This window comes from Trichoplusia ni, chromosome 27 (genome assembly GCF_003590095.1).
Source record: "Trichoplusia ni isolate ovarian cell line Hi5 chromosome 27, tn1, whole genome shotgun sequence".
NCBI classification, from domain to species: domain Eukaryota; kingdom Metazoa; phylum Arthropoda; class Insecta; order Lepidoptera; family Noctuidae; genus Trichoplusia; species Trichoplusia ni.
This window is the reverse complement of record NC_039504.1, coordinates 345,270-417,358: the sequence shown is the minus strand read 5'-3', so window position 1 is coordinate 417,358 and position 72,089 is coordinate 345,270. Positions and strand designations below refer to the sequence as shown.

Sequence of the window (72,089 nt, the reverse complement as noted above, 5' to 3'; positions counted from 1 at the left end):
CTATAACAACAATGTTTTAAATTAGTTTGTTCTCGTACCTGAAAGGTAAGAACTGAATGTTTCCTAGGCTCCGATGTCCATCCGTCTGTCTCTAGACTCTTTGTTATGAACCATAGTTGAAATTTCCGCAAATGACGCATTACTTTTGCCGGGATATGAAAATAAAAATTTAAGATAAGCAACAGTTTTTTTTGTGACTTTTTTTGTAGTTTTATCTTATAATGCAATGTTAAAGCTTTTAGCTTCGCGAGTCCGCTTACTATCACATTTGACCAGTTTTCCCCATATGCTATTCTATAAAACATTGCAATGATCTACAAAACTATTCATTTTTTAATTTCACTTTTTCCTCAGCCTAACCCACATAAAGAATAAACTTCCTTATTTATTTCCTCTTAACATTGTTATATTACAAAAATCAGCCGCTCAATATATTAACGGGAAAAAAATTGCCTTACCAAGGAGCTGCGGTGTGTGTCCACGATAAGCGTCATTTGATTTACCGCTCCTCTCAGCAAACAACTTCAACTCGAGATAAATTCTGCTTCATGACTTTCGCGACACAGGTGTCTGAGAGCAACGAGAGCACGGTTCTTTTGGTTCTTTTGGTTCTTTTGCTATTTATTTATGTCGTCTTAGAGTTAAGAGAACTTATTGAATTGCCTTGGATTTTGTAGTGGTTTATTGTAGGTGTGTTTTTGTTTTCTGTTTGTTAAAGGAAGAGAGAGACGGGAAGATATTTTTTAATTTTGTTTTCTGAAGAGCAGACTAAACCGTGTCGAGGTTTCAATGGAACACGGTCTTATATAAACTTAAGTGGATAAAAATTGGAGATTACAGAATATTATGTGTAAAATAAGATTTCGCTTACAAAAATGACGAATAGATCCATAATTATATTCATGTAGAGTTTATAATTTGTCTCGTAATTCATAAACATAAAGGCGATATTTATAATAACTTTATTCACGAAACAGAGAAAATGTTATCTAAATACAATATAGGAATCTTGCTGTGTAATAGGTGTCTAGATAGTTATTCAAAAAATCTGAACAAAAAGTCTAATTACAAAATATCTCCTTGAACGAATTCTTTTCGGTCAAAAATTGATGTACCTATAAAAAACACAGCGTAATTTGACATTTCATTTTAGAGTGTCATTTTATATTTTATACTCATTTATTTTGGACTTAAATTTTATTTATACATTTTTACATATTTAATAGATATATATTTTTGTTATAAAATGGATGTTGAAGAAGACACACTCCTTCTGCTGGAGAACCTTTCTCAGTCAAAGTCCGGTTGTTTATGTATGAATGTGCAATGTGGGACCAAACTTATAGCTTTATTGGGGATTGTGAGTACATTATTATACTTAGTTTGATAATAATCGGGCCTGTTGGTCTAGTGGTTAGTGACCCGGACTGTTATGGCGGAGGTCGTGAGTTCGATTCCCACCTAGAACAAATGTTTATGTAGCTTGATTATTTGTTCTGTGTCTGGGTGTAATTTAGTAGTAGTAGTATGTTTATCAGTTGTCTAGTACTTATAGTACAAGCTCTGCTTAGTTTGAGACTAGATGGCGTTGTGTGAAAGTTGTGGAATATTATATTATTAATATATATTATTATATTATATATATTATCTGAAACTTAGACGTCGGCTCGTCGTAAGGCGTCGAACAAAAGGCGTTTTGTTGCGTCTTAGGCAAAATCTAGCGTAGAATGGAGATTTTGGAGTCAACCTATGCGCTAGAAAGACATTTACATAGTGCTAAACTTTACTTTACTTTTTGACGAAATAGCGGCGGCCGAAAAATTTCCAGCCCTTACGGTCTGTGAAATACAGCCTGGTGACGAACAGACGGACATGCAGACCGTCAGATAGATAAAGAGCGGAGCTTCAATCAGGGTTTCAGTTTTACGCCTTAGGTACTGAACGCTAAAAATAGGTAGTTGAACCTATATTGATATTTTCAATTAAACGATAAAATGCCGCAATGGTGATAGGATTACAGTATTTTTTAATAGAGATTTGATTTCAAACTCTGTGAATATATTTTAAATACATGTTATCTGGTGTGTCGGATGGATAACGACTCTTCACTATTGATATGGTTTTTTTACTTGTAAAACAGTGTACTGGTTATAAAAATTTAAGTTGTATCCGTATAACATCGATTTTTAACGTAATATTTATAAAGGCTTTCAATGTTTGCTGCAAATATTTGATCCAACATTGGCTCCAAACTTTGTTTAAACATTCCTGAAGTTTACTGCTCAACCATTGGCCAGTTATTATTGCTTTTCATTCCTCACATACTCGCATACTTTAAAACTTATGCTGAATATATACAAATTGATCTAACATTGGATATAAATTGTGCGTAATATTATATTAAAATGATTATAGATCAATGTTTGCTTAGATAACTAAGATATTATTCGTTCTTGAATTTTATAGTTCAACTAAATTTGTCGTATTAGTAGCTACAGAACTAAAAGTTCGACGACCGTTATTTACAATTGATTACGTAAAATGAGTTATAAATAATGAGTATGTAGATTTAATTTCGTTTGCACCATCCACATCCATTACACAAAAGCGTTATTAATTAGTATTCTAAATTATTTCGACTACAGTAACGATATTATATTCAGAGTCAAATTTACATATTCATATAAAATGGCAAACAATTTTAAATGCTAGTTATCATCATTGAATCAAATTAGAATTTATAAATAAAATACAAAGGGAACATTGTGTTTTGAAATAGCGTTCTCATCGTTTTAGATAGAATAATATTTATTTAGTATTTTATTTCTGAATTCTTGGCTTTGTGGCACCGACCCAACTTTAATAGTGAAGTCATGCATACGTTTCAAGTTTCGGGAACTTACAAAGAGTGTTAGTTTCTTCTAGCTAACATTATACTGCGAATGAAAGATGAGGGTATAACGTCCCTTGCAATATTATCCAAGCTTATCCAAACTTATAGGAGAGAAGTTTGAATAATTCGATCATTTGCTAAATTAAGACGAGTGATTTATGAGATTACCAATGATTTTTTTATGCCAAACCCCTTTTAATTTGAACTGGCAGTTTGACTTAAAGACCTGAACATTTGAAGACCTATTGTATACTGATGTCACTTACTCAATCAACAATCCTAAAATACAACTCAGTTTCGAAATCAGCTTAATTTCAGATCTATCTACTAATCAATGTGTCAATGGTCAATATGGTAACTTTGATGAATATAATTATTAAGTTTTATTAATGATTTGTTGCAGTTATTTGGCTTCACATGCGCGGCAATGCTGCTAGTCAAGGACCGAAAATATTTGACGCCGACAACAGTCCTTCTCGTCGTATTCTTATCAGTATTTGTAATCATCACTGTGTTGTTTGTACTGGCGTCTGTTATGCTGCTGATGGCTGCGTTAGATGTAAGTTTTATTTATTTATTTTTTTACAATGTTTGAGTGTGGTTCAAGCAGAAATTAATAACTAAGACATCTGAAGAAAAAAACGACTTCCGCGTTAACGATTTCTAACCCTGTGTCGCGGGGGTTTCACAAACATTCAATTTACATGCACAAAGGTATCCGTACCGAGTAGTGTTATCGCTGTCTGAAAGAATGAAGTGATGTACACTGCATGGGCTTAAACTGGAAAGGGTTGCGTGAGGACCAACCAGTTGTTTGGACTCCTGTTCCGAGCACTAAGGGCTGAACGGGCACTGAAACCAGGCACTTAGTCTTGTACCAACTGATTTTGTAAGAACTTTTCACACTTAGTTTGCAAACAAATACTTTGACATTTAAAAAAACTCACCATTAGTGAATGCGCCACGTTTTACCAAAACTATACACAAATGAGTATTGGTATGTTGTAAGTGTTCTATCTTCACTTTATTTAAAACATTACTTTCTTTTATTTTCAGGAAGACACAGACCTCATGTCGTACTACATATGGCTAAGCATAGTGTACTTGTGTGTACAGCTGGTGTTGGCTATAGCCATCCCATTGGTCTTGATCGTTGAAGGCCGATACCCAATCGCCATAGCTCTAATATGGATGGTCATGGTCATGATTGTCGGTCTTGGTAAGTTGTCTAATGTGTTTTTTGAATTCAGACCTTGCCTATGTATAATTAGAGTACAGAATTAAATGTATAAAAGCGAAATTGAAAAAATAATGTGAAGCTTAAATGATAAGTCTAGGCATAAATAGATCGTTTCGATTGAAAATATATTTCTTATAATAATTTCTTCATGCTTTCATAAATATTAACAACATTATATTGCTTTCATCAAAAAGGCATTGAACTTTCGGAAATAAAATTATCATGCCCTTCAAAGAGCATATTAATTTAATTTTTTTGGATATCTTTTTCCATTTAATATTTAAAAATGTGCTAACAGGAAATTTTTTGATAGAGTCCCAGCACTACACTTTGTGTATATATTTTACATAAAATTTACGCGTAAAATTATTACGTAACCTTCACCTCCGTGTAAGAATATTAAAAATGTATTTCAATTTCCGTCGTATTAATTTGTTTTTTGAATCTTGAGTAAGAGCTTGCCAAAAAAGCCTGTTCTGAACATTACCTATATTTTTTTACCATATTATGTCAATTTACAAATTTCAATATTTTTTTGCATCGTAATACTTATTGTTACGTATTTTATTAATACTTCATTTCATTTTCCAGGATGGACGCATTTTATATCTGTTGTCAGCGCGTACCGAATGAGTCTTCTTAATGCAGGTGAAATATAATATGCGTCGAACATCGAATATTGGCGTTTTTATTTTAAAATTAATTTTCTTCGATTGGAATTTGTCACGTTAAAAAGAGCTCCAAGAGTGTGAAGCGAGTTTCAGGTACACGGAAACTCAATCGACAAACTTTATCGTAAAACAGTTTTTGTAATGTCTCCCGTTATTAAGTGCACCTTAAAATTACGTGGATTACAAAAAAATGTTTTAGATTTATTGTGCATTCGGATGTCTTAAAAAATCCTTGGGTTTCCTGTATCTGGTCTTCATAAGATAATTGTCTTTTGTACTGAATGCCTACTTGCTGAGAACATCCATTAGTAGATTGAGTTGATACAATCTGTGAATCACTACCGAGATTGAGCAACTAATGCGATAGGTTAATTAAATGTATTTTAATTAGAGACATATATGACTAACAATCCATTTATTAAATTAAAGATGCTTATAGAGCTAGCTTAGTATATTGATTATTATGTAATTATTATAAAATTAAAAAACATTTTTTATTGTATTTTATTCCGAATTCAAACTCATTAAATCCCGTCGATCTGAACATAATTGGAAGTTTATTAAAAAGTACAAAATTGAATAACGTTTTCGTTTTCGAGTTGGTCGTTTTTTTTTTTCAAGTAATAGTGATTTTATAGGTACATAATATATTATCTCTCGTTTTCATAAAACCCTTTCTAGAAGTCTAGATGAGACTATAAACTTTATCGCCACCTGTTGCTGTGGATATGCACCGCAATGTGTGGTTGCGGTCCTCAACAGAACAGTTTCTAGTTCCGAAGTTTGTACGGAACCTATGTAAACTTACCTGCGACACTACTGCGGTCATAATTAATTAACGTAATGTTTAGGTACTCGTGACCTAATTTATGAAGGTTTTCTTTAATATTTATAAGAAAATGCCTGGACAGTTGTCTTGTTGTGGGTTTAACAAAAATCTTAGTTGAATATTGTTACTTTGAATGATCTCTTTTCACCCATGCATGTCCTTTGCAGCGTTTTCTTTTAAGTATGTTGTACAACGGCCAGATAATTTTATGATCACATTCCTTTTGTGAAACGCGGAATTTGTCAGTAATACTTTCAATAAATGCTTTCCATTTTTTTTGTGAATACGAGGCTGCATTTCGCCTTGCCTTATGGGAAGAACGTAAATTAGTATCTTTTTCTCATCATCGAACTGAGGTGTTTAATTATTAGTAGGACTATTAATTAAAGCGTTATGTTAAAACTCGACTTTTAACAACATGAATAAATGATTCCCATCCATTATTTCTGACCTTATAGACTCAGTCCTAATTTTAATTTGCAAACTAAATTGAAAGGTCACCTCGGCCTTTCTAATTTCGAAAATCATAATTTTGTTTACGTATTGAAAACAGTTATAAGCTTTTACAAAGGGAACTAGGAGATGGATGACGTCATCATTTTCGTTAGGTAGGTAGTCTAAAGTTAATTAATTTTGTTGTGATAAGTGAGTGACGCGTTAGAGGACTATTTTATATAACTAGCTGTACAAGGAAACGTTGTTTTGCGATACAAATGTTTTAGGGCATAAAATAGACCTGCCGAATACGTACACAAAAGTTCAAAAGAATTGGTCAAGTCGTTTCGGAGTTCAAGTGCAGTTACGTACACCTCGATACGAGAATTTCAAATATTGAATTGCGTCAGAAAGCACTATCTATATAATTTCAGTAATTCGACTCGCTTCGACTTGTTTTTATTCCTTTGTTTATTTCAAATCTATCACACTTGAAGCTGTTAGTGCACGATAAATGTTAACAACCAACAACTTTAAGATTTTCGAACCCAAAGGGTAAAATATCTTATTAAGACTCCGATTTCCGTCCGTCTGACAACATCTCGTACATATTTTCATTTTCTGTAACAATTTTTTATTTGAATACCAATCGGACTCCCGCTACTAAGGATGGCCTTAGTGTTGCGAGTCCGATTCGCACTTGACTGGTTCTTTTTTAATTTATTATTTATATAATTGATGAAATGTATAGAAGAAAGGTTAATATGACATTCCTTAGTTATTACGAAGGAGGCTATTAACGAATGCGTCGTTAGCGATATCAATTCCATTCCATTTTATGATAATGATCTGATGAGCGGGCTCGCCAAAACGGTCAGGGTTGGCACACAATGTTTAATTGTTTTGATATTAATGTTAATGCTGACATCAATTTCGGTAGGGATCTACCTAAAGATTGATTTTTGCCAAATGCCGTAGGAGAGTTAAATCACGGAAATTGAGTTAACTTACATATATGGTACGAAAGTACCATTTTTAACTCAGTTTCAGTAATTTCAGAAACCTACGGTAATTTAACCCAGTTTGTGCGATAACCATATGAAAAGTAATTGCACTTGTTTGTGAACCGGGACGCAATAATATTTAATCTTGCTTATGTGTTCAATATTAAAGGGATAAACATCCCCAATAGTGCAATGTTGTTCATGATTACGCAAATTGTTTCAAAAGCTGTATACAACATAAAAAAGTAAACCAAATAAATATAACATATCGTTTCTATGAACTTACAAAATACAAGAGAGATTAAAATTAATTAACACAATTATACATCAGTGTATCGTAGTGAGTATTCAATTGTTTTACCCGGTACAGAAGCTTACACTGTATGATAGCTTACGTATTACCCCGAACTCGAACATAAAAGTGTAGGGGGAAGTCATTATGGAAAGGAGTTATCATTATTAAGGAATTCAAATTTTGTATCGCGGGGGGTTTCACAAACATTCAAGACACATGCACAAAGACACCCAGGACAAGGATTCGTGTATCACACAAAAACTTGTCCAACGCGGGGATCGAATTCGCGACACGCCGCACTCAACGGGTTTGGCATGGTGATTTCAAGCACTCGGGTATCCGTGAAGCCGGGTCATTTTTACGTTTATCCTGCTGTCGTTCCTTGTGGTAAATAACCGTTTCACCTGTAAAACAGTATGAAATCAGACAGGGAATAAAAATGAGTATTAACGCACGCATAAATTGCGAAATACACTTCCACCTACCTCTCTACATTCCATGTTGACAGTACATTACGAAGTAATTCTGAGAATAAGGCTTTGGGTACGTACTATTTCAGCACAAACGCCTCAGAACAAGGCGAAGTGTGTTTGCAAATAATTACATTGTGGCTTGTAAGACGCGGTGGAAGGGGGAAGGAGCGACTGTCATGATTGAATTGAAATTACTTGGAAATTGTTTTGAAATTATTGTTGTTATGATATTAATTGCGAAGATTAAATATAGTTTTACAGAATAAAAAGTGTTTGTGTTATCTTGGCCTTATACGTGTTTCAATATAATGTGTGATGCCTAAAAACCATCGCTTGAGTTGGCAAATGTATCAGAAAAGTCTAAGAGCGCACTTTGAATCACTAATTCTGTAATCGAATATTTCGTCAGCGCCTATTTTAGGCGTACTTGAAATAAAAACGCTTTGATTTCTATTTTTGATTATGCCAATATATGCGAAACCTTCAGCGGGTCACCTGTTTAATCTATTCAAATATGAGTCAAAAAAATACAAAGACAAGGCAAGGTAACTTTGATGAAACATATTTCCATTATAAATTGAAAACTTTGAAGAGTTATCGAGGCCTGTTCGGAATATTGCAAATATTTTTGCTACCCAAAAGAAATAATGAGATTCTCTCGTAGGGATTTCAAATTACTTAACGTTTTTCTTTTTTTTTATACTCACATTGAATGATGTATTTATGCCAGCATCGCTTTTATATCCACTTTGTGAATCCATATAATTGAAATGGATTTTTCTTGAAAGTTAAGAAGACAGGCATTCAGACAGATTTAGAACAAAAACTAGTAAACTTATTTATATTGTGTCTGGGCTGTTGGTCTAATGGTTAGTGACCTTGACTGCTATACCGGAGGTCCTGGGTTCGATTCTTACCTAGGACAAATGTTTGTATAATGAGCACAATATTTTTTTAATATGTATTTAGAAATATTTGAGTATGTTTATCAGTTGTCTAGTACTCATTATACAAGCTTTGCTTAGATTGCGACAAGATAACGTTTTTTGAAATTGTGGAATATACTATATTAGTATTATCAGTTTTCTGACATTAATCAAATTAATACAAGTAGAGTGTTCCAGTAAAAAAGTATGTAAAAGACTCTCATATATAGTACACAAATTTAATCAGATTCCAAGTAAATGTTCATATTTTCCTATGAGTAAATAAAAATATAGAGTTTTCATTCCCTTAAAATGTTTTCTTGAAAGCAATTTCAAGACTTTTTCAAGTCTGTTGACAGATTCTTATTTATGTTGTGTAACTTCCTCTATCCTAGTTTGCTGGCACTAAGAGTACCATGTTCCTGTAATAGACTTCATGATTTTACTATTTACTTATCTGCAACAATATTTTCAGAATACACTATGTAAAAGAGACTCCGTTTTAGATTAGTTTAATATTCGTAATACATTTTATTATGAAAACTGTATATATTTGACCTGTAGTAACCGGAAACACAATACCTAGATAGAAGAAAAAAAAATTGTCAGCAAAAATTTTCAGTTTCAAAAAAATCATTAATTTATTACTTCTAGGTTTTTTTTAATAAAAAGATGTTGTTTGATTCGCAAACTTAACCGATATGCGTTTTGTAATCTAGTTTCAGGTCGTTGATAGTATATTTACGTAAAAACTTATGGGCGAATTCAACAGAAAATTTAAGGCTTAATTTTAAATAATTAATGAAATCGTATGTTTATTTATGAAATATTTTATAAAATGTTTCTTAGTTTAAAATGATTTCAGGAAAACATTGCAAAACTATCAAGCTTAAAGTTCTAGACAACGGGATAATTAATTACTAACTCTTTAACTTTCAGTTGTATATTTTCAGTTAACATTTATACCGCTTTTGTCTCTTCTACTTACGTTCTTAATAATCTAAACTTTGCATTCATTGTAAGAACATTCGTAACACATGATCCGATTTAAATCAAATTTCCATTTAATTATCTTTATTCGCCTTGGAAGCAAGAAAACGCTCTACAAGACGTACTGTTGTGTTTCGCTTTCAAAACAATCTTACTTTAAGAGTTGATAGGCCCTCTGATAAACCCAACATTGCTTTCTTAATCGTATTTAATGCCATCCGAAAGTAATCAACATTTTAAGCCGGGATTAAAACAATAGGGTCTGTATGAAATCAGTTGTATGCTTAAAAACCCATTTACTTACATTAATTCGACAAAATTATATATTTTACGTCGTGGGATTTAAAACCTGTTTGCATAAGAGCGGTGTCACACCGTGTGATGTCGTGTCGCTACGTTTTTTTCGCGTCAAACACAGAACTGAAAAATAGTTGACGTAGGCAGCGTAGACATACGAATGACATAAACGCTGTCAGTAACGAACAAAAAAGTCAGTGGGATAACTAAGGTTTTTTAAATGAATTATTTGAAAAAGTAGACGAATTTTTGCGGATTTATTTCTGTAATTCTTTCTCACAGCCCGTCAAATCATTGCCATTTTATACACCAACGTTATCGATGTAAGCCATTACGCAGCATTGTGCAGCATTACCTTAACTAGGTGTTCTTTCACGTTCCAGTAGAGAAGATCACTGACGGTATAAAAAAAATAAAGGCATACATACACACAGACACAGATTCCTTATTCACGTAGAATAACTGGCGTTGAAATGGGTGCCGTGTGAAAATGCCCTAACTGTCACAAACTTAGTACGTGTATAAACAAGATTCAGGCCTTTATTCCCAGCCAGATTTTCTTTTATTTTTATACTTCGCAACAGCTATCTTCTCAAAGACAAATGAGTTTTTATATGTTCCATACAATCTGTTTGCGTTGTTCACCTTAAAAGTGACAGACAATTATTACGGCACAGGTGTATGTCGCTCCAGTTTTTGTGAGAGGCATTTAAGGTATTAAAACAAGGATTTGATAGGGGTAGGCGTCGTAAGTAAGACAGGGCACCTGGATTCCAAGTGTAAGAATCTAAAATGTCTGAAACGCAAATGGAGAAAAGTGATGACTGAATTTTTTTCCTTCTTTAAAGATCCGCATGAGATTGTAGATGATAGTAGACTTTTTACACCAAGTGATCTGAAAACATTTTAAAATACATATTTATTTATTTATAACTAGTCTCCCCACTCTTCTTCCACTTAATTCTCTCATGACCAGTGCGGTAAGAACGAAACCTTGCTGACGTCAGTTTTGTGTCAGAGTCTATTCGGTGGCCAACCTTGAGTGAGCTATACGTGAGGTATGGGAGAATGTAAACTCATAAAAATATTTGTTATTTTTTTTCACGAACTTTGTCAGTCAAGCTCGCCTTTAAGGACAATATGCTGAAGCAATTTTCCTAACATAAATATACCCAAGGAGGGAACATAAACTGCATACCTATGCTTAATTATTTTTCTCCACGATAACCAATATCAGTACCAGTTATCAATTCTTCAGATAGACTTCCTCAACCTTGATGAAAATTATAGTCATTCGTTTGCTCCTTACGTTTATAGCTTCTCAGTATGCCGTACGCGTTATATCAAAAATGATTAGATTTAATTCGAAATTTTATAACGTAATAAAATTTGTACTGTGAGCTAACTTCGCTGACTCCATCTTATTTTTAATGACATCCCTCCGTAAGGGTTAACGAGTATAAATGTTGCGCGTCAGACTTACCTAGAGGTCGATCACCATCTAAAATACTATATCAGTTGTCTGAGAGAGACGCCACTCTACGTTATGTTATATGGCGTCTTGCTTTCACTGTAATCCATTAAAATTTGGTTGTAGGCCGTCCTTTATTTCTCCTAGGATTTTGTATTATTTAATTTTGATTGGTTGTTTCAGTATGAGCAAAATTATTAGTAATTATAAAATTTCAAACGAACTGTAGTACCAGAAACGTAGGAATATTTTTTAATCTCGTCTCAATAAAAAAATCGTCAATAGGTACTGAGAATTATTTTAGTTTTAGAAACAGACTCAAAGATAACTTCATCATAATCATGTAAACTTCACGATAAAACCTAGCTTTTATTTAGTCTGAAAAAATGTTACCAACTAAGCATTCGTATTTACCTCTAAACAAAACACGGAGAAATAAAATTCATTTCACTGAAACAAACGTATTCACATAGCAACGTTAATTTCAAATGTAACATTTTCAGTAGCAAACTGTTTACTTAATCATAATTAAGATAAACATACGTGATTCAACGCGAGAGTAAAGCGTGCTACAGCCATTCAGTCTATTCATCCACAGAGAGACAAAGACTCTAAAATAATTATGACAGCACAAAGATAAAACAACGAACACGTTTAAGTACCTTACGCATTACACACTATTTTATCCTTCGTCCGTCTGCGTTTAATTTAAAACTTTGTATGTGGGACTAATCTTCCCACTCGTCAAGGGACCCCTGTCTCCGCTGGTCCCATTTCCAGGGTCACTGCATGGATAATGAGTACGTTTTAGAATTACAATTTTATACGCACACATGGATAATATCCGGCCAACGAATTAAGACCCCTCGCCCCCCGGATTTCATTTCCTTTCAGATTGTGATGAGCAAATGTGGGATTCGGGGATAGGTCACTGATAACTGGTGATGTCCCGTTTTAAAGGGCCACGGGTCAGCTTTACGTATTGTCTTCACAGGCGAATTAACAGCAATGTTTAATCCCGACGCCTCGCGTAATGAACTGTAGGACAATAGCTTTATGATAACCTAATTTTGTTATTAAGAATATTATAACAGTAAGGATTAAGGAGGCTTTGTCTAAGCTAGTTAAGCGTTTGGTAATTTGCTTAAGTCTATATTAAGTGATTTGGAATTGTGCTTATCTGTTATCTTGTGATACGAATTACACAATTCCTAAGGGTAAAGTACCGTATTACCTGCCGAGATGTAATCAATGAATTTTATATTCATTGTAAAATGGAGTAATAATTAAAACAACAGGTGTGCACCTTAAGGTTATTAAGATAAATTTTGTTTTAAAAGAATACCGAATCTGGTCGGATAGATAACTGCGCAACTAATAGAAAAAGGCAGATACGTCAAGATGAAATAAAATTTATTACATTCTATAAGCCTTCGGGAAAACTATTAGTTTGATTCCCACAAAAAGAAAATGGACCCGTTATCAGGGTACCGCGCTGGAATACCCTTACAAAAGTCAGCAGAAATTTTCCTTACCGATAATTTTGAGCTCACCTACAACTCTATTGCGTGGTTATTGAAACGTAAAATAGTCCTAAATTATGTGAATAAAAAAATACGTTACGTAGTCGGCAAAATGAGGTTTTATCCTCTCAATTTTACAAGAAAATTGGTAATAAACTTTTTATAATCATTGGTCTGATTCAGAAGTTTTAGACCAATTGAATGTAGTTAAGAAACCTAATATTTTCATGAGAATACTACTAATTTTGAAGTTTTGTGTTAAGTCGGACTTTATGTAGCAAATTACAGCTTGTACAATTTATTGTACGAAATGAAAGTTGAAAGTAATATTATGAAGAAACATTATAACTTAGGTACAATCTTGGTGATTACTTCTATATACTCGTATTTGAAAGGAATCTTCCTTGACTAAAGCCCTGACTTCTTTTACGTATACAAACTTACTATTTTTTTTATTTATTTCATGAGTTATTTCTTAAATAATAAATAACATGAAAAACTGATCTCAAAGTATATATTCAACTGACTCTCGTGAGACTGGACGCCTACTCAACCTATCTCGGAAAAAGCTTTTTCAAATTGTCTGTCATGTCATTATAAGGTGCAGTGTAGACCGATAGGTACATTTGAGACTATATTAAATGTAAATTGCGTGTTAGTATTATAATCCCCGATGCAAAAAAGACGGATTACGACGCAAAATAATCGAGAATGATTTCCTTATGTGATTTCTTATTTTTGGATATGATTAAGTATTTGGAGGAGTAGAAAAAAATATACTGATGTTGTAAATGAAAAATATTTGTGAAGTTGTAGAGATTAATCTCTCAGTTTCTAATTTTTAAACATTGAGAAAAATCTCCTATTAAAGAAGGACGTATGTGTCAACTAGTTATCATTGAAACAGTTTTAAACATCTTTAGGTTTAGGTACAGGTGTTTGAAATAACAGTACACAATATTAAGATCCCCTTAACTAATACAGAGGTATGTGGGTTTGTAAATGTTTTACGTCACTTTAGTATGCAGGAATCTTGCTCTACTTAAAGTTAGTTCTTGTCCCTTCGAGGCAAACAACTACACTTAGTTTAATCGTTGTTATGGAAATGTTATTCTACTTTACACAGTCAACGCATGCCATGACATAGTATATTTCATTTTCAGATTTAATCGATACACGACAAAAACAATTAATTACATTTAAAACAGCTTTTTGTAAAATTCACGGTACTGGAAACTTCATTGTCTGACCAAAAACAAAGAAAATATCGAATCAAACTTCAACATTTAAATTCAGTTCCATTCCATGCATGCTGTAAATAAAAGCGTAATGTTTTGTCGGCAATTGTACGATCAAAAAAGAATTTTGAGCACAATGTTACAAACCACAGCGCACGTCGTGTTCAAACGTATCTGAAACTCTTTTAGCCGATTCTCCCCAAGTGATGTTTTAATTATACGGCCCGCCGGTTACACATTTCGGTGTGAATATGTGTTTTATTTCTCCTTGTTTCGCATTAATTACTGGGTTCACGTGTGCCGTCGTCCCGGCCCTCCCCTTTCGTGTACAAAAACGAAAAGTTCGTCTCGCATTTTAGTCGGATTTAACAAGACCCGAAGATATTGGAATTCGTTGGAATTCGAATTTCCAGAGTACAATCGAGCGCAGACATTTACTGGAATAGTTCCCCTGCCTTCTAAAGGAGAGTGCTTCAGCCGCTCGCCATGCCTTTTAAAAACAATTGACAAAAGTTTCTCTATATAGCTCGTTTTATTCGTCAAAGTTTAATCTATGTGCTTGATCGTTAACTTCAATAGAAACGAAATAAAAATCTGTCACTGTCTGAGCAAAAAATTATACTTTGATGAATGCTACTGATATTCTAACTTATCGAAAGGCAGTCAGTGAGTCAAACTTAATTTGAATAGGATTAAGATAGCGTTGATTTAAGCTTTGAGAAGATGAATAAATATTCTCTTTTTCGTATTTTCAGACATCGCAAGAAATTTGATACTCGGCCTGATTTCAATTTGTACCTGAGATTTTGGTTTTGTTTGCATTGTTTGTTATCTCTACCAAAAATTAGAAGTTCGTTGTGTAAATCTGTAATTTAAAACCCATTTATTTCTAAATTGCGAAAACTTAGAACATTAAAGCTGTACCATATATTTCGGTTATTGGAAGAAAGGGCCAACATCCTTCATGTAAAGCCTTAACATGAACAACAGCCGACATAAAACAACGTTAATATTTTAGATAAAGACTTCGCCGTGATTCACTGTTCTGTAAAATAAAAGCCCAATTTCAGCGGTTACGTCGTAAATCAGTACAATCTCAACAACTGGGGCCCTTCTGTCATGATTCTGTCCCAACAACAAAAGGTAAGTGTTCCACACAAAAGCTATTGAATGCGGCGACGATGCGAAACCCCCGCGGTGTTAGGGTTGCCATAAGCGGCGCGCCGTAAAACTAATTGGCCATTACAGAGGATACAGCCAATCCACTTGTCGTAAAACCGTGATAGAAAGTCATGCGATATGCAGATAACACGCTTGACTTGCATGAATTTCCAAAATGTATGTAGAATTAAGCGTCTAGACGTAAATTTAGGGTTGCTACTTGTTAATCTATGATTGATTAACCTACAATCGGGCACCCACGCAATCATATCTTAATTTGTATATTTGTAATTAGAAAGATACACTTTACTGTAACATGTTAATATTCAAAGTAAATCTACTATCATAAAAACGAAATCCATCCACTCCTAATATTTCAGCCCCTACACAGCTTTTATAACACTCATTTGATATCGATTTATATAAAAATATGAAATACGACAAATAAGTACAAGTATGTGTTCATTAGTTGCGGGTGCCAGCCCTGGGCGAAGTAAATCGAGCGTAGATGGTATCGGGCTGGCCGGGCGGGTCATTAAAATGAAATTTGCTTCCATATTAGTCGGCGTTGACGTCGCATGGCGATGCGTCGCCTGTAGTGTGCACATGCACGTGAAATGGGCTCATTTAGGTTTGCCAGTTCAGAAATTAAATATGCTGGACAATTATATGCGTAATGTGAGCTAGTTTTAGTTTAGGATTGATTATTACTTTGCTTTTGTTAATTAGTTTCTGTAATTTTATTATTAATTCTGAGAAAGGAACTGATGTTTCAAGCAACTTTGAGAAGTTATTTATCTAGCTAGAAGAACTTATTTTGAATATTGTACTTAATTAGCAAACATTTATTGTTATTGAAATAATATGCACTAGAGGCGTTTTCATATTTTTATGACATAAACGAAAAGTGCTATTTTGTTTAATAATCAATTTTTATTGCATTATCAATGCTAACATTGTTTTAGTTTTCATTGAATATTCACTCATGCAAATACAAAACGAATACATTCACTATTTAGGCAAGCATAAAATATTTCTAATTGGAAATCATTAAAATAGTCCAAAACAAATGAAACCATTTTGTTTTGGAATGTTTACAGATAAGTGTGCTAATAAAATGATTTAAAGTATTCAAATATTTAACGTGATATATGATATGCACGGCCATTTTACATTACCTTATGTAAATTAAAATAAAAACAAAATAAAAGATGTAAAAACATTCGAAATAAAACCGTCGTTCAGGAACATTTTTTTGCAGTAAAAAATCGCATGGCTTAACACGACAAGCATCAGTTTTTAATAAAATTATAATAAGATTATCATAGATCGGTACACTCAAACAAGTTTTTTTTACTAAAACCGATTCCCGCTCTTAGGAATTTAATCCTTTTGTCGTAGAGTACACACACATTCAAATAACAGTCACAAGACGCCCAGACGCTCTAACAGATAAATCAATTGTCGATCATACAAATACTTTTTCTTAAAGTCGGAGTCGGGAATCGGACCTCTGACGTAACGCGCTTAGTGGGTTTGCATGAAGGTTGTATACCACTAGGCTATCCGTGCAATCGGTTACAATAAAGTAAACAAAAACAGGCAAGTTTCCTGCGTTGTTGATCTATCTTTTTAAATAGGTTAGAGCAGTTACAAACACACCAACAAACACACTCGTCTAATTAACACCTAATTTGGTCCATGACAAGTATCTAGTTCACGACGTCTTTAATTCGCCGATCAACAGTAAACGAGGCTCAACTCGCCTACAAGTCTTATCTACTAAAGAGGGCTTAGTAGAAACCCTAGCTAATTTATACACAGCTGTAATGCTGTGTTTACACTGGATTATTTCACTGCGGCCGCGATAAACAAGATTCATGGTATCATTAGTCCGCGATAAGAATTGTGTTTTGCTGTTGTATGTGTTATCTTATTCTCAATTGAGTTTTAACTTCTTTTGGTTTTAAGCTCTAGAAGTGATGAATGTGGTTGGATTGATGCAATTAAAAAACAGTCGGACTCGCGACTCAATTATCAAATTTAAGACCATACAACAATGGTTGTCTGACCTTGATTTAATTTAGACTTTTTGTGATGGACCGGCACGCAGCAAAAGAGCAGACACTTCCCATTCAATTGGTTTTTGACAAATGGTGATGTTTTTATTTTATAAGCAGAGTTTATCTTCGTATCAATGAGGTCCACAAAGAAGTATAGTTGTTGTTTGAAAGAAAGAAACCGCTACGCGCAACGTAATACTCCGTGTCGTTTCCACAATGAATACAATCTTGCTTCAAAAGCTCATAGTAAAGGCAATAAAACCTAAAGTACTTACATAACTTGTTCACAATAATTTTAGCAACCGCAAAATTAGAGTAAAAACACAATACTTAATATCGCTAGATTTTAACTGAAGCTTGAAATGTTCTTTTTTCTTTTACTGTTGACATGCGGTTGACGGTACATTTGAAAATTGTAGGCTTTTTGGAAAATCCTACAATATTCGTCCACAGATTTTGTATGCCGTACGCATGACATGTTTTGTCAGACTATCGTCAAATAAAAATGATTCTAGAAACGAAACTGTGTCGATTTATGGTTTTGGTACTGTCCTAAAAACTATTTTTGTTTACAAAGTTTTTTCATTTTAGATTTCATAGCGATTCACGTACGAGATTCTCGAAAAAAACACTCTTTGGTCAAAATACGTAGTACGATGTATGTAGCTAAAAGATTAACTAAATCATCGTATTAACATAGATCAGAAATGTCCCATATAACACTTCAAAAATACCTATTGACTCAAACTCAAATAAGGTTTAATTCCAAAAACATTAACTTGTAAATCTCCAACACTATCGCACTTCAAATCAACCCTTTATTTAGTCCGTCAATATCACACAAGCATAGTTTGCATATAACATCCGATATTCCAAACTTTTGCCATGTAGCCTATCATTACTTGGGATCAACGTTACACTGTAGGGTCTAACAAGCAAACTTGAACTACTATCAGTGTGGGAAAGAGAAGACGTTACGTAAATTGTAGAGCGTTGTCTTTCTTTCACAGTCGGTTTACTGTTTTGAGCGTTCATGGTAGAGTTACTGTGCTTCAAAAGCGCAAATGTATTACGAACTAGTGTCCCTTCATTTTGGTGGGCAAACATGATAGATGATGATGCTTATCGTAGGATCATAGCTGCCTGTGTAAACAGGGCCAGTGTTACCCAAAACATCATTATGATGCCAGCCTGTGTTAATTACTAACAAGAGTAACTAGCCTTGGTGTGGGTAGGTATATATCGTCTTTTGTGTTTTTGTAGTGTATTAGTATGTATTTATTTGGTGGATTTACGATGCAAGTTTGAGTGTTAACAGAAGTGCCTGTTTTACCTACGTCATAACGGTCTCCGAGATAACCTTTTAAGATTAAACCTTTTTGATGAACTTTCTTGAAACTCGTTTGATAATAACTGGCCGTTTGGTACAAATGTGTACTGCTGCATACAGTTTCAAAGAACAAGTTTGAGACAAACATTAATGATCGTCCCAGTGCCGTTGCACGCTGATATCAATAACATAAATTCGTTTGTTTTCTTTTTTTATATTTACGAAGATAATAATGAGTACGAGACATATGTGGATGTTTCTAAGAAATACTGATCTTTGCGATCTGAGAATTAAGTCACGGAAAATGTTACGATACCTTTGTTTCCGGGAAAGAATATTAAATCTTTTTCGTGACGACGACGTTACGTTTTTCATGTTCTCTTTAAACCTAATACACAGCTTTAAATAATCTTAGATCGGGTGGTCTATTTATTAAAACATAATTTTCTTTACTCTATGTAACGTTTACGATTGGTATTACTAAAAATTTTAATTTTTATAGCCTGTTAATGCAACTGAGGCATTTTACTCGTTAATTTTCATCTACGATTTAATTATATATAATATATTATGTTTACTACACAGGAGATCTTTTTTATTGCAAATATAAGCGAATTTTAAATAAATTAACGCAATTGATAAAGTCACTTATCTGACAAGTCTATCTATTTTTTGACATCGGATTACTCAATAAATTATACAGCGTTAGTCAGAAAAAAATGTCTACCTCGAAAACCTCTAGAGTACCTAAGAATAATAAAAAAACCCTTAATTTCAACGATAAACTAGTTCTTGTAACACAAGTGGGGCTAGAATACCTTTTCGTTTGAATATTTTCTATAATGAGTATAAAAAACATGAAAGGATTATCTGAGAATAGTCAAGTGTCCAAAAGAATTTCGAAGATAACGACGTAGGTACTCCAAAGATAATATTGCGGGGCCTCTGTAGAACTTGTAATTAGGGATCCGTATGCAAAGGGTGAAAACAGAACCTTATTACTAAAGCTCCGTTATCTGCCCCTCTGCCAATCTGTTCGTTTGTCTTTCACCAGGCCGGATCTAATGAAAGAATGATTATGTAATTCTGATGTTGCTCTAAATAACAATTTACGTTGATAAATGGTTAGAACGGACATCGATTTGATGCGTGACCAATTTTTGTTGCAGATAAGTTATTTGGCCTATTTATACGGAACTGTCTTTGCCGCGAGCCGACTCGCTCTTGACATATTTTTATAAATAACCTCACGACTTACAACCTTTGTTGTATTTCGATGTTCGATGCTGAGTATTGTCGTTGTTGTCGTACGATGTTTTGTTAAATGAGATCGTTAGTAAGGTAAATATATGTTATAGGTTTTTTTTGGTCTATTTTTAGGGTTCTCTGATAACAGGGTAAAAACAGAACAATGTTATTCAGGTGCCTCCGTCTGTCCGTCTATTACCAGGCTGTAACCATGATACATGTATAAATTCGACCTTAAATCTATTTGCCATCCAACCGATTTATTTTGTCATCCGTTTTATATACTCACTTTCTTGTTTGTACGTTTGTATGTTTGTCACCGGTTGGATTTTTGTAACTCAATTTTAAGGCACTTCCCGATAAGCTAGCTGAAATTTTCAGGGTAGCTTTAAACCCGTAATTATTATAATACGATTGACAGACATAGGTAGAGTTGCATTGAAGGTTAGTAAATACCTATATATTTATTCGATAATTATAGATACCTTCTTGTCTTCTTCTTTGCTTTCCAAAATAGTGTAAACCGATAACGAAAATAGCGTAATAATTATGTTCAGTTGTCAATTTGTTGATATTGATATTTCTAAATTCTATGACAATCCTTTTGAAGCTCGAAAATTCAATAGACATTGTGCGTTTATTCAGCCTAGGGCTTAATCTATTCAAGTTGATCTATTTATATGTACCAGAATAGAGGCTTTAAATTAATTAGTGTTTATAGGCTAATCTATACCTGTACTTCATTGGTTTGAGTTCTTTAAATGAAGGTAAACGCTAATATTATAAAGGTTCCTAGGTAGGTACCTATCCTACTTCCTACTAATGTTATAAACGCGAATGTTTGTATGTATGGATGTTTGTTCCTCTTCCACAGATAGTTTATAACCAAGATAAATTCATAGGATAGTTTTTTTCCGATTTTTTGTTTATATGGGATCGTTTTCGGTTTGTAACGTTCTGGCTCGTGGGCAACTATAACCTTCAACTTATGACCTTCATCTTTGCAGTCTTACGGTTATACCTCTAATATAAGTAATATATACAATACTTACCGAACAAAACAACACATGAACGTGAAAACATTACGATATAATAATCCGATAGCGTATATATCACAGCTTAACCACAAGATCAGCAAACATTCTGTATCTGTAATACAAATCGATGTTTCTAACGAAAATATTATCTCGAATACAATTCTTCCGTTTCATTGGTTATCTTAGGCCTGGGTTACACTGTATCTAGACGAAAATAATACAAGCTTGAGGCGAGGTGAGAAATATCGGAATGCTATACATTGCTGGTTATGATATATCACTTTTGGTGCTATAGCTGAGCGGCTCCGTAATGTATTGAAATCCTCACGTTTTTTTTTTTCATATTGTCGAAATAGGCTTCTGGAAGAAAATAATTAGATTTTCGTTAGTTTTATCATGTGTTCTTTGATGTTTTTTTAATTCATTTTTATCTTGAGAATCAAGTGCTTCTATAGAAGTATTTGATTTTTATTAGGTTTAATATCATTGATCATGATGGGTTTAGAAGACGTATACAATTTAATAATGTGTATGTAGTTACTTATCCCAGTGGGAGTTTGTCATATCTCGTCTTCATATATTATTAACTAAATGTTATGGTCATAAACAATTCATTGTGTACCTATGATTTTGTGATGACTTTCTAAAAATAGTAACAAATTTTTTTTTAATATACGAGAATTTTCATCATCTTTATTATTCTTTATCAAGTTATACGTAATGGTAGGGATCCAGATAAGTAAAGGTAGGTATCTACTGTTTAACGGTGTGTATAACACACGCTGCCTGTCTAAATTGGCATAACTTGATATCAGCTTCTGCTTATGCCAATTTGACACCTCGATTGAAACTAAATTGACACGGACGGCCGCATATTAGGTTAATTTACGAGGATCCATTGATGTTCTATTATCTCAATTAATTTCAAATCATTTATTTGAATGAAAGTTCAAAATGTTTATCTTATCATATATCTTTGTTTCAAATTATTGAAACTGTCAGGGGTAAATGGAATCATAAAAAGGTCATATTTTTATTTGGTTTGTCAATTTTAGCTATAATTAAGGAACTAGGTCGGGTTGGACTAGACAATACATTTTGGGAGAAACGTATTTCTAGCAATAGACCGCAAAAGCCAACAGACTAATTTTAACTGTTGAACCTAAGATTAATGAAATATATTTTAAAAGGGGGATAGACTGAGTTGATTGTTATGATTGATTGAAAAACACATTAAAACGATCCATATGCAGCCACTCGATTCAAGTCCACTTTGCATCATCCCAATGTCCACTGACATACCTCGTTAAAATAAGAGGCACTGTGCACATTTCGAATTAGGTTTGAGACTTTAAAATGTATTAGTACGACAAGTATGACACCTGAAGTAGAAAACTTTAAGGCTATCAAAAAAAAAAACAATAATGACAATTTCCCTTTTATAATCCTTTTCTACTTTATTACTATGAATGGTTTACAGACCTCTATAGAGGTTGATGTTCCAAAATATTTACTGCAAATCGTACTCACCCAACTCCTGTATTCTATGCTCTTTCCTATTGAATTTGTAAACGAGATACAAATCAAATAAGGTGATTTATTATGTAAATAGGCTTAACGACCTACCTGTGTGGGTTTATTTGGCTTACCTCTACCCGTCTCGATGGTTGAGTGCACATCCCTGCCTACAAATGTTGTTTGGATGGTGCGAAGTAAATATTTACATATATTTAACTATGCACTACTGTTGTGATGGAATTAGTGGGGAAACGGGTGAGTGGAGAGCGTAAGTGTACTGCATACCTAGTTTTGGAAGACGAAAACTGTTTTAGGAAAAGTTACATGTCTGACTGTTTTTGTCTTTTGTTGTTTGCATACAAGAGGGCTCAACGGTGGGAATGAATTGACAAAATTCTAATTCGTGAAATTTAGATGTGGTGTAATTTTTTTTTGCCCTCTTACTAGGGATCTGAAAGGAACATCTGTAAGGGCAAAAAGTAGATATTATTGTGCATTTGTAAGCATTTTACAAAGTTCCTGTTTGTTTTTCCTTACTGCACAAATTCTCTTTAATGCTAACTAGTACATAAGTCCAATCATTTGAACCGTAAAATTAGTTGCAAGAGAAAAAAAAAAGTTGATGTAGAGGACGCTACTTACCAGATGTTGGATATATTTCCAAATCATTTGAATGATCAAAATATTTCATCTCTTGGTACATATTTATTAAGTACCAACATTCTAGGTATTTTCTTTCATCGCACGATACATTTTCCGACTTTTATTTGTAATCGGTTAGATGGCTTTCATTCTTCGAATTTGTTTTCGTACGTATAAAAAAAGGCTGAAGTCTCTTAAGACTTCAACACAGTTATATTGGGTCTAAATGTATTTTTTGCCATACCTATAGATTCATATAGAAAATACTAACTACTAGCTATGTTCTAGGTTTAATAATCTAACTCTGATTTCTAACCAGGATAGCCTAGAAGCATAGTACATATTAATAAGATTAAAGTACCTTCTGTAACAGGTGTTGCCAACACACCCGACATTCCGCTGAGTGTTACAAGCTCCGAATTTATTATTAAGCAGGCTTCCTCAAATTTCCCTTTCCTAGTATTTAAATGCAACCTTTTTCTTCCGAGAACAGTTATCTATTATTACGAGTTCGGGATCTTTTATAGCCTTTCGGGTTTAATGTAAAGACAATGTTTGTATAACTTTGTTTTTCGACGTATTGAGTTATTTGAGTTTTGGTATTGCCTACTTTAATATAAATCGTATTAAGAAATGATTACGTTTTGTTTATAATTTTAGAGCTAGCTTTTTGCTAAATTGTCACTTGAAAAGTACTTATCTTTAATCATTCTTAAAAAAGACTGGCAGTTTGTTCGCATACCCATTTAAGACAACGGTTTTTTTCCGTTATCGTCATTTTAGATCAAATTGCACAAATGCAATATTTCCTAATTAGTCCAACCACTTGTTTAAAATAAATGTTGTTGTGTAAATGTCACGTTGTAGCGACTATTAAATTCCTAACAAGCTACGTGAATAAAATCTAAATAAATAAACTATGTAATCTAAACACTAAAATACACATAAACCCTCTAAAGTACACTAATATAAACTAGAATTGAGTACATTCCCTTCTCAGATAGACTCTGCGCTTGTTCCACGGCAATAAACACAGCTTTTATCCGACAAACGGGGCTCTACCTTTAAATGATGGCTCGGTAAAATTTAACAGCACTATTAACTGCTATCCCGCCAATACGTAACCACGGCCAGTGTCAAAACAATGGTAGGGAGTGTGGGAATTGTAAGTTTATCTTACAATTTTAAACCATTTTTGTCTTAAATCTTTTTGGTTTATTAAATCCTTCTTTTGTACGATATTAAATATGCGTCTTTACTAATATTATAAGCGCCAATGTTAATTCACCCATGGCTCACCCACAGAAACAGGAACAATCGTAGCAACGCTTCTACGAGAACGGCTACGAAATGCCTACATCAGGCCTACGGGCTAACAGGCGCTACGAAGCTTATTGACCTTTGCAATATTATTCAAGCGGCAAATCTAGTTGAATGAATGTCCAACGAATAATTACTTTAATAATTATAACATCATAACTTTAGATAGCTTCCGAACTGAGAGATTAGACAATGCTTGCCTTGATAAAATCTAACAACGGCTATTTATATAGTCTTTATGCTTATTTATCGTGACGCCGAGGGTTTCATGGCGACAAAGAGTTTGCTATTGCTATTACAATTGCGGAGAAGATGATAACAGATACTCATACTAAAATATATTAGACATGTTTATTATATGTACAAACTTTGCTTGATCTCCCAACCGCCTGCCATCAATTAGATTACTTTCTTGTCTGAATGCTTAATTTCACAAGAACTTGGCACCAATTAGATTACCCTATCTCTAGAAACTTTACAAAATTACCCTTTATTTACAATTAACCTTGGCAGACGAAACGAAATTAATAAATTGTAATAAACTTACAGAATACCGCAATTATAATCTAGCCTGTAAATTCTAGTTATTTTGATAAAAGAGCGTTCTGAATTTAGGCTGTGTTCAAACTAGGATGTAGTCAGCCGTGGACTGTGAATAGGCTGATTTTCAGCCCAGAGTAATCGCGGAACTATAAACATATTACAATAAAATGGAGGAAATTATTAATTGTTACAACATGCAACAGGCAAACTATATTCATAGATAGTTTTGTTGCACACTGTACTCAATTAAAGATTTATACATGTCTTGTCGGTTAGGTGTGGAGGAAAAAGTGTGCGTTACAAGGCGTTTCAGGTTTAAGTCAGTAAAAGTCTGACACTACCCACTTCCTCAACCAATGAGTATCCAAGAGAAAACAAAACAATGGCTATACTTCTGGTGTGAATACGTCCTTATCTTGACGATTTTAAGCTTTGACGTTCGCATATAACGTTAATTACTTAAGTTTACGAGGAATTTTAATTTGGATTTGTGACTGAAGAGCTAAATTATTTAACGTTTGTGTTTTTGCGGCTACATTAATTAAAATTAAGTTTATTTTTGTTTCCATTTTTCTTCCTTTCAATTTTGCGTTTTTTTTGGTTTTTATCCAATAACCCTATAAAATATAGACCCTTTTAAAAGATATTTTAAAAACGTGGATTGTAAAAATTGACAAAATTAACCGCATTTTGTCTTTCGGGGCTTGTGACGCCTCAACTTAGCAAAACGTAAACGAAAAAGTGACGTCACGCGAAAGTTCTATTCACTGTGATTGGATGAATATATGTATGTGGGATAAAAGAAAAATACGTATTCAATATTATTCATTTAACTACCTGAATGAGTTTGAAAAAACGTTGTCGTCATCCCAATTTGTTCAATGGCCACCCACAGACTCTCTTCAGACAATTATACCTCATTTTGTAAAGGATAACCGGTCGGCGTATTAGAAGAATAGACTCACGACGTAAGGTTTTAGCCAGCTAGAGAAATATGGGGGTTTTACGTTAAAAACAAAAGCATGAAATTTGAAATTTTGTGTCACTTATGAGCAGTGCACGTTTCATAGCAAAGATAATTTGCAATATTACGTACTTTTTGGAATCTACGTGCCTATGTATGTTAGGAGGTATATGGTCGATATACCTCATAAGTAGAGTCACATTAAGCTATTTTGAAGATTATTTCAAATCGTATTTCTGTCATTATTAGTATCTGGATGTGTCATTTGGGATTTGAGTAAAAACGTCGCTGAGTACAAGTTTTTAGGGTTCAGAACCTAAAGGGTGAAAACTATTACTAAGGCTTCCCTGTCTGACGTCTGTAAGTTAGTCTGTGACAACTAGAACTTGGTGGTTTACAGATGATGTATTTCCTATGGCTCTGTTAAATTGAGTTTGAGCTACGATTGTTAAGGTTGTAAATTTAATGAAAGACCATTTTTTTTTCTTTAGTCTATTCGTACGAAACCCTCTGATTTGTGAGTTCCACTCGCACTTGATCATATTGATCAAATTAAATTAGCGTAACTAGCGTAGCGTAACGTATTATATAATTAAAACTAAATGAATAGGTTTATAAATACTAAAACAAACATAAAACAGATTTTCAACTTATTTATTCAATATGTGCACAGTTAACGAGTAGCTCTGAATTATTTATACAACTTAGATACATTACGTAGTTACTCAATATTCAGGTTACATTTCGTTTTAGATACTAGTGATTGTGCCTTAAATAAATACAACTAAAATCGATGTGGTGACTGGCTGGCACAGATGAGTATTTTTGTCTCTTAATTGGAAAGGCCAAGGGGTAAAGAGGTCATAATGTGGCAAAGGGTACACAAGATAATTTTAAAAATAGATCGAGCGCTAATTTATAAAGTAAACGCAAACATAAGCCAAGGAATTATTAGATAGAGTTTTCTTTTTAAACACAAAAGGTCGAAGGTTAAAACGCTTCGAATTTGGAAACATATTTCGTGTCCCAAAAAGGTCAACATCGATTTTAGCTACAATTCGGTTTGCCCAATATTATTATGGTATGTTTATCGTGTACAAAAATAAGCATGGAATAACTGGGAGGCGTAAGGCAAAAAATATATCTTGATCGAAAGTGATTTTCCGTTCCACATGAAAATAGATTACACAGGCGTCTGCAGGGAAATCCAAGGAGGCGAAACTTCTAATTTCAATACTTGGGTAGGTATATAAGTTTCTTCTCGAATATTTTTGTAACGTGATATAAAACCTTATTTCGAGTATTACTTAGAAAGAATTCTTAGAACGAAACACGAAAGATTAGGCTTTCTGTAAACAATACCCAACAGACGCCGTAATAAGAAACATTATTTATTATTTATATTATAAAAAATATTATATTCTAACTTTAAATCTTTGGTATATTATTCTGTTTCACGGATTAAAATGTAAACACATATTAAGCTGGGTTCACAATACAGGTCCAATAACGCTTTATGCGCGTTCCATATTTAAAGATACTCGATAAAATCGTGCTAAAAATTCATTCCGTAGAGCATTCTAGACTCGCGCCGCGAGCGTTATTGGCTCTATAATGGGAACTGACATTTATACAGCTGGTTAGGTACTTATTTCTAAAACTGTTTAATCCAGTATACAATTACGAGCCTACCACTAAATGTACATACAAGATAAAAATGCTATTCAGACCATATTTACATAACTAAGAAACATATAAAAACTTAACTCTACATGTAACCTGGAAGCACACAGAAATATAGATAGATACATTTTTAATTACATCGTTAATATATTACAAATGTTATTAAATACTTGTCTGAAATAATCATTACTATTTGCCATCGAGAAATGTTCCATAATGCTGAGGGGTTTAGGTGTAAATTAAATTTGTATCGAAAGATTTGGTGATCAACATCAGTATTTACAAGTTTGTTAGGAATACATAAAACAGAAATCATATTTTCGTACACACACTTGCTATGATAGGTACAATAACGAGTTTAATTTAACGTCAAGTCGTACGCACACAGAACTTATTTGAATTTTCCATCGCTTATTTTGTAGCTAGAAAAATAAAGTATTTTTTAGTTTCTAAATTCACATAATATATATGAGAACAAATTACATTTCGTTTTTTTAATAGTGAAAGGTATTATATGACATGGTTTTCTTAAAACTTTTGTAACGATTACTCCTTAAATACATACGAGTACTTGTATTTGTTTTAAAATAAAATACATAACCAAAGTCTTGGAACTAACAAAAATAATATTTTAATTATTCAGTTATTTTCAATTTGATCATTAAATTAAACAGGTTATCTCTAAAATGATATTTTACCACTAAGGAAAACAATGTTCGTACATTTTAAGGATTTATTTATATAAAATTTACGTATTCGACCCCGTTTCCTTTTGTGTTCACGTATCAAAGAGAAAGTTGTAACACAACAGCTATTGTGTTGTTCGTTACAACACTTTAACGTTTTGGTTACTCGTCAAAATAACGTGTGTCACGTAAAGAAAACAAAACACAAAAGCACATGGGTACATAATCTACATTTTACATTTCAGGAAAAAAAAAGAAAAACACATCTGAATGGGTGTTAACGAGCTATCGGCAATATCGACATATCGATAAAATCGTTCGAAGTTCGCATTAAAATCAAATTAGTGTTCGTTGAAAGGAATCCTAATACATCGATATCGACACTTTACATCTCTGTCCGTGCTTACTAACCACAGGCTTAACAATTTATTGTCACCCAATATGAAGCTTGTTGCCTAAACGCCTGGTCCTCGATTGCTACGTGAGAGATATGTACTGTTTCTATGAACACTATACACATATAATACAGGGTGTGTCGGGCTGGCTCACGTGATCGGCGAGCACGACCCGTCAAGACACTTGAGTCCCGGTTCGCACGTTCCACTGAACCCGCCGCAGTCTTCGCCGAGCGTTCTCGCGCATACTTTACAGCATCTGGAAAGATAAAATTAATGTTAGGTGTATTTAAATACGTGACACAATATATTACAAAGATTTTAAACCTTATTGGTTTGGCTTAAAGACGTTACACACATCACGTTCCCTGCAGAAAGGGCGAAAATGTGGGAGCCCGAAATCCTCTCTACCGATACTTTAAGCCTATGTCAAGAGACTAGTGACAATGTTCCAAAATAAAAAGGTAAATTTACGTAATAATATCAAGATAATAATAAAAAACTGACTTTGAATCAGACTTAAATGGACATCGGATTAATTTTTGAACCGATTTAGTTAAAACCTCTTTTTAGAAAACTCGAAAACTCCTTGAAATAAAAGGAGAATATTGGAACTTGCCTAGCCTTGTATAAAAGGAGCTGACCTCGGAGTTGGCAGGCTTGGATTATATGGCTGTCATGGATTAGTTCCGCGACATGTTGGAGAAAATTTAACATTTTTCATATTTGGGAAACTATTTGGAGGACAAAATGTGTTAGACAATATTATACAGATTAATGTGGTTAAAGCCAAATAAGGCCTTTATTTTCGTTTTTTAATGAAATAACAGTTAAAATATGTTGTGAATTTAAAATCAATAACTCAATTTTCTCCATCATTTAAACAGTTATTAACCAACTTACAACCAAACAAATTAAAGGCAATTTCATTTCTAAATGACCCAAAAACTCCAAACGAAATACTATAGCAACTTTCAAAGTAGGAAGTAAAAAAGCAACTTCAAAATTGCTTTTTGATTTTTTGTTTATATTTATAAATCGTGCCCAGTAAGTTTACCAAGCTCGGTAATTGCATTAGCCGCCTCCAACTTCCTTATTTTTGAAGTTCAAGCAAAAACTTCATCTAAGTGGATCAGGCCCTTGCCAAAGTTCAGGAAGTTTTTCGGTAAAAGCCAATGGTAATTACCTGAAAATAGACATTTCTTATTGAAGCCCAATTGGTTTTTTTAGTTGATTTATATTAAGTGTTGTCGAAATGTGTTCGTCTAATTATATCGTTTGAGTATCTAGTATGGACATGTTTATTTAAAGACCTTTACTTAAACATGTCTATATTAAATTATTGAGTATATTATATATTCCCCCGTTTTCATACACTCACTTTTCTTGGAAGTTTTTCGTTTCGGTTGGATTTTTGCAACTCAATGTTGACTCTCTTCCCGATAAGCTAGCAGGCTGAATTTTCAGGGTAGCTTCAAACCCGTTGACAATGCAACTTGCAACTATGAAAACTGCTGGACCGATTTTGATAAAATTTGAATGGACATTTAAAACGTCGGTTTTTTTTTAAGTCTATAATTATTTTAATTACTGGGGGGATCAATAGTGGTTTTTTTATAATATTTTTTGGAAATCTGCCAAAAGGACATCATCATCATCTCAGCCTATTTCCATCCACTGCTAATCGTAGGCCTCCCCCAAAGAGCGCTAACCATCCCAGTCCTGGGGAAACGGACAGACTTAGTAAAATTCCCTGGTTAGATACTTCAAAACACTACAACTTCAAAGCCTTGGATATAGGCAAGAAAATCTATTTTAGCACATTTATATTGTAACCACCTTTAAACCGCTGAAAGCCGGCTGCCCTTTTATCCGTAGAGATACACAGGGTTCAAGGTTAAAAACCGGGACATGCAAAGGAGTCATATTTTTTCGAATGCTAACGCTGATTAAATAGGCCCAGGGGGCTACTACTGCGTCCTAAAGTAATATAAATGTATTTGCGGAAGGAGGACGCTGCTCTACGCTGTAGTGTGCTGTCACGATTTGACAACCGCAATAATACATATGACTTGAAACTGTCTGGGTGTACTCTAGGTCCTTTAAAAATTAATAAAACATATTTTTCTTGTAATCCTGGTTGAAACTTCAAGACCCGTGGAGGGCACGGCGGGGGGATATTTCGAGCTTCCACCGACTAAAAACACCCCGGGCCCCTTCTACTGCTTGAGCTAGAGTCTCGGGATCACTCGCGCATTCTCTGCGAGACTATGACTGGCCAAAGGCGTATATACTCCTTCTCGCAGAATGGGTATTTAGAGCCCATCCCTAAACATGAATAAACTTACTCAACATAGTTTATTTCATGAATAAATGACAGAATCAAATTATCATCCAATACGTTAGTTGTTTCAGTTCCCCGTTTGATTTAAGACAAATGTTTTGATAGGGAGATGAAATGAAACAGTTCAAAATAGATACAGGGGAACTGGTTTCGTGTTGTTTTACGTGCTGTTATAGCACGCGATTTGTTTATGGTTAATATGGTACATGATTGGTTGCCAGGATGAAAAATCCATATATTTTGACAGAAACATGTAAGGGAATGTAGAATGTTTTATCATTATTTGGTTTAACAATTGCAGTACATTTAAGCAATTGGTCAGCGTTGGTTGGTACCTCGTAAAGTGAGTAAAATTGTTGTAGAAATACAAAAATACCGTTACTCATATCAATTCGTTTATTAAAACCGTTAACTCAAAGAGCAAATGCAATAAATTTCTCAGTAAAAAAAATAATTCCATTGCAAAATTGACTCCTCATATGAGCTTTCGAAGGACGACTCTTGCGACTGTAAAAGCGAGATCTACATATAATGTAGAGCGCCATTTAGCTTCTACAACAGCAACAGTTTTACTTAAAGAGCTTTTTAGTACAGGTACTGACATAATTCTTATAATAACTACCCTTCTCAAACTTAAAGACTTCTAGTCCTTTGATTCTAAACTTCAATAACTCAATTACTTTAAAATTGAATTTCTAAAAATGTTCTTATTTGCTAAAGTGACGTGACTTAGAAAAGGTAGCAAGCAAAGAGCTTAGAGTTGTAAAGTTCCCGTTGCCCACTTAGTTAAACATTTATTGGTTACTTAAAACCCCTAATTAATATACTTCGCAAGTTACGTCATACTTTCAGTAAGCTTATAATTTGCATATTATAATGTAAATTGATCAACCTTTATAGGATTTGTTGGGAAATTTCTTGATTGTTTAATAATTTTTCGACTTTTATCTTATAAATTAATCAGTGACGAATTTAGGAATAGAAAAGTAAGAATTTTAATAATTTTCATACGATATGAAAAACAATTTTATGATTTTGAAATTATTCATTTATAAAAAGAATAACTTAGCTTCCAAATATTAATTCGCCAAAAACACCCTTATTTCATATTCATCCTTATAATAATTTATTATCATATCTTGTTAAGTTCGTAAATCAAAGGCCCTGGAATTCCATTTAGGTTACATGTAAAGTCAAAAGAGTAATTAAATTATAATTAAGTTTTAGTAATTGAAAGTTTTTGCTATGAATCTCGTAATGAGAGCACGACCTCTGCTTAACCCTGGGGGAATCCAGGGTTAAGCAGAGGTACACAAAATTTTGTTTAAGAACCGTTTTTTTTAATTATTTGCGGTAGTATTTTAAATGTTCGAAGATAAGTCTTGCATTTTAAAATCATTTATTTATTTCATTTCACTTAGATCGATACGACCTTGGTTGCCCAGAAATTGATAATATCAGCAGTTCAATTTGCGCATGCTTAAAGAAACGAATTTTGGTGCTAAGCTAGGATCGACCCCGTGATACGACGCGCCGACTTATGCCACACGGCTATCCATGCAGTCGAATAATTGAACAACCTATATCATTCACTTGCTTAAGAGCAAACCTTAAAGTCAAAGTCATTTTTTTTATTTAAATTGGACCGGTGTATGGCAGTTTTGAACGTCAAACAATTTATTAATACAATATTAAATTCTAGTGTCAGTCTGTCGGTCAATCTCCTATTGAAGCTACCGCTCGTTCGGAAGGTAGATTCACATGGAGAAGAACGAGCAGAAAATTCCATGGTTACTCTTGTTCACTGCCATACAATAATTATTTGGGTTACATTATTATGGTTGCATTATATGAGAACGATGTTACACCAATATTCGGCCAAACAAACAGAAAAGGAAATAACCAATAAGGACGCATGGACGGATCTCTTATGAGATCATTCAGCTATCGATGGTTATAACTCTCACCTGCAGGGATCCCAAACGACGATCCCCATTCCAGGGCACCCACTTGGCTCCAGCACCTCGCACTCCCGGGGGTTACACACGCAGTCCCACCCCCGCACCGCCCCCGCTACCACCACCACCGCCACCATCGCCAGCCAGCTACCTCTGCTCATACTGTTGCGCACATTTCACGAGTCAGCCCACACTACTGTTCGAGCGACTGAGGAACACTTTTGCATGGTTACTGAGGAGTGTAACACGATGCTCGCATTCTGAAACAAAAAAAAAAGAATGATAAGTCGCTGTTGTTAAAAACTCTCGTAAGGTTTATTCATATTTAAATGACACAACGACAGATGCAGCTGCATGGGCCTCGAGTCGAACATACTTTTCACTCATGACCCCATTGCTATGACGGCTCGTAACTAAAGACTCCGTTTCGATGCAAAATTAGTCAGGCAGTTCCGATATGACCTACGGTGGAAGTCAAACATATCTCCACGCCTAGCCCTCGATGTGGGTTGAAGTCATTAGTGTTTAACCCAGGAAAACAAGAGAAAGGCAGAAACTCCAAAAAATAGTAGAAATACTAGTGAGTAAACTGCTTTATCATTTAAATACATGACTGATTATCATGATTTCATGTCTTGAATTCACTATGTTATAGGCTGGTTTTACTGTAATCATTCCAGGTAGCACCGTAAGGGGTTGTTCTACGCGGAATGGTATGGACGAAATACAAATTTAATACCAAATTTTCGTCACGCTATTTGGCGTGATGTAAGCAAGGAAAATGAGTTTAATGTGACGCGTGCTGTACTCCTATAAAATAATGAAACAGTGGCAAGAAAACTGCTCCATAACCGATTTAAAACTAAAATAAATGTATTTTACTTTACATAAACAACGTCAACAATTAATCAATTTACAAGCGCGAATCCTTGTAAACTATAAGTTGCCAGTATCACGTCCAACTCTGTACTAAGTTAAGCAGATTACTGAGTTAGTTGACCTAGACACTACTTGATGGTCTCAAGTTAATACTAAATTGTTGTCTGTTGAGCGTATGGGGATACGATAAACTTAATACTTGTTACAAACTTATGAAATATAGAATTGGTCCTGAGCAGTTGGAAGTGTAGTGTTTGAGCAAACAAATCCGTAATGTAATTAAATAATCTGAGATAAACCGCAGCAAAATTTAATGTAACCTCTCTCTATGCTCTGCAGCCGGCAAATACACGAACCACGGCAGATGTAAACAACATTTTCTCATTGAAGATATCAAAGCAAGAGAAATTAATTTAAGTTAACATTAAATTGAAGCCCGCTATCATCTTAAGCTGCGTATACACGTTGACATAAAAATAAATGCTCGCACGAAGTTGTTTAGACAAAAAATAAAAGTACATGAATTTTATTTAATTTGACACGTATCTTGTACGCATATCAAAAAATCTAGCGCGAGTCGGACGATAAGGGTTCCGTATAACTTGACTTAAGAAAAACGTATCGTTTTACGCTCACGAGAATGTATCATTTTTGTAGCTTTTATTACAGTAAATAACAAATATGATAATCAAGGTTAAGCAACCGGTGCACGGTGGTAAAATAATTTTGATGATTGTTCATATTTTCTTGCGGATATTTGTGCACGGGTGCAAGTCCCACTCGAATCTTATTGTTTTTTTAACGTGAAAAACATTTTAAAATTAATATCCTATTTCTTAACTACTAAAATTACCACTAAGGCTAATTTGATAGCACGTTTTGATGTGAGCCGTGACGTCACACCGACATCCTGCTCCGATTTTCAAAGTGGAAAGTGTTCTAGTGTAAGCGTAGCCTTAAGTAAACGTTCTCAGAGTTTCTTTGCAAATGTGTATCGAAGCCGTATTTCTAATTAAAATCTAGCTTAACTTAACAGTTCTATGGAATCGCTTAAATTAACTCATGATTGCAGTTTAAAGTTCCTACATGTAATTTAAAATGGTTGTAATTTCACTATAAAGTGTTGTAATTTAAATGTTATAAAAAAAGTTTGTTTTTTGTTTCACATAACAAATGACTGAACAAATAGCCGAGTGGTTGAGGTCACCAAGCCAAACCCACGGAGCGCGACGTGTCGCGGGTTCGATCCCCGCCTACGATAAGCGTTTGTGTAGCCCACAAATGCTTGCCCTGAGTCTGGGTGTCTTTGTGCATATGACTTGAATGTATATGAAACTCCCCGCTATACAAACATTTTATTCCTTAGTGGTTATTTAAACTTGAGTTAACCGTGTAACTAAGTTATGTCTTGATTTCCTTCTATACATTTTTGCCTGACCTCCTTTTCAAAGAATAACTTAGACAAGCAGTTTCAATAACGCTAAAAAGAAATGCTGATATTCAGAGAACTATTAGAAAGTTCTCGTTGGTTGGATCAGACGTTGATTTTTATTAGCGGTTCAGTACCGAGAACGTGGAACAGAGAAGTAAAAGGAAGTGACACTTAATCGCAAGCATTAGAAGACGACGGTCAATCGTAGGTATCACCTCAAAATTTGACAGTTTCTAAACGAATTACATGTATGAGGTAACCTCACAATGAAGTTTGTTCTTTGTTTTGTATGTCAAAACCGGCACGATAGACAAAATCTTTATAGAATTACGAAATTCTACTGTACGTGTGTAAGTCATTAAACTCCGAGTGATGGACCGATTTGAAATTTTTTTCTATGTTTTAGATTCTCAAATCAGCTCGACAGAACTAAGTTTAGCACAAAAATATTCAAAAATTTACTTTAATTAATGATGGCAGGTAATTTAATTACTCGAAGCGCTAACGCTAATAAAAGTGACATAAGTCACACAGGTAAAACTAACAAGACAATAAGACAATGTAATTTCTATATATTTGCGCTTTTCTAGTAGCCTAATGTAAGGGCACTTCTCTCTTATTTTCTATTCTCTGAAGCAGACTATTATCAATGGCCGCCACCCTCAGCTATCAGAATTGAGCCATTTAACAGAGGCAAACCTCGCTTGTCGATTCACGTCCTTTCTGTTTTCTCTTTGTGTTGAATTGATGGTATTTCTCCGTAGATAGTGGTTTCTACCGAGATTGTCCTTGCTTTCACTTCAATTTCTCACTTTGATGAGTCTTTTGAATTCTGGATTTATGTTTTGTTTTATTTTAAGGTTATTCTGATTTAAATGAAATAATAATTTTACAATTTATTAACGTTTTTTTATGTGAGTATTTTATGAAAATTCGGTAAAGAAAAAGTGAATATGTGTATACATAGGTGATTTAGGTCCTAAAACTAATCATCTGAAACCTTTTATTTAATTCATCAATCATATCAAACATAATTTTGTAATAGCTCCCGACTTAACAAAAGCGTTTGCCGTAGTAACTGTGGTCTAACTATCTTTAGTGTTCAAATTTCAAAGACAAATTCCGTCTACCAGCTACGGGCGAATAACTCTGAATAGAGGTTAGGCCTTGTAAGGCTTCCGCCGCGTGACGTCATGCGGCAGATGGCTTTCATCGCCTGGGTTACTGCCAAACTCGTGTACCTATAAAGGACTTTATGACCAAAACTATAGAGACATGATCGACATTATTATAATCTGCGTCATTCGTTTGTCGGGTAAATCCTACGTGTTATTGTGAAAGCACAGCTTGGGGTGATTTTTTGTGAAACTTCGTGAAATTATTCAATGAATTTGAAAAGACAAAAATTGTTTTTGTTATTGTAATGTTATGGTAGTTTTTATGTTTAATAACTGGCATCGTATCGTAAGTTTGAGGTTGGTTTTACGGGTTCAAATCTCTAGTACCAATGCGACTATTTGAAAGTGATATTCCTTTACTCAATAAAAACCTACATTTTATTACCAGACACATTTCATTATTTTTCTGTTACGACAATTTTTCACGAAATTTTCCTGTCCCTTGTCCTTTAACAAGAAAAATACAGCAATCTTCACTTAACATTAAAAATATTTCTCACTTTAATGAAAACTCAGTTATTTTCCACATGGTTATGGTGATCGAATTACATCAGTTGTGCAGCGGGTGCACGGGTGCAGCGAGGCGTCTCTAACAGAACCTGCGCCGCCTAACCCCGCTTAGGACGTGCAATCAATCAGCTACGGCCTTAATTATGTCGCGATAACTACCAACCTAAAACTAGGCGAGGAATTTCATAATATTTAATTTCTTTTTTTTTGGTTTTGATTCTCCTGTATATGGTTATATGAGAAAGGAGATCTTTATGTGTGTTGTAGGTCGTGAATTAGGGCAATTATGAAGTTACCGTAAATGAGTATATTATTATGCTCTACAAAAGATAAAATATGGTAAATTGATAAAAAGACGTAATTATATTCTTAAAAGCTTTAATAAACATGCGTTAATTTTTTGCTACTTTTTTTTTTTTTACTTAATAAATGTACCACTTCCGAAATTGAATTCGTAAGCATATTCTAAACTGTGTAAGAACGTAAACTACATCATTTAGTAACAAACCACCACATATTTTACATGCACCATAAATTACGTAAAACCATTTCGTTCCCAATAACCACGTTCTTAGCCCACAAACCTAATTATTATAGGACTTCCAATTCCGTATGCGGACACAGAGCAACAGTAATTATTCCGTGATGGATTTCGTGTAGTGTGGGGTAACGACCGACTAATGAAATACGGCCACACACTACGGAACCAGTGCCGTGAAATCAATCAAGCACCCTCAATAATGTCGCAGTATGATAGCCTACGGAATGCATATCCAAATGTATTTATTCGACGATAAAATGAACATTATTATGGTCACTTGGATTGTCTATCTTTGTAGGCACTACAAGTTTTGATTATACCTAAGTTCCACATGTGTAACGTGAAAGATTTGAGACACAAGTGTGACTCGTGTTTAACGTATTTTTATTTTATTTTATCAAATTAGTTTATCTTGATTAATAGCTATAACTTCTTGGCGTAACTTATACATGTCTATGTAAATTTTGATTGTAGAATCGGTAGATTAATACTTTAGGATAAAGTTAGAAGACAATGTTGGTATTGCCTTTACTTTGGAAGCACTGAAGTGTGAGAATTCCTAATCATATACCTCCAATACTATATTCTTACTGAAACCCTACAACTGAAATATATTTATGAAATCTTTCTTCTCAGCATCGCAATAAACATTTTTAACACGCCTCTCAATAATTCGTGCCGACCTCTTACGCAATACGATCCAATTTTCTTTGTAAAATCAATTTACATACGAGTCGTTACTCGGTCTTAACGGAGGTAATTCAATGGATTTACAGCGAGACCGTCGGCACTAAGAATACCTCTATAGAATAGTTCTAGACACAATGCGTAGACAGACAAGTTTAAATTAGACAGGGAGACAGTTGCATAACGCCTGTAAATGTTCTGAATTATGTACAATGGAAGACGTGTGCCGTAATTGTTGAGTTATTGCTTTGGTTGAATATTTGAGGTCTTACAGTACCTTCTTGATCATTAACATTAACTAAGCTATTTAAGTAGGAACTTAAAAAGTTCCTGATTGAAAAATGTTTTTATAGTGTAAGAGATTTTTTAATGTATAAGTAGATATAGTAAGTAGTTATATAATAATATTTTAAAATATGTATGTTCAGTTAATACCGTTCTAATTTGTTACTCTATTCCTAAAAAGTTATTTTTGTTAAATTTTTGTATCCTAAATTGTGGCAAAACATGTCTGGACTTGAGGGTTATGTCTGTCATTCCCATTTTTTTCCATCCACATTTACATTTCTATGTTATGTTACACATGTTTATACAAATAAATATATCTTTATCTTTATCTTTGTTGTAGTGTCATAAGGTTTAGGTCGTTTTTTTGCTTACCTTCGTGAAATGTAATGAGTTTAAACTTAAATAGTTAAAATCGATAAAATTCAAGTGTAACGCAGTACAATAAAGTTATTGAAGGTGGTTTGATAGACTCTCTTTTAATTGAAACTTATTATTATCAAAAAAAAAACGACTCACGCTGTCATGAATTTAATTTTTGAGTCGCGGCGTTTCACAAACATTCAAGACAAAGAAGTCAAAAATATTCGTGGATCACACCATTAATGATTGTCGCTTAATGAAGGTGAGTTGGTTTGACCATTTGGTTATCCTTAAGTAATATTTTCATTCTTTACGCTTACTTTGTTCTTTTTAATTCTAATCATTTCCATAAATCTCTGTTTACTTAGTTTCTTCTAAATCAAATCAATATTCATTCTACTACAAGAACAACTTAGAAAACAATCGCAGTAAGGTTAATAATAAATACTGAAGTAATACCAGCAACAACTTTTAAACAAAATTGCCAACTTCATTCAACATTACACTGGAAATCAGTGTATGTTGCCAAGTCCCTGCAGCAATACGTTTTGTAAAACGACCGTCCACTTCTCACTTACCAAAAGCTCTCTAAGCTGAATTGCTGTTGGGGAAACGAGACGCCGATACGGGAATTGTATTATTCTACCTCCCTTGCTCGATGACGGCAATGTTTCTTTAAGAGCTCGTGGTATTACACTGGACTGATATAAGATCCACAGTATATCTCTCGTAGAAAAGAGCAGTGACTTCATGGCGCAGAAAATGTATGCAGATAAAATGTGTGATATAATTTATAATATGTGAAAGGGTTTCTGAGAATATTTTGTGCAACGTTAACTTTAAAAAGTGAGCTTGGACTTACTAATTTTCATTAAGGTGCATTTAATATGTACCAGTGTAATTGGCAACAATATCAGCGCAACTAGTGTAGACATTCTTTTACTCAAAATTCCTAGTTTTAATGCAGTATTTTCTTGAAATCGTCATCTATATTGTAAGATAAACATAGGTACATGGATATATACCTACGTATACTATTAATTGTAATTTTCCAGCCACCGGTCGCTGTCACTGTATTAGGCAGTTAGCGTGCTCGCCTCGTTGGACGCGCGTACTAAACAGTTAATTCAATCAGAGCCACTAGTTAGACAGTTACTGACAATTACCACTCCGTTACCAATATCGGTAAGGGGAATTAGGCGTGAATTGACCTTAGTGAGTGAGTTATGGAACACGATACCTACATGACCTTGTTGGGCGAGTATTTTCTTAAATTGTATCATACAGAAACTCGATTAGAGCAAGCTTAAACATTAAAGTTATACACTCGAAAATCACGTCCATAAAAGTTAACGTTTTGAGCTTGCTGGAATCGAGTTAGTACGCGACTTATTTTTTGTAGTGTACTCCCTCAAACAGTCGATGTATATCATGATTCCTACATATTATATCCCATTCTAGAAGAAATGATCGTCGATAGCATTAAATATGCGTTTAAAGTTGCATTAGATAAGTAAACTATAATATATCGCCACTGTCAGCGCCCACCTACGAGATTGAGAATGGTCCAATACGGGAATTTTGAATACAAAGAAAATCTAATTTTTAAGAAGCTTTGAACGTTGTCGAAATTCTTATATGTAAGGGTAGGGTTCATCAAAACGTGTTCATAGCTAAACCAAATTACTCCTAAGTTACATTTCGCAATGCTACTGAAAACAACAAAAGCCTTGCCACTATATTCCCACTTATAGCTACTAATGCATTTATCACATGACCGCCTTTGAACTAAATTCACAAATGCCCACTTTCTCAAAGGAATTGTCAAATAAATGCATTCTCAAGGGCTTTCCAATCTTGAAAATTTTCCCGTCTATTGTAAAACTCATGTTTGGAAGACTATTCAACCGAAACGAATTTGTCGTAATATCGACCGCATGTCGTCTTTAACAACTCTACACAAAATTGAGCTTTACTGCCCCGGGATTAAGTCGTATTCGGAATGACAATATAGGCAACGTATTGCGGTCCAGTGTACAGTCAGCAAAAGAAGTCGGTTAACACAATCCGATTTACATAGTGCCAGTATTTTCACTGAAATGCAGGAATCGTTGTTCAGCGTGTTTTAACTATACTACCTGTCAAGCCGATTTTGTAATTTATTAGGACAAAAGCATCTCTACAAAATGGAGTTGTGTTATTCGACTTCTGTTACCAACCGTACAATATTATAAGTATAAAAGACCTGAAGTATTCCGTGTGGGATCTTAAAAAGGTTTATTATTTTTTGCGTTGTCTTCCCATGGGGATGTTAAAAGGCGACTAAGGAATTTTATTTAAAGAAGGAAATGTAATGTTTTGTTTTATGTAAATTGTTAAGACGGTAATGTCTTATGAAAAGATTCATTGCATTATTGTGAAAAAGAAAAATGTACGACCGGAATTTCGGTGTCGACAAAAAATTTACAATTTCCATTCACAATTCCAAAACAAAATTAAATGGAAATACTTTTGAATAAAACAATGAAGGTCAATTTTGTATAAATTTTTGGCAAATTGAATTTCACAGTCTATAGAAATCTAATGCAATGGTGAAGGTTGGGTAGTCCAGGAAGCAAATAAATTCAAACTATTCACTGCGGCATTTTCACGCAAAACCAACGTGATAATTCTTCATACATTATGCAACGAAGTTTCCTCGACTACATTTTATTTAACCAAACCACCCTTTAAATTTAAATGCCGCCGACTCCAGCGTTCTCAGTATATTTAATGGTTGTGTGTAAGGCAAAGTTCACGAAAAAGGTACCACGTTTAAGGTTTGTACATAATGTAGGAGGATAATGGTGTGCTTACACTGCGACACTTTAAATACTCAATGTCACAACGATTTAAAGTATAATTATGTTAATTTTTTCCCTTATTTATTCCCAATACGCAGCTCTGTTCTATGCTTGGACTTGGATTTTTCTCTGTACAAGGTGCAGATTTGATCAAATCGCAGGCAAAGTCTCATGTTCCACTTTAAAAGCTACATGTAGGTACTTTAGGACACCACTGACAAACTGTGAGGAAACGAATACTACCTCAGACATTTAAGCTCAGTGTGTCCCAGAAATCTTATTTCTCTCTTGATTCTTCTGAGAAATAATCAGATGTTACTAGAGTTTCTTCTCCCAACAAATTTTGACACAGTAAGCTTATGACAAAGTGAATATAGGACATAGGCAAAGAAAGATAAGGAAAGTTTGGACACTCTGAACTACTTTCGTCAACAAAAAAATGTTTTGTCCCAGATTGATACCGCGATAGTGTAGAGGTGCCTTTTTATCGACCGCAGGATCAATAGCAGTTCGAATCACGTCACGGCCCGTGTATAGTGATTTTGTATAATCAGTACGTGTATTACTGTAGCAAATACTCCAAATTATATGCGGAACGTTTCCTACGCTCGTAGAATAGTAATCTTGTAAGATAGTTTCGGTTTTAGCTAGAATTGTATAAAGTTTGGAGTAAGATTAATTTGTACTGTTACGACCAAATTGTAAGACGAGTTTGGTACCTAATTCTTAAGTTATGTGTGAAGTTTTTGCATTGAGTAGACTGAAAATTTTCATGTTCTAGGCCAAGAAGATACATTTTTTAAAAGGTACTTTTTATGTTTTTGAATACATGATAGTCGTACATATTCAGATGATGCTAGATTGTCAGATGCGTCATTGGTTTTACTCAATGTGAATTACTACTGCAAACTACCAATTAATACTGAATACGTTTAATTGAAGAAGCTATTTATTCAAAAATATTATTTTCAGTGCAAATTACTTCAGTTGGCTTTACTATCTGTGGCTGATTTGAAGTATTAATGAAATTTAAATGGCGTTTTAGATAAAAATCAACAAGAAGATTCTAAACTATGTGTCATCCCACAATATTAAAAAATAAATGAAAAAGAACTACTAAGTAAACACATTTTTAAACCAGTCCATAATTATGAAAAGCATTTACAAAGCAACCTCTTTAGCCGACATTACCGCCATGTAATTAGTCTATTGCTGGTTTAATATTGAACTAATGAGCTGACTCTGTGTATAAACACCAATGTAGCTGTGATTAGCACTATGATGTGAACTGAATACGAGTCTGTGACTAAGCTTCAATTAGCTTTTGACTTGTAACAGAAGCCATGTTTGAAATAAACTAATCCTGTTAAAGGGGTGACGAAATATGAAACCACAATTTGGTTAATAGCGTAGCGGAAAAGAGAGAATGTGTTTTTGCTGTCGCAGTATTAAATACGAAGTTTTTGATTTGGTTATCCTGAAAGGGTATTTATTTGGATGACTAAAATGTAAAAAAAATATTATGTACACAAAATGAAAATTTTCTAATTAATTGAACCTGTATTTTCCAATATTTATCTATAAAACTAATTTATTACATACATTTACCACTCAAACATTATTATATAGAATTTTGTATCACTAGAAATCAACTGTTTTAACGTTTAACATACATTCAAACAAATTGTACGCGAATTCTAATGAACATCATAATAATACGCGAGCGAAATGCTTTACCGAAAAGCAAATAAACATTTGAGTTCGTTCCAACTATGATTAGAACAACAACATTCTAGATAATTGGATACAATTATCATTAAAATAGTTATTATTAGATGCTTACTAAATAAATAAAACTTATTGCAGATGTGCTAGTGTGATAGCGTGCTTTTTTGTAGAGTGGCGTCTCCCTTCCACAACTACAATAATAATATGTTATTACATGATGCAACGGTTAACTCACGCGTATTTATCGCGAGTGCCCGACTAGTTTCGGATCCAACCAGAGTCTTTAATAATATAATGAGCAGAGTCCATCATTTCGACTTTAGCTCGACGACGTCGACATCATTTAATAATGAATCAAATATAAAAATGCAATAATATTAATTTAAAAGGTGAAGATAGGTAGGGTGTTGTTTGTCTGCAGGTATATGTTAATTTAACATTAAATCTGTGCCTATATGTATATATGAGAATGTATCGTGTAATTAGGTAAAATAAAAGTGTTAAAAGGCATATTATTCTTCAAATAATATTAAAAAAAAAAAATTAATAGATTTCAAAAATCTTAATACCCACGTTTTTTAAAAGTCACTTTCTTCAAATTTTATCGAAATCGGTCCAGCCGTTTTTGTAGTTGTAAAATGCATTGTCATCGGGTTTGAAGCTACCTTGAAAATTTCGACAACGACGGGACGAGCTTCAATATTGAGTTACAAATCCAACCGGAACGACAAACAAAGAAACATACACACAAAAAAGAAAGTGTGTATAAAAACGTGGGAAAATATTTTACCCCTTCCGATAGCAACAAGACATTTCAAATGAAATAGAAATGCCAAATAACCATTATCCACACTGCAAAAGTTCCTGTAAGTTTCAAAGCTTGGTAAAAATGATCCTGATTATATTTATGACGTATTTTGAGCTAGTTACTGCAGCACAATGACTCAAAGTAATTAAGGTTAACGTTATACATTTAGCACAAAAAACTGTGTTCGTGAACAACCCTAATTGTTACGAAAACGATGCATTTTTTTACGGAGCCACGAAATGTATTTGTTATTTGTGAATGTTAAATGTTTTGGGTATTTTGTTTTTGGTTGGTGGCCTATAACATTTGCATTTACAACAACACTTTTTAAAGTATTATAATTGCGTGTGACAGACTAGACGGCGCGCTACGTTCCAGTCCTATATCTCTTTTTCACATCGTCAATCATACATAATTTTCACCATACATATTTTTAGTTTTAGTTATCAACACGACGCGATACTCATAATCCACCAAAAATAGCCATTTCAAGATATATTCGTACTACAGCTATGACGAATTTAATTAAGGCCGGTGTACACTATGACCAAAAAATGTATGTTCTCTACCCTCCCTAATTGTTTCAGACAGGCTTTGAAGCATGCCTTTTTATTTCTACAAAAAAACAACAACTTTGTACGCGTAGTTTAATAAAAAAAGTAAATTGTTCATTTTACTTAATTACACTTGATGGACTTACCGCCCGGTCTTACATTAATATTATCGTGTCAAAAAGAGATGCCGCTCTACACAGTGTATTGCGCTGTCACGTTTCTACAACCATAATAATATTATGTTAAGATGTGATAGCAGATCTTCAACTAACAACAGCCTTACAAGTGCAAGGAAAACAACAAAAACTGATAAAAACACAAGCTAGGAAAATAAGTCAAATACGTTCTTGGACTTTATTAATTTATACTTGGTCATAATATTTATAACCCTAGTTCCTTAAGTTACTATATTTCATAATTTAAAAGATAATATCATGATGAAAAAGCTCATCTCACATTTTGGAAGTATGTAATATAATTTCGTTTTTTTTTTTGCCCAAAACCCTCCTCAAATACAGGATCCTTTTTTAGTTTTTCACGTGTTTAATCATAAGAGCACATAATCAACGCCTAATGTTAAAACGAGCTAAAATAAAACACCAAATTTCAAATAAACACAAGTAGTTTCACCTAAAATATGCAAATTACCATTTCTGCTATTGGTTTGACAAGAGCTACTATGTATTTTAAGCCAAAAGCATCTTTGAAACTATCATCTTATGGTTCATAATCATTTGAGTATCTCAGAATATGTTTCTTAGGTTCCCAGTGTAAATATAATTAATTTGTAGCGAGTGTTTCGCCAGACCTTACCTAAGTAGACTGATCTTACGTCTTTTGTAAGCGGACTGGTTTAAGTATAATTAATTAACGAACACTCCTTTGGATTTGAAATACTCGTACCTCGGTGTATCAAGTTACTGAAAAGTAAACATGCTGTGTTTTTATGATTATTTGATAAAGGATTTAAAAAGAAAATAATTTTAAAGGCAAAGCTTCTAACTTGTGATTTTTTTTTTTAATTACCAGCATGGTTTCATTATTTCAGGATTGTTAAATGCTGATTTTGAGATTAACAAATACTTCTTTCTCCATTGATTCCATTTTGATCCAAAAAGACCTCTTACAGTTGTTATTAAATTAGCACTTATAACATTCACAACATACTTAAAATGGAGCAATAAGTTTTACATCTTCATAACTATAAAATACTTCCCATACAGCTATTACAGAAAGCCCGGAATCTCATCCGAACCATATTTATTAGAACACCGATATCGCTTGGTTACATTGAAATGAGACTATTATCCATTTAATGGTTATACCGAATTGCTGATAGGCAAACTTGTTCCACAATAAATAGAGGTAATTTGTTACCCGACCCGATACAGACGAGCGACCTATGAACTCGATCACCATGCCCTTAAAACCTTGGAAACAGCCTCCAGGGATCTAAAAGGAAACAGGCTCCATTTACTCCAAAAATTACTTTTTATAAAAACTGTTTTTGTTTTTTTTTCTCCCAAAATCAATCACTGGAAGTTCGGTAATGCAAAGTAATTTGGAGAACCTTCCCGTTTGGGAATTAATTTAATTTTTAATTAAATTTAAGGGCCTCTTTCTTTGCTGCCCTTCGAGTTAGACAACATTGGAATTTATCCGGAGAGATAATTTGTTGTTCTTGTTGAGACATTTTGACGACGTCTTGACATTAATGACACGATTACGCAATGCCGGTGAAGGTTTGTTAAAAGATTTAGCAACGTAGTTTGAGACAAATTTTGCCTAAATTTAGATTTTTCACCTTGGTACAAACAAGCAATGCACTGAAATTCAGTAACGAATATTTTAAATTTACGTGTATCAAAATTGACCCAAATGATCACATCGAGATGGGCAAATATAAATTAGTTATCTAACGTAGACACGGAGTTAACAAGCTAGGTTAATGTAGTAGTAGTAGTAGTAATGTAGGCTAAGGTATTCAAAACACTCACCAATTATTGCACATATTTCTTAATATATTTTTTTCATTAGCATTAAACTTCTGCTAATAGCATTTCCACAACTGGAGTACCACAAAGGCTAGTCCAGCAACAAACCTACTTCACCCTCACTTTCCACAACGAAACTGAAAGCGATGAACTACTTGCATTGTCTAAGTCTTTGAACTGAACACAAGAAACTTATCATGTAAGTCAAGTAAAAGTAATTACGGGGACCGTTTCATTATGTCCCACATTCAACTACCTTCCGTCGCTGTAACGCCAAACTGTTTCGTTTGCCGCGCAATTAATTGCCACACAGCTGTTTCTTGCCACGACTTATTCAAACTTTAGGGTGTGAGTACAACTACGGGAGTCAAACTTGCACGTGTATTCGTAGAGCACGTTCGCTCAAACTGCAATAATTGTTACTCGTTTGCTGAACTATGCAGCATCAAATGAGATTGTTTGAAATATTTTAATCTAAAGTTGTGGTGTTATTTGATTACAGACGGTTTTTTTAAGCTTAATTTATAAATCCGCCTAACGAAAATTATTTAAGCAAATGTTGTAATGTGAACACGTGACACAATTTTAAAGACATGGCACACAATGACAAGTGATACGTAAAATAAGTTTGTAGTCGTAATTCTATAGTGAGGAGTCGTCTTTTGTATTTTTTTTTCACCCAGATTCCAGAACAAGCATTCGTGGAACGCACAAATACATTGATCAAACCCGCGACACGATGCGCACAGTGTGTTTGGCGTGGTGAGCTCAACTACTCGGCTATCCACGCAGTCATGCAAGTAATGCAACACTAAGTTTTTGGCAGTTTAGCGCAGGCCTTTAGCAAGGAATTTAAAAAGGATGCCTAACTTACCTAAACGAGTTGCTGAAAGCCTTACGCTAAAAAAGATAGCTATTTCAGTGAGTACACATCCTAACATTTTCATACACTCGAAACTTTCGATACACTTCGCGTTCAGAATTAATTTTAATTGATTTAAGAAATAATCTCTTTGATGTTTTCGTTGATCCTAAATATGATTACGCTATTTTGAAATTAATTAATGTTTTATTTGATTAATTTAAATATAACGTTAATGTTCGAGATGGAAAAATTTATTGAATCAGGAAGTTATAATGATGTTCTGTAATTTGTTCAAAGATGTCTTAGAGTTGTCGGAACTCTTTGATGTAATAAAGAATTTAATACAATGACGGAAGATATATTATTGATTGGTCTTCTGTTCTCAATATACATTAAGCAGAAACCTTTTGATTAAATGAAGTAGATATATTATGTCTATCGAAATCAGCTTTCTACATATTATATTTTTTTTTTTGGAAGATGAAACGTCAATCATCTTAAGTATGGGACGCTATTTGTAATGTCTTTCGTATGTCATCCCTCTTTTTTTGTTCAAGGTCCGGAAATATATCACCTATGTAGTAATCATTCGATATAGCCCCATTTTGGTTGAACTTTTGAGGTCCGAGTGTACGCATAAACCCTGTAGAGTCTAGCATACTGTACATATATTGTTGACACCTCCTTTCAGTTCTTTAAGGGTAAAATCGGAACCCGGCTATCACCAGGCTGTATTTCATAAACACATGAAAGCAGTTTTTTTTTATTTGACAAATAATTTTATTTGTTTTGCCGCTAAAGGAAAAAAAAAACATTGATGCTAAGCAACGCTGTAGTTTTAAGCCATAAGCACGGTTCACGGATAAGCAGCGATTTTTTTTGTAACTTCGATCGAATAGACATGCAACTGACAAGTTTCAGTATCAAACTTTGCCACTAAACAAGTTCCAGTATCACCAATATACGCCATACAGTTATGTGTTGCCAGCGGTAAGCTTGCAACCTTCCGAGCAGTGTTTATCATCTCAAATATTCATAGTTGCCTACTTCCTACGCTCTCCCCAAACTTCTGGAAAGGGACTGAAATAAAGACTTAGTAATTAACTTTGACAAACGTTTCGTATGGGCGTTTATTTACCATTTAATTATGTTGTAGTCCCTCACTGCCCTTACGTAGAACTTGTATGGTAACGGTTGTAAGGCTACACTAATTAACCTTCTGGGAAACATGGGATGTGTATTATTGATAATAATGGATTAGTTGGAAGCCCTTTTGGAACGGGCAAACCGGCTTTCTCTCATCTTTCTTCCCACTTTCGAGAAAGCAATCATCGTTTCTGCTTCCCTAAAATGAGACATTTTGTTTAATGTATTTCTGTATGTAAAATGAGCGTATTTTGACTCACCGCTGATAAGAACTATATAACTTGTGGATAAACTAAAAAACACAGTTATCCGAAAACACGCATAACTTATTAAAGGAATGATAAAAGCCTCATTTCAAAATGGAGTCTTAAAGCTTAACCACCAAACTCATTTGACGAGACTTATTTTACACAAACGTAATTTATTTAATTAATTTCAAAGAAGTAATTGCAAGGAGGTAGGTATTAATTATGTGTTGTTTTATTCGTACGGCCGACTTCGTTATGAAGAGAAACAGTAAATTATGTAGAAGTTATGACTAATGGATGTCTTTACACGCACTTGATTCCACGCCTTTAAGAACTTAAGTATGAGAATAATAATTAATGGATTGAAAAAATCGAAAAATTCACGTTTTTAAATGCCAGAACATTCAAATTTTATCACAATTGGTCTAGCCTTTTTTATATTTGTAAATTGCATTTTCATCGAGTTTGAACCTACCCTAAAAATTTAAACCTTCTAGCTTATCGGGAAGTGCATTAAAATTGTATGCAAGATTCTTACCGGAACGACAATCATAAAAACTAAACTTCAATCAGTCACACAGTCATTGTACAGTTGTAACATTATTAAGTAAATATGGACCAGCCATAAAAATGTACTACATATCAGAAACTTTAACAAAATATTTGGAAAGGAGATAACCATTTGAAACTGGTGTTAGCTTGTTGATCTAATATTAAATAGACAGAGGGATCATAAGATTACCGTCACCGCACACCCCCATGGTTTGGCGACGGAACAAAACAAATGCCAAGCGAAATTTCACCCGCGCCGCAATTTTCTTGCTCATTTATGATAATAGCATGAAACAACGGTTAGTAGAAAATACCCTTTTATACTGTCTGCGATGTTTTTTGTTCGATAAACATGGAAATAACATTTATGATATAGGGTAGGAAAAAAGATTTAAACAAAAAAAATGTCCGGTTTAACATTTTAATGACACTGTTCATATTCCTCCAATAACAAATACTAAAGTAAATTAGTAAAATTATGTATCATAAGTCATGAAATAACTTTTCTCTTTCAAATCATTAGATATTGACCTTGAAGTACATTCCAAGTTCATAAATAAAATAAATCAAATCAAAAAGTTTTCATCTTAACCGTCAATAAATATACGCAACATACATTCTCTTTGAAAAACTTTTCACAGAACGATCGAGAAAAATATAAAAGTTTACAAATAACCACCTTTGTAATGAACTTTTTAACTTCTGCAATACAGGGGCTTACCACCAGTTCTCTCACGAAGCTAGCTGCAATGGTGTAAGCAAGACGCGACATAACGTTATGTAATGCGCCGTCCTACTTCCACGGCAAAAACAGATTTGTTTAAAGACTTCATGGTATAGACTCTGAAAATAATCCTTATATATTTTTTGTACACATTTAAGCTTCAAGTTTCGAGGGCAATTGTAGATCTGACTCAAAAGCTAAATAAAAAAAGATACTTTCTTTTTGGGATTTTTGCTTATGTCGATCAATGTAATGTTTCAGCTTTCGAGGGTTGGGAATCAACGGCAAAGGTACGGTTACCGATGAGACGCATTACTGGAATAGGATAATTTTATCTTGAGCGTATTTTTAAATCTGATTGACGTATTCATTTAAAAGTTCTGGAAAAACGTAAGTGGGTTAATATTCATTAATGCTCAGATATAAATTGACGCTTAGCTGTAGTAAGGTGCAAGGGTGACGAAATTTCAAACTGCTAAAAATGTTATAAATACCAGCTGGTCTTCATTTACAATATGAGGATATCATTTTAAGAACGAGTCCGCGCAAAGAAGTAGATCTGCCGTTTTTCGCACAATCTTATACTTGGCAGCTATAAAGCCTATGTCAGCAACTTGGGATTTGGAACACAATGCTTATCGAGCATTGATATATCTACAAAAAATTCAACATTTATGAACACTGCCTATACAGTAGTAAAATTAGGTCCTAATAGAATTATCAATTGACCAAAAAGAACATACTTAAATTTCAATTACAACATAAGAAGATTCAAAACCCAAGCATAAAATAACTAACATCACAATCCCGTCAGATCTTAACTGAATTAGTAACTTCTCAAAGCGTAATCACTTACCTAAGAGCCGTGTAAAGCGTTTACTACATTTATGACGTCATTTTATATCGGTACCTACCTCACGTCGAGTTGTAAACCTCGTTTGACAGCCCTTAAATTTGTCGATAGACTTTACAACTGTCATAACTCTGAGATAGATGCTTCTGATATTGATTTTAAGATTAAGGATGGCATAAATTGTACGCTTTTCGATGTCGATGTTCGAGTGTCGACAGAAGTTATACCGTTTGTAAAAAATCAGCCGAAGATCTTGGCTTCTATTTTTTAAGAGTCAATAATAGATGATTTTTTTTTTACTGCAAATATAAGGCGATCGGTATATTGTTGGTAAAAAATCGGTAAAAAAATGAGATAGAAGATTTTTTTTTGTAATTTACGAACACTACTTGTTTTTTTCTCATTTATATTCACAGTGACAAAAACTGTACAATAGAAACAGAAGATTCAATAATTGAACATCCTTTTTTGTTCATAAGTTTAAAAAAAAAGCCTTAATCATCAAACCAGAACACTTCAGAGAGTTGACTTAATCTCATCATTACTCCATTCAACCGTTCACTGATTTATAAAATACCTACAACGTCGAGATTTCTTGTACTCCATTTAAAGATAGGTACTTATTATGTATAAGCGAGGATGAATAAATAATTAATCCCCATTCCAATTGAATTTAATTACAAACGTACGAAGACATTATAAATGCAAAACGCGTCTGAAATCGTTACACAGATTTTATGCGATTGAGACTAATTGTAGAATTGAAACATTAGAACGTCCCGTACAAGTTGAAGTTTAAGAAACGGTTTACTTTAGGTTTGGACCAGAGTAAATAGGCCATTCATTTAGGCGGTATGTGAAAAAAAAATCTGCTCCGTCAAGCAGGTATCTGAAAAATATTGGATATGTATATTTTATTTTATCTAATAAACAAAAAATGAAGATAAATGATGAATTACACAACATACGTATTTTACTTAAGTAGTCTAAGCAGTCTACAACAATTCTTCTAAATATCTTATAAGTACAGCTTATTGAATAAAGTGTGTAATAGTAATAAAAATAAATTCTTTTTTATCATTCACGGCATCAAAGAAATAAGTTTTAAATTCAAAGTTATTTTACAAGAAATATCAGAATACTTAAAGAAAGATTACATAGGTGATTTTGATATCGCATGCTTCAGAACTATTCACGTTAGTAGAAAGATTGAAATTTATTTCTGTAAAGCTTTTCTTTGACCTTGGAGGTTGTATTAGTCATGCTTACAAGCAATGCCTTCGTAAGTTAAGCTTTACATGGTCACATGATATCTCACAAACAGACCATTTTGAATGTTTTGGCATTTAAAGAGTTAAACGAATTTTATCGGCTTAAATTATTTGTCTCACTACTGAATAAAGGATCTATGGTATAGATAAACGATAAGTGACCGACCGATTATCGTACTGAGTTCAGGTCTGACAGGTACAGATTAAAAAAAAATAGTATCCTAAATATGAGAAAAAACGTTGGTGTTGTCAATACGAATTTCTTTATTTCACAGTGTTTCTAACAGCGATCTTAGGTACGATTATAGTACCTACATATTAGAGGTGCTGAAACAGCTTTCCGCGTTAATCATGGTACATGGTAATTGTCATAATCATGACATGACATTTGACGGACAGTGCAGTCGTAGGCAGGTGTTATCAGCTCGAGTAGGCAGTTCGCTAACGTATGTCTCGTTTTAATGCTTGTCTTCGTATGTATAATGTATCTACTACATTGTACCAGCTATATAAGTCTAGCTGCGTGACACAAGCCTCTTCCCGTATAGAGAAGGTTTTGAGCATTAATCACCACACTTTATTATTTTTATGATTTTTATGATGCATATTTGGAATCTAATTGGTCGACGGCTTGTGATGAAATAATTCAAACAGCTGAGAAATTCTTAACCATTCCTAGAACTGATGAAATTCTTAGGTCTTCAATTTTTTCAAAGTAAGTAAAAAGTTGATCGGTATTATGGTAAAAACAAATGGCAATATCAAGTCATTTTCCTTTTCGTACGTTAGCAAAACCTGCCGGCGTGGAAAAGGGAAGACTAAATTGGCTTACGTTTTCAGCATTTTATAAAGAACTCGAAAAAGCTGATATCCTACAAATTTACTTGTAACCTACCGGTAAATACCCGGCCTTATTTCATCCGGAATTTTAAAAAAAGATACCCCAAGTGGGTATAGGATATCCACTTTAAGAGCAACTTATTTTTGAATTATCTTGTATATCTACAGATATGTAAAAATCCAATGGATAGATAGGTTGTTAGCAGATACCTGACTTTATTTGCAACGACACTTGCTATGATTATGTTTTTTTTTATTTCGTTGAACTGCAAACCTACACTACAAAAAATTAAATTTAATGGAACGAAAATGAATATTTACCATACACATTCACAAAACTCCGCAAAATAGATCGTAAAAAAACATGATTCCTGTTAAATTGTTGTTAACCCTCACGTAGGTATAGATAAGGAGCTTTAATTTAAACTAGCTCGCAGCATAAAGCAAATAGGATCATAACCGCTATAGAGAATCCTCCTCGAAACCTTGATTTGATTACGGTCCTCTAGAAATTAAAACCTCAGCAATTAAGTTCTATTAATACATTCATGATTTTATCCCACACTTACAGGTTAGTACAGTTAGCTACATAAGCTGTGATAACATTGCAATGTCTATAGGCAAGTTACATATATTTGTCCGCAGGCTAAGGGTATAAAATCACTTCTATGTCCGATCGGTCAAATTCGCGTCTTTTATCGAGAAGGAATGTGATTCCCTGTGAATTTCATGTTTCATTCAATTGTATGTAACATTGCCTTTATAGTTTCAAAAACTACTTAATTAGATCCAATGAGTTGTTGTGCTACTATGGGACAAATAGCGTGCATGTGTCATGAAAATATAATTTGAACGAACATTTACTACATCATTAAATATACTGCATGAAAAGACGGGTGGTACACGTCATCACGCCAAACTTACTGTCTGTGTATGATCCACAAATGTCGAACCAATGATAAAATTCCTTCGTAGGCAAGTCGTTTTTTTTTTTATAAAGGGAACTTTCAAAATCTGACTGATTAACTTTCTGTTGCTGACCGTACATAAAGCTGTATACCGTTTGCAAATAGGTTATGTAACAGCAGGTAGTATCTACTGAACTCGTAGGTGATTCGGTCAGAGCTCTGGCTTATGACCTTAACTTCAATACTATAATATTCAAGGTACTTATAAGACCCTAAGGAGTCACCTCGGCTGTCATTAAAGATAATGACGGTCGGTAAGGAACTTTAACTGAAGTGTAACCTTTCGGTCACTTTACACTGTTTAATTAATAATGCCGTTATACCTTGAGAGGGTTATCAGAATTAATGTGGACTGATTTTAGTTTTTATGTGCTCAAGGACATTTATTACGAGTGCTTTGAAAGTAGCTGTAAAATTATAACGAGTGCTTTACTCGTGTTCGCCTTGCGATTCTATGAACTGATTTCTATTCTCAAGGTTGCAAGCTTTGACTGTAGTGCGACCTATCGACTACTGAATTTGTAAACTAAGTACTAGTCGGGGGTCGATCCCCGCGCACTACAAGTATTTGTGTGATCCATCTATCCAAATGTTTGTTGTGAGTCTGGCTGTCTCAGTGAATCTGATTTGATTTTTTGTAAAACTCCCTGCGACACATTAAATTCTATAGCGCAGAAGTGTAAAACTAACTGTTGCTTGCTTTGACCTGCTTCTATTTCAGTATAATATAGCTATGATATGTTTTCATTATTATTGTAAATCAGCTTTGAACTTCATTGAAAGTATAAATAATTATCCGACAAGTTTCAATCTTTCTATAATTAATTTCATTAAAATGTCAACCCACTTTGAATCAACGTTTTGTAATAAGGTGCAAAGTGTCGGCAAATATAATCCTCTAACAAATAGAAAACTAATTACGCCATTACAAATTCAAACATCGTGTTCCATAATAATATTGTAGCTTGTAGCAAAACATTCTTACTGCTTACGTGACTTCTGAGATCGTACACAGTGGGCAAATAAAATTAATCACTGAACAATTTAATGTGTTTCTGCCGTGTGTACGTAACATGCCACCGCTTAATTAACAAAGCAAATACTCCTTTATTACGGTAATGCAGTTGAATGTGACATGTATGACGTATTATGTTATATTAATGTGATGTAATTGGTGGTGATATGGTTGTTTCGTGAACGTACAAATTTTCGAGTTTTAAAACACTTGATTGTATTGTAACGATGGAAATAGACAATTTGGTTTTTTGTATAAGTTTTTGGAGATAGATTAAATCATGATTCTTTTGTTAATGATTAAAGACCCAGACCATTTTTTTGCCAGTTGCTCGTTTCTGTGCACAAAAGATGAAAGCGTTAAGCTCTTAGTAGGGCTTAGTGCTATTTTTTGTACGCAATATATAATAATATTGACAGACTTTTGAATAATAGGTAATTTTTACCAAAACGAGTTTAAGAAATAAATAATTCCATTACTAATTAGTCTTCAATTACTTGAAACTATTATATTTGTTTCTATACACCACTTTTATTTAATGCCATTTTCTTTATTTCCAGTGTTGCCAATCATACAGAACCCCAAACAATTTTCTTCGCTGGCTACCATTTCACAGTACTCTAATATAAAGGTATTTAGGTTAAAACAATGTTTGTTAATGTAAAACGGCCTAGTTAATTAATTAAGATTAATGGCTTTGAGAGATATTTAGAACAAGGATAGGAGAGACTTATGTTTCAAAAGAGTTTTAATTATTTAAAAAGCCATGATCGTGAGTGAAACTTACTTTTAACTTTACAAAAGTATTAAAATGCGTTACGAAAATTTAACACAATGTAGACTACAATAAGAAAACGCAAGGATACAAATGTTAAAATAATAACAAAGTGGACAAAATAAATAAGAAAAATCATTTTATTTCTATTTATGATTCTTATTTATTCTTCACTTTTCATAAAGACAAGTCACCGCTTAAGCCCAGTATCCCATAAGGAGCATTCAAGAAGTAATCCAACAGCTTTGTACCCTCACATTAGCGCTCATACCAGCAGAAAGGACCCTCATACAAATTCACAGTCCACTAAGATCCTACATAACATTACGGCCAAACAATGAAGGAAAACTTACAGCAGTTACTTAATGCGAGCCTTTTCATCTTACAACCACCCAAATATGCCAAAGAATCATTCCAGCAGTCGTTCACTTAGAAGCACTATCTTAATAGCCAAAACAATTAAGGAACTTAACTATTTATGTTATAGAAGACTGCGGTATAAAAGTGGGGCAACGGTCACGCAAGCTAAAAGGCTAACCTAAATATTTGGTACGTTCAACGGCCATAAAGGTCGACAAAGACCCGTTTAATAATAAATCAAGCGAGTTAATCGCGTAGACCGTAAACAACAATGGGCTGTGAGTTGCGTTTTTGACAACAGCAAGGAGTCCTATCTATGGACGAGAAACGTTAACGTACGCGTTAATGAGTAGCTGTAGTTAGGTTTACCTTGTGGACTGTTTATGCGAAGCGCGTGGGTAATTACGTGAGTCGCGTTCCTTTCATCTCTTGTTGCTACTTTAGGTATTCTACGATGCTAATTCTGAACAGCTCGAATTCACTTTGTGGTGTTACGGTTTCGGTTTCTGCGAACGTTGATCATTTTGTAGGCTTGAGGCTAATATAATTATTCTAAGTAGACGTATTATTGTGATTTCAAAACTAAATATAAATACTAAAATCTTAGAAAACCTACATACTGCAGAGTAATTAAATATAATTGCCTTGGAAGAAAAAATATCTTCAAGTAATATGCTCTATGATATGTATTCGGAATAAGACTTGGAACCCGTTTCAGGCAGGCGGAGTTTTCCAAAAAAAACTAAGATAGAGAGAGAAAAATATAGATAATGAATTAAAATTGGCGTTGATTCCCATCAGGATAACCTTTTCTTCTTTTTAATCATTACCATATTAACACAACAGCACTAGAAATGGACTATTTACCGGAACAAAGAACTCAAATCTAGTTATTATAAGGTACAATTTGCCTTATAAACTCTTATTAAACCACCGGCACCTTCAAGTCCCTCCTACAAGTTTCATTATTTCAAATTGATTTCAGAAGCGATAATGAAGCATCCCTTTAAATTAAATATCGGTTGAGGTTATCAATATAGTGCTGAGGGCTCTTCCCTTCGTAATATCAAGTATTAGAATCTAGGTTTAATTAGGACTATCTGACAACCACAACTTGTTAGAACATCATAACTTATGTAGGTACTGTGTTTTCATTTTATGTTGTACTAGGTGTTGCCCGCGACTTCGTCCGCATGTTTGGAATATATAAGTTATAATTATCTACCCTGTTTTTTCCACATTTTCCATTGTATCTTCGCTCCTATTAGTCGCAGCGTGATGGTTTATAGCCTAAATCCTTCCTCGATGAATGGTCTATTCAACACAAAAAGATTTTTTCACCAGTTTGAATCAGTAGTTCCTGAGATTAACGCGTTCAAACAAACAAACAAACTCTTCAGCTTTATATATTAGTATAGATTAATATTTTAAAGTATAGTTGGCGGTTCAGATATGTTAAATTACAAAGTAAGAGCTTTATTAACACGGTAGGAGAAAACAATTTTTTTTTTTTTTGTAAAGTCTCGTTAAATGACCAGAGAGAAACAGAATCATTTAAACTTTTTGGTGACCTAAATAGATATAGCTTATTCAGTAAATTTTCAAAACTAAAACATTCCTAGAATTTATCAGATAGCTAGACTTCTGAAGATATATTGTTTTTGAAAAAATATTTAATTTCAAAGGAATTTCGATAAATATTTAAATAAATTTCGTGTTGCTTTTGTTTATTATCAGTTAGTAATACACATATTTAGACATTTTCTGAATTCCAATTTGTAATAACTTGCCTAAAGTCGTTTGTTTCGTTACTTCTCAAATTATTCAATTGAAGATCAAAACTCACTAATTGGATAATTTATAAACATCATAATTAAACAAGGAATATACAAAATTTAAGCTTTAGAATATAATTATCGTTATGGCTACGGAGTCTCATTAAAGTATGTAGGCACCGAAAAAAATATTGTATTTTCGTTTTACATAGCAACAGTAATTAATAAAATATATTCGAGTAACTAGTGTTTGGTTCGTAGCGAACTTTAATAACACGTAGGAGTTTTGGTAGTCAAAAAATACCTACATGTCATAGGATAACAATTCACTTCTATTTTATGAAATAAAATGCTAATTAATAATATACTTTTTATTCTAATACATAAAAATATTTAGAATGAACGATGCCGATAACTTTTAATAACTAGTGCAATCCCAAAGCAAAAAAGGCGTTTTCTCTTTCAGACCTCTATCTTTCACGATTTCTGGCTACGTGGGCCCCGATTATCTGACTAGATCAGCACACCACGTCACCGCCTTACTCATATAAGCTTATGTTATGAATTTTACATTAAAACACGACGTCTTAAATATTTTAAGCTGTTTCTTTTCGATATCCTGTGAAATTCTGCGTAATCTTAGCTTGAGAGCGAAGAACGTGACTCGACACACTGTAACAGTTTTCAATATTTTAGAATAACAACCGCGCGGTCACGTCCAGCGGGATCCAATAATAAATTTGAATATCCAAGATGGGATATTCCACGTCGTCAACGGGAGATACATAGGTGTGTAAGATGAAACAGTGACCTTTACAGGAAGACATTGGACAAATCTTCGTCGTGCGAAGATTGTATTGAAAAATCTTTTTATTTTTCAAATACTTACGGCCATGTCGTATTACATCGTATAAATATTACGTAATATTTGTTTAAGTGAAATATTGGAACTATAAAAGTTGAAAACCCATATGTATTTTAAGTATGATTTTGTTTTACTCCATTCTTGTATTAATAATCTGATGAAATCGAGTATTTATGAGGTCATACAATTTTGTGTTTCAAATATTTTTTCCATGGCATTCCATGGTTATTGGCCATGCTCGGACGTTTCAGCTAAGATGTTTGTAAAAAAAAAACATTTTACGCTCAGATAGAAATTTATAGTTTAATTAAAACTATCGAATGAAACTAAACGAATAAAAAACATTAACGCTGTAACAAAGCATATTTTTTGCTCGACTTGTAAGGAATTCATTCTATAGAACGAAACATTCTAGAACGGTGCAATTTGAAATATCCCGTAGACGTGTACGTTATACTGTAAAGCTTTTAAAGCAGGACTATTGCTGCAGGCTAAGCAAGTGTGTTAAATGTTGTATTTTATCGACTTGTAAGTCTACGTGCTGAAACAGAATCAGATCATACTTCAAACACGACATATATGCCAAAAAACTTCTCTAAAAACCAATCTTTTGCGAAATATTTTAATCCATCCAAGGGATATAAATCATCTGATAATAGTTTTGTATCTGTAAACACCGTAAACGTAATGTTTATTTCACCACACCTTTATTCCTAGTTACGGTAATATTTAGAATCATAACCAAACTCTCTTTTAAAGCCTCAAACGAACTGATAAAATAAGCATGAGTTACGGATTGATAAATAATTATTTAACAATCAGAGTACTATACTAAGTATCTATCTCTACGTTATAAGTTGTATATTCCACATTCTACACTTCAAATATGACGCACACATATATTGTAGAATATCTTACTCGTTCCTAATTAACAAACCCAATAGTATGAGCAGTACAAGGTCTTGATAGCTTAGTGAATCCAATTCATACAGTATCTACCCTTGGACCAATATTAGGGAGTTAATGAAACTCAATCGACCGCCAGACTTGTTTACTGACAGGGTTACGCATTCAGCCGGCACAGTTTCACTCCCTGTACTATGAAACCTCAATAGAAGACTACAGCTGTTGTTGAAGCAAGATGCTGCTATACATTTTCACACATCGATGCGTCGTGTCTCGCTCCCGCAACGATCGGAACTTCGTTTGAAGAACTCGTGGTAAAGGCACAGGTATCGTACCCGATTTATCTCATCTCGATGTTCAAAATTATGAGACAAGATTAATCCTTTAATTAAAAGGATGTTTGGAAGGATTCGTAAAGTTTTCTGATTACCGTAATTGGATTTAAAGATTAGTGTCCCGAATACTAAATTTTACGGAAAGAGATTATAAATTTAAAATATACATATAGGCTGTTTGTTTATATCGTACAGGAAATTTATGGTAATATAAATTAAGTGACGCTTAAGTAAAATAAAATGAAAATATGTGGAGTTTACCAGTTAACAGTTAGGTAGATACTGTCACAAACATGTCATAAGATCTCCCAATCCTTAAATACATGTCATAATTACATTCTACACCAACTCATACGCCAATTAAGTCCCAGCGAAAAACAAACACATCATTTCTCTTAAATCTCGTATAAATATTAACTCAAGGACTACTGCGCTCAAAACTCAAGCGTCGGATATTTATTAAGATGGAATGAATCCTCTCGCCCGTTTCCTTTTTCATCAGCCGACAAAATAAAGCTGTATACAAATCAGATTACATTTCGAGTTCGTTAAACTTTCATCCGAGGTGCGAGCTGATTGGAATGCTGACTGTGGAGCACACTTCTAACAGTTGGCTAGAATTTTGAACGAAATGAGTTATTGTGTCGTTCTGCTCCGATTCTGGTTAAGCAGGAAGAAGATAATGGTTTATTAAAGAGAGACAAAGATAGAGTCTTTCGTTGCGTCGTATAATCAAAGCTTGGGTGTAATTAGTATTTTCACCTACTCGCCATATTAAGCAAAAATGCCTTTAATAATCAATTATTTATCACTTTAGAACCGATGAACGAATAAACGCTGTGTATCCACTTTAAAGGCCAAGGAAAAAGTTTGGATCCATTTAAATTAAATCTAGATATTTTATAGTGATCCTAACTAAATATTACTAAACGAAAAAAGTTCTAACTAGCCTTAATGGTAAAATAATACACTAGACAATGAAAGGTCAGCCACAAAGTTTTAATTTTAAAGATTTTGGTTTACAAAAAAACGTTCAGCTCTAAAACCCGTTAAAATTTTAGGTTAAAATATTTTGTATCTTTATGAGCATCGTGTAACATGCGTACCGAAAAAACCCAGTAAATAATAAATAGAATACTTTCGAAAAAGTATTTTAACCACAAAAAAGGTAATAACTGAACGGCAGGTACAGCAAAAGTCAGATATCTTATCAACATAATTTAACGGCGGTAAAATCCCAGGATAGCCAATAAATGATGATGAAATAATTCTTTAACCCTTTCCTGACGCCGCAATTTCATGTCACATAACTCAGTTTGTAAACGTCATTTCAATTCGTACGAGGTCATGGCGAAATAATTCGTTATCCGAATAAGAATCAGGTTTTTATACGAAAGTATTTTCAAAAAAGGTTGTGTTATTCTCGTGCAAACTTTTTTTTTTTTTTTAATAGTTTATGGATTCGACATTTCATACTATACATCATTCGTGTATAATTTGTTAACTTGTTAGGTAGTGAAATATTACATAGTACTATTTATATATTTTTTTGAATTACTGAGTTTTTTAACTTCCTTGCCTGTCAACTTTTGAAAAAAATTCCAACCAAGACTTCAATAATCCAGGCTGCCGATAAATGAAACATTAATTTCATTGTTTTTAGGTAGGTATCTGTTATTTTAAGATATATAATGTAAATTTTAAATTCTAATTCGTCTAGCATTAAGCTGAACGAGGACCGTATTGCGTGTTTGAGATGCGTATTCCTGCCTTTATATAATTTTATATAATTTTTCCACATTGAAAACCAATTGGTGTCCTAAGGATCCCATAAGACGTATTTTCTTTCATTTTAGATACTTGGAAAAGATGAAATGAATATAATTTCTAAACGAATTCTATTCTTCATCTAAATAGCATTGCAACAGCACATCAATCAAACATAAAAGACATCAATCACACTGAGTAGAAAAAAAATAGACTGTCCATTTTCATATTTTCCCTGCAAATAATTGCATATTCCTAACCACTATTATATGCCGCTATAGTCCCTAAATATCTCCGTATAATTTTACCTTCTGAAATAAGTTCAGCCAGTCAAAATAGCTCTGGCGTCGATAATTATGTCTGTTCCCTGTCTGCTGGCGATTTCAAGCCATTAATTCCAGATTTCCGATATTGTAAGTCAATATCTCGGATTAACTTAGAAATGCCAGTTATGGCGTCGAAAAGGTATCGCTGATGTTGCAGACATTTGAATTTATGCTTTATTATTTTTAGTTCTGAATAGTAGAAGTAGTTTTCTGCCATTACTGTGTTAAATAATAAATGGCCCAGTACGATTTTAGGCAAGTTTAATAGTTGTTTTTAAGGTTTCGAACCCCCAGGGTAAAAACAAAGCTATTCTGTTTTCGTTGTCCGTCCGCCTCTCACCAGCCTGTATCTCATACACCGTAAGAGCAACATAATTAAAGTTTCACAAATTATATTTTTCTGTTGTTGTTATAACAACAAGTACTAAGAATGGAGATCCGTTTCAAGTAACGTCAAAGTAGTTACGGTCATTTTTTTTTTGTTGGATAACAACTAAAATAAGATTAGGAGTAACCGATTTCACTTTTTGGGCATATTGGTTATAGTGTTCTACAAATACCTACTTCATTATTTTTCTGAAATAAATCCACACGTCTATACGTCATGTTTTTTCTTTCTTATTAGGTGTTTCCTTAAAAAAGTCCCGCGTAATTAAAACTCCTTATTAGATCAAGATCAAAGTCTTAGTAACCAGTATTTATCATATTAACTGTACTCAACATCATTATAAATAGCGTAGCAACACGAAAGCAGTGTAGTAGGTAGGTAGCCGGCGGGCGAGACGCAACCCTCTTAGCCGAGAGTAATGGGTGTTTGCCTAGTATTATAGATCTTCTAAAGATAATATCGTTTGCGGCAATGTTAAAGCATATTCATTATGTTATTCTTACCGAATTACATAACTTCAAACGGTCCGCTAAAATAATATCAAATAAAACTAAGTATTCTCTTGGTAATACTTTTGTAATATGATTTTGTTTTTCGGCATCAAATGCGATGAAATGTAACCTATTTCGAATACTAGAAAGATTATAGAGGCTTCGAGATTGGGCATTAAAAAAGAATATTTCTTTAAAACCAGTTTTTTTTCAGAATTTTGATTCTGGATTACCGAACAAAATTTATTTTTATAACAAATACCGGCCAGAATTTTGGTTCGAAATTAGAATGACCTTTACCCAAATATTGGTCAAATCCAAATATTTGAATGTCGAACATCAAAAGTTAGAGTTCTATTTACAAAGCTTTTATTTTTAGTCAATTTGAATTCAAAATTAACTGCGACGGGTGAAAATTTTAAACTTTATTTTTGTGGTTAAAAACGCGGGAACATAGCGCCCTGGCAGGCCGTTGAATATTTCAAATATGCCAAATACATAATTTTGAGGAGCGGAATGTTTCCCAACCTTCATGTTAATATTAAAATATGTAAATGATGACATTACCATGCGGTCTTGCCCTGCATGTAAATGCAACTGTATTAAACGTGTGTATTGAAAAGCCGTCGAGATTTCATATAAAGCGACTTTCTTATTTCAGTTTTAGTATAAAAGCAAGCTTTTCTATAGTGTTGTCTAGTGTGCAGAAATAATTTTTATAAGTGCTCTATAAGTTTTTAACTTTCAATTGAGTAAGAAGCTTACATCCAATTTCCGCTTATTTTGTGTTATGGTACTGAAACTACAACATTTCCAATCTAACTGTAAAACAGAATAAATATAAAATAGCTTTATTCTGATACCTATGTACTCTCGTATATTTTAAAAGTCACAAATCATTAAAACCGAATTTACATATTCTACAGAGTAAATTAAAATAATAACACCAATTTAAATAGATGCTATCCACACAACATACTACACTAAATGAAAACATTCAAACATATGATACTGAAACTGTCGATTAAAACACTTTATGCAAACATAAATACGTGAATGAGCATACTTAACGATCCATACACATTCGTATGATGCAAAGCACAGGGAGGCACTCAGCTAAATGAACACATAATTGAATTTTCACGTGAAAATCAAAATAATTTTCCAGTTGCCCTGTTGTTTTGATAGATCATTGTACATTTACTTGCTTTGTGTTAGATGCGCTCTTTTGGTTGCATTACATAATTAATTGTGACCTAGATTTTAGCATATTTGATTTTTGAAGATACTGTGTTTCATTTTTATTGCATTTTTTTTATAATTAATATTTCGTGTTTTACTTTATTTGTCAGGAATGTTAATAAATCTAGAGTGCTCAAACATATTTCACAGATTTTTTTATAAATTACAGCCTCTTCAATTCTTCCAAAAAGAGCAATAAGATGATATTGCACGTAGAATCTTACTCTCGATAGTCTGTATAAAACATCAGAAGAAGATCAGACAAAAAGATCTGTTAAACTATTTTATCCATACGTTAGACACAAGTAGGAAATAAAATCAATGTATTAACATTTGTCACACCTACATAAAACACTCAAAATAAAACTATACTATCCCCTGAGTACTGCAGATTTATTTGAATGAACAACAAAAAATAACAAATGCGTATTTATTTTATTGTCTATAAATAAGACTGGTGGAGTTTTTCTATTTGAAAAACATTACGGATTTCCCTTGCGTCGGGGTATGTAAATATTGTTGGATTCCCTCTATACGATAGCGCAATACATTTGACTTGAATCTTTTTTGTGACAATGAAGGCTAGAGACAGATGTCGAAGAGCATCGGGAAGTAAGTCGTATTAGATGCGATTTGTTTAGCAATTTTCAGGAACGAAAACAATTCGAGTTCGAGTGTGTTTTAATCGTAGTGTTTAACATTTAGTATTATAGTAACTATTAGAAAACTGGAGGTTTTAAAATATGTATGTGTGAATGTAAACGCTTTGATAGTTTAAGTATCAAAAACCTGTATTTATAGAAACTGTTTACTTTTTCTGATACGAAGTATAGTTTAGCGAATTGAGCGACAAATTAATAATTTGTTATTTACAGCAATATCAATTAGTTACCGTCACAGGTAACTACATAAAGATGCTATATTTTTTAAGACTTGCAATCTAAAACCTCAAAATTGGTTTCTCTATTTAAGTTATATTTCTCTCGATATTAGTGCCTATTTTGTTGGTGAAAAGCTTTTTGTATTATAATTAAGAAATACGGGAATAATTTATTCTTATACAAACGCCACAGTTGCTGTATAAATAATATTGTATGAACACAAACAAATGAGAAAATTTATTTCCAGGAAACAAAACGAAGCGACAGTGGACACGTAACAATATATTTATTCTTCTATACTCATTGGCCTAGCCTTTTCCCAACTATGTTGGGGTCGGCTACCAGTCCTACCGGTTTCAGCTAAGTACCAGTGTTTTACAAGGAGCGACTGCCTATCTGACCTCCTTAACACCAGTTACCTGGGCAACACGATACCCCTTGGTTAGACTGGCTGTCAGACTTTTTCAAGCTGCTGACTACCTGTAACGACTGTCAAAGATGTAGGAATAACAGCCGGGACCCACAATTTAACGTGCCTTCCGAAACACGGATTCTTTTATACTAAGAATTGAAAAAAGATTGATACGTCTTATTATTATATTCATAATCATGAGTAATCGAATGCCGAATCGTATTGCATCAATTAAAATGAGTAATATATTTAAAAAGGATATGTTAGGCCTAATACTAACAAGCTTTACGATTTATGAGTTTAGGTTCGCTTTCCTATGTAATGAAATGTCTATATCATAGCTTCCTATCACAACTAAGTTTTCCATTGAATATGTCAAGCAAAAACCCAAAATACTACATTTTATGATAAAAAATTCAAGCCATTAGAGATACCTACGTCATGATAATATGGAAACATTCGGGATTGGTCTCCTTTTATTGCACTTACAAATAACGTGACTTTTTGTTGGTTGAGGAATTTAAAAACTCAATTTTATAGATACTTACCTATTAAGGAACCTAACCTCTATAATATTAGTGGAGATAAATACTTAAAAGTCAGGTCGTAGATAAATAGGACCTTATTAGATATCATTAGTATAATTGCTAAAAAGATGAACTCAAGAATAGAAACTTAACATGAGAATAGGCAAGATATTTGCAAAAGGAGGACATTATTACAAAGCGCTGTAGGAGATATTTAATATGGGAATCGTTTTTGGCTTTCTCGTTATATGAAAACCATCGTTGCAATATTTTTATCAATTTGTAAGCTTTTAATTTTATTCAAATATTCATCCATTTTACAAAGATTCCGCCATACTAAGTAAAACTGATGGATTACCCCTATTTAAAAGATCTGAAATGTAGTTTGCCGCATATTGATAATTTTAGACCAATAAACCAGTTTGTGTCTTGGTCAAGTAGGAATTAAAGTATATCTGTAAAGTAAAATATATTTCATGGATATCTAGATACTTCGTTTAGTCATTTAAGCTAAGGAAATAGTTTTAAAACCATCAATGTTTCCTTCAAGATCATGTCAAAACAACGCATTTCATTTGGTCTTATAGCTTATTCATACAAATATTTTAAAAGATTCAAAATTATTGTATTAAAGTTATCAGAGTATCGAATATTAAATGAGACACGCTACCCACATTTGAAACAGTAATAACGCATAAACTTCTCAGTAATTAACCGTACGTAATAGTTTAACTACCGCTCGTAAGTTAACGGATTAAATTAACTGCAACACGCCATTATTCTTGGGAAACATGGTTTACGCACGGAAAGGTCTCCTTGCATTATTTAAGAGAGCTTACAACCTCGCCTATTGCCAACCCTAACACACACTTAAACTTTAATATTATATAGATAGCGCCTCATTTATAATATTTAGTAAAAATAATCGTTTTATTACAATAATAATTATTCCTAAAATATACACACGTAAACACTCTAAGTTCTCCAAAATATACTTAAAAATACGACCAAGAAAATTACCTTCGTAAAGTTCAATACATCCGTTGGTCACAATAGGGCTGGCACAAAACAAACAGCACACGGTTATATAATGAACGGTCGCGTACTAACACGTCAGGGTCGTACGTTTCGGAGCAACACGACCGCCCCCCACGGCGCACAGAACGATACTGATACACGTCAACGTCAACGCCGGCAAGCTCGCGAAGAACGGTGTGAAATGCGCAAGTCACGCGGAGCTTAACTTATCTACCTACTTTTGAAATTCAAATTGTCATTTACTCGGTCTTATTATACATACAGTATACACGCAAAGTGGGGACCGCCGTTTGGTGAGGATAAATTTCCGCTATGCGGGCTAGCTACGTGTTTTCAGGATTCGACCTCAAAATATTTGTAGTGAGGTACTTTAATAAATCACTGGAAACATTTTCTTTGTTAGTTTTTCGTTACCAACATTTGAATGCTACGTACTCACATTTTGCGCTCGAATAGTTTTTTCGTAGACTCGTAGCGCTACGCCGTAACCTGGTTGCTACGAGTATATATCTTGTAGCAGTAACTGTTATTTTTTATTTGCAGTATTTGTCAGGTATGACGCTGTACAATCTATGTTTGTAAAGGAGAAACCCGATTCTGGGCCTAGCCGTTACACGAATGAAATATGTACCAAAAAATTCTACTATTTTTCTTTGTTTACCCATTTAAATATTAGCCTCAATTACAATGGCCAAGTCTAAAAAAAAGTACATTTCTATTTTTCTATTTAAAACAACCTTTGTAAACCGTTAAAGTATTTATTTTATTGTACATAACTTCATTTGCAAACACTAGCATTAAACAATAGAGTGTACCTAGGATATAATCGATTTAGCGGATATTATATTTTTAAAACTATATCAATATAAAATGAAAAATATACATTATTTACAAAGCGTCAAAAAAGACATCTTCATCATTGCTAAAATCGGGAAACGTACCCAGAAGAATAAGAATTAGTATTGCCAGTGTTGTATGGCAATACTAATTCTTTGGGCAAATATAGATCAGCCTTAGCCTTTATTTTAGTGTAATTCCTTTTTTTATATTCAAATAATTGTAAAATAAAAAATCTGGTGTCTAATAACTTGTTTATGTAAGCACGATTAAAAAATCATTAAAGGAAATAAATAATAGAAAAAATCGATTTTAACGCATCGATTCATTTATTTCACATGGATTACACTAGCAAATGTCAAATGCCAATGTCAACGTCTGATAATTGTCATCGTGCTTTCATAAGTGACATTCGCTTTTCGTATCTTCGAGCGCGTGAATGTGTTTTTCAAATTCTCGAGATTTATTACAATATTAAACCTCTGCTCGAATACTGGACTCCGAAACTATTTGCCTTCTGACTGACCCTTGCTTGCATATTGGATGCCTGGATTCCTGCTGACCTTTGCTGGAAAACCGGATATTGCTCTTCTGACGATTGGTGGATACTGTACCATGAGTTCATTAATGGTGGAATAGCAACAGACCGCTGCAACACAATAGAAATTCGAAGATTGGTTGGGTGCTGTGCCCACACCATGGACCAATTTTACTCCTGCACAATTCCTGTATTATTATATTACGATAATCCTAACGAAGGTGGTTAATAAAGAACGATCTTAATAATACAGTTTTTATTTTAATAAACCTATTGTTGCAATCTCAGTTTACTGTAATTTCAGATAGCATCAAAAAATCCCCTGGTAGTAAATACAATGTTTAAATATGTCATTATTGATCTAAGTAGGCCTTATCTAGTAAACAGTTTTCTGCTGAAGTTTTCACGAATATTAATCTGAGTTTATCGCTTTTTAAGTAAGTAGGTAGGTACCTAAACCTCATCATGGTAGATTGCAAGCGCTACAGTTGAATAAATACAACTCAGGAGACGGCCATATGTTCCAGCGATCTCGACAGCAGAGAGTGTGAGAGAGAGACATGAGAGAGAGCGTTGCTAAGCGCGCTCCGTCCTTTATAGCGCACCGCTTGTCAGGTCCCAGGTTTTGAAGGAGGTTTCACTAAGGATCTTGAGAAGGAGGTTTCACTTTAAAAAGGAGGTTTCGCTAAGACTAACAATCAGTGTAAACATTGTCTGATTTTACCAATTTGGCCATTGTTGAGTGTCGTGAAAATTGGACTCGTGAAATCTTCCTAAGTTCTCTAATTTATGGCAAAATTCCAGCTCTGTAACGCCAGGCCCAAGTTTCTATGGAGTTTGGTTTTCTCCTTTTAAAAGTTATTAAGTACGGTACACCTTATACAACTATAATAAACTTTTACATTCGTTGGGTTTTAATGTTTTCAGACGCCATCGAACAGAAATTCAATATTGGATACGCTACGTCACTTTCCTAAATCAGATTTGCGGATTGATTGACGTAATTGTATCCTGATGCGACGTTAAGTGAAGAATAGCTACAATAACAAGAAGACGTTAATTAATCCATGATTTAATAAACGGGTTGTCACCCAAATATGTATGTTATGCATGTTTTAATAATCTTGGCATTGATGATGATAATCTTGTTTTTAAGAATTTGGTAAATTTTCTTTTAATAAGCTTGTTACATACATTTTATATGCTGTTAAATTCGTCACGCAGACATGACTGTATACAGTGCTCCCTTGAAAAGGTAAATAAATAGAGTGTTTTAAACATTCAAACTGCTTATAATTTTCGCTGAAACAAAAAACGAATCTATAATGTCAAGAACAGTATGTAAATAAGTTATTTTCCAAAAGCACGATGTTTCCAACCACTTTCATTGCATATAATAAAATAAATCTAAAATAAAAAGCTAGCTTCCCGCATTCATATTATCGACTTACGGAGCCACCGTGCAACTTTCATCAAATATAAAGAAAATGCCTGAAAACTCCACAGGAAACGTATTTCTTAGATAATTTAATTTTCTTTCCAATATTAAGGCGTTGCTACATCGAGGGTATTAACGAATTCGGACAAAATTGGGCAACTTTCCTTTCCCGAAAAAAGTTATTTTATTTTGTTCAAGCCTGATAAAAAAGGTTTTATTTATTTATCGCGTCAGTGGAGAAATGGATTTGCAAACATTTGGCGAATGTAATACGAAAGTAAAGACTTTTTGTTGGGATGTTACCGAGTTTGGTTTTATGCGATAGTGTGTTGTGGGCCTTACTTCCAGTTGGTTCCTAGTTTTTGCGATCGCTTCTACCGTGAGAGAAAAACAAGAAAACTTACTTAAGGTGGCTTTTGGCTAAAAACTTGTTAAAAATATTTTGTTTCGCCTCAAGTTCATTTTGCTCTTAGGAAAAGTGATGTTGAAATTGATTTTGCTGCAACAATTTTATTTTGCAAGCGAGGAAAGAACAATTTTATTTAGCTTTAAGCTATTTTAGATGTACAATATATATTTGAAATACACGAATTATGTTAATTATTCCATATTAATGTAGATATCTATAAGTTGCTTCTTTCGTAATAATAATACACAAAGTAAAAAATTGTTAATCCTTCATAACAAACAAATTGCTAGATGAAATAACAAGTACAAAAATACAGAATTTTTCCAAGAATCTAAACTAAAAGGTATCATTTTGTGTAACACCTCTTTATAAGCGTGTATACACATACGACCATAGTAATATCGATAAATGAAAACGGGCCTCGAAAGCAATGTCCAATATTTTTTCCCGAGATAAGATACAAGCAATAATAGCATTTTGTTTATGTTGACGGCGGCCTAAAGCCCGCGGGATCCTGGGATCGACAAAGCCCCACTGGCTTACAAGAACTATCTGATACACAACCAATATACCTTGATCTCCCCTGCCCCTTAGGAACACCTTACTCCTAAGATAAAGAAGAGAAAATACCTTTTCCAAAACGGATCAACTTATATCAGTCTACATGTGAAACCCAAACCTATACCCATGAGGAAACCTATATGATATCACGATTTTCGTATGATGGACTGTCCCGTCCAATTATACCGTTTCCAGCAAATTTTAATTAGGTTCATATTTCAGAATTATTACTATGAGACTGTTAACATGTGTAACAAAATAGTGTTCATTTAAATTTATAAGGGTTTTAACTACTAACGTTTTAACTATCAAACTACTAATTAGGGCTGTGTTAGCTTAAAGAATTTAAATATAATTTGGTCAAAGAATATTTTTCTATTTAACATCGTTTATTTAGAATACATTTATATATCTTTTTAGTGTGTCTTATTAAAAAAAAAGATTCTATTTTTAAGGCCCTCCAGTGTGTTTTTCTATCAGTCTATCTTCTGTGTCATCTCATGATTGCCATTTAGTCCATTTTATGCCATGTGTTTTTTTGGCTTATTTGCACGGAATCCTAGGTGTCGCGAGGTCGACTTAAACTTGAACGGTTTTTCTTTTGACTTAGTTTTTGCCTAGCTAGGGTTTGGCTTCTAGTCTTATTCAAATCGCCTTTTTAGTGTATTTTATGCCTAACTGACCTCCACAATTCACTTGCGGTAAAATCCAAAGGTAAAGTCCAAAGTAGGACTGGTTGTCTATAGAACAAAAGCTT

At 33.6% G+C, this 72,089-nt stretch overlaps 2 protein-coding genes across 2 annotated transcripts; one reads left to right on the top strand and one right to left on the bottom strand.

Annotated features, from left to right (window-relative positions):
* Nucleotides 1-1,202: 1,202 nt before the first annotated feature.
* Nucleotides 1,203-4,810, top strand: LOC113505879. The gene is made up of 4 exons (XM_026888735.1): nt 1,203-1,360; nt 3,297-3,452; nt 3,950-4,112; nt 4,725-4,810. Exons 1-4 carry the CDS (start codon nt 1,247-1,249, stop codon nt 4,790-4,792), a joined length of 501 nt encoding a protein of 166 aa, XP_026744536.1. The 5' UTR covers nt 1,203-1,246; the 3' UTR covers nt 4,793-4,810.
* A 23,600-nt stretch (nt 4,811-28,410) lies between these two features.
* On the bottom strand, nt 28,411-68,144 carry LOC113505869 (insulin-like growth factor-binding protein-like 1). The gene is made up of 3 exons (XM_026888717.1): nt 67,532-68,144; nt 33,187-33,437; nt 28,411-29,134 (listed from the first exon to the last, which is right to left on the bottom strand). The coding sequence occupies exons 2-3, from the start codon at nt 33,336-33,338 to the stop codon at nt 29,026-29,028; spliced, it is 261 nt and encodes an 86-aa protein (XP_026744518.1). The 5' UTR covers nt 33,339-33,437; nt 67,532-68,144; the 3' UTR covers nt 28,411-29,025.
* Between the last annotated feature and the right edge of the window lie 3,945 nt (nt 68,145-72,089).

Coding starts and splice junctions, on each gene's coding strand:
- LOC113505869 (XM_026888717.1), bottom strand. CDS start 33,338: ATGAGCAGAGGTAGCTGGCTGGCGATGGTGGCGGTGGTGGTGGTAGCG. Junction 29,135..33,186: donor GTCGTTTGGGATCCCTGCAG/GTGAGAGTTATA, acceptor TTATCTTTCCAG/ATGCTGTAAAGTATGCGCGA.
- LOC113505879 (XM_026888735.1), top strand. CDS start 1,247: ATGGATGTTGAAGAAGACACACTCCTTCTGCTGGAGAACCTTTCTCAG. Junction 1,361..3,296: donor TTATAGCTTTATTGGGGATT/GTGAGTACATTA, acceptor GATTTGTTGCAG/TTATTTGGCTTCACATGCGC. Junction 4,113..4,724: donor GGTCATGATTGTCGGTCTTG/GTAAGTTGTCTA, acceptor TTCATTTTCCAG/GATGGACGCATTTTATATCT.